Source organism: Rhododendron vialii, chromosome 9a, assembly GCF_030253575.1.
Source record: "Rhododendron vialii isolate Sample 1 chromosome 9a, ASM3025357v1".
Classification (NCBI taxonomy): domain Eukaryota; kingdom Viridiplantae; phylum Streptophyta; class Magnoliopsida; order Ericales; family Ericaceae; genus Rhododendron; species Rhododendron vialii.
In genome coordinates, this window is record NC_080565.1 from 21,528,180 (window position 1) to 21,600,268 (window position 72,089).

Consider the following 72,089-nt stretch of genomic DNA (forward strand, 5'->3'; position numbering starts at 1 on the left):
AAACCACACCAAAACGGTGCAATACCGTACGGGTACATCCATACGGTACCAAACCACACCAAAATGGTGCAATACCGTACGCGTACATCCATACGGTACCAAACCACACCAAAACGGTACAATACCTTACGAGTACTTCGTTACGGTACCAAACCTCACCAAAACGGTGCAATACCGTACGAGTACATCCATACGGTACCAAACCTCACCAAAACGGTGCAATAACATACGAGTACATCCATACGGTACAAAACCACACCAAAACGGTGCAATACCGTACGAGTACATCCATACGGTACCAAACCACACAAAAACGAGGCAATACCGTACGAGTACATCTATACGGTACCAAACCACACCAAAACGGTATAATACCGTACGAGAGCTTCGTTACGGTACCTAACCACACCAAAATAGTACAATACCGTACGAGTACATCCATAAGGTACCAAACCACACCAAAATGGTGCAATACCGTACGAGTACATCCATACGGTACCAAACCACACCAAAACGGTACAATACCTTACGAGTACTTCGTTATGGTACCAAACCACACCAAAACGGTGCAATACCGTACCCGTACATCCATACGGTACCAAACCACACCAAAACGGTACAATACCTTACGAGTACTTCGTTACGGTACCAAACCTCATCAAAACGGTGCAATACCGTACGAGTACATCCATACGGTACCAAACCTCACCAAAACGGTGCAATAACATACGAGTACATCCATACGGTACAAAACCACACCAAAACGGTGCAATACCGTACGAGTACATCCATACGGTAACAAACCTCACCAAAACGGTGCAATACCGTACGAGTACATCCATACGGTACAAAACCACACCAAAACGGTGCAATACCCTACGAGTGCATCCATACGGTACCAAACCACACCAAAACGGTGCAATTCCGTACGAGTACATCCATACGGTACCAAACCACACCAAAACGGTGCAATACCGTACGAGTACATCCATACGGTACAACCCACACCATAACGGTGCAATACCGTGCGAGTACATCCATACGGTACCAAACCACACCAAAACGGTGTAATACCGTACGAGTACATCCATACGGTACCAAACCACACCAAAACGGTACAATACCGTACGAGAGCTTCGTTACGGTACCAAACCACACCAAAATAGTACAATACCGTACGAGTACATCCATACAGTTCCAAACCTCACCAAACCGGTGCAATACCGTACGGGTACATCCATACGGTACCAAACCACACCAAAACGGTACAATACCGTACGACTACTTCGTTACGGTACCAAACCACACCAAAACGGTGCAATACCGTGCGAGTACATCCATACGGTACCAAACCACACCAAAACGGTGCAATACCATACGAGTACATCCATATGGTACGAAACCACACCAAAACGGTACAATACCTTACGAGTACTTCGTTACGGTACCAAACCACACCAAAACGGTGCAATACCGTACGAGTAACTCCATACGGTACCAAACCTCACCGAAACGGTGCAACACCGTACGGGTACATCCATACGCTACCAAACCACACCAAAACGGAACAGTACCGTACGAGTACATCCATACGGTGCCAAACCACACCAAAACGGTGCAATACCGTACGAGTACATCAATACGGTACCAAACCACACCAAAACGGTGCAATACCGTACGAGTACATCCATACGGTACCAAACCACACCAAAACGGTGCAATACCGTACGCGTACATCCATACGGTAACAAACCTCACCAAAACGGTACAATACCGTACGAGAGCTTCGTTACGATACCAAACCACACCAAAATCGTACAATACCGTACGAGTACAACCATACGGTACCAAACCTCACCAAAACGGTGCAATACCGTACGGGTATATCCATACGGTATCAAACCACACCAAAACGGAACAGTACCGTACGAGTACATCCATACGGTGCCAAACCACACCAAAACGGTGCAATACCGTACGAGTACATCCATACGGTCCCAAACCACACCAAAACGGTGTAATACCGTACGATTACATCCATACGGTACCCAACCACACCAAAACGGTGCAATACCGTACGAGTACATCCATACGGTAACAAACCTCACCAAAATGGTACAATACCGTACGAGTACATCCATACGGTACCGCACCACACCAAAACAATGCAATACCGTACGAGTACATCCATACGGTACCAAACCACACCAAAACGGTGCAATACCGTACGAGTACATCCATATGGTAACAAACCTCACCAAAACGGTGCAATACCGTACGAGTACATCCATACGGTAACAAACCTCACCAAAACGGTACAATACCGTACGAGTACATCCATACGGTACCGCACCACACCAAAACGGTGCAATACCGTACGAGTACATCCATACGGTACCAAACCACACCAAAACGGTACAATACCGTACGAGAGCTTCGTTACGATACCAAACCACACCAAAATCATACAATACCGTACGAGTACAACCATACGGTACCAAACCTCACCAAAACGGTGCAATAACGTACGAGTACATCCATACGGTAACAAACCTCACCAAAACGGTACAATACCGTACGAGTACATCCATACGGTACCAAACCACACCAAAACGGTACAATACCGTACGAGAGCTTCGTTACGATACCAAACCACACCAAAATTGTACAATACCGTACGAGTACATCCATACGGTACCAAACCACACCAAAACGGTGCAATACCGTACGAGTACATCCATACGGTAACAAACCTCACCAAAACGGTACAATACCGTACGAGTACATCCATACGGTACCAAACCACACCAAAACGGTGCAATACCGTACGAGTACATCCATACGGTACCAAACTACACCAAAATTGTGCAATACCGTACGAGTACATCCATACGGTACCAAACCACACCAAAACGGTGCAATACCGTACCCGTACATCCATACGGTACCAAACCACACCAAAACGGTACAATACCTTACGAGTACTTCGTTACGGTACCAAACCTCACCAAAACGGTGCAATACCGTACGAGTACATCCATACGGTACCAAACCTCACCAAAACGGTGCAATAACATACGAGTACATCCATACGGTACAAAACCACACCAAAACGGTGCAATACCGTACGAGTACATCCATACGGTAACAAACCTCATAAAAACGGTGCAATACCGTACGAGTACATCCATACGGTACAAAACCACACCAAAACGGTGCAATACCCTACGAGTGCATCCATACGGTACCAAACCACACCAAAACGGTGCAATTCCGTACGAGTACATCCATACGGTACCAAACCACACCAAAACGGTGAAATACCGTACGAGTACATCCATACGGTACAACCCACACCATAACGGTGCAATACCGTGCGAGTACATCCATACGGTACCAAAGCACACCAAAACGGTGTAATACCGTACAAGTACATCCATACGGTACCAAACCACACCAAAACTGTACAATACCGTACGAGAGCTTCGTTACGGTACCAAACCACACCAAAATAGTACAATACCGTACGAGTACATCCATACGGTTCCAAACCTCACCAAACCGGTGCAATACAGTACGGGTACATCCATACGGTACCAAACCACACCAAAACGGTACAATACCGTACGACTACTTCGTTACGGTACCAAACCACACCAAAACGGTGCAATACCGTACGAGTACATCCATACGGTACCAAACCACACCAAAACGGTGCAATACCGTACGGGTACATCCATACGGTACCAAACCACACCAAAACGGTGCAATACCATACGAGTACATCCATACGGTACCAAACCACACCAAAACGGTGCAATACCGTACGAGTACATCCATACGGTAACGAACCTCACCAAAACGGTACAATACCGTACGAGTACATCCATACGGTACCGCACCATACAAAAATGGTGCAATACCGTACGAGTACATCCATACGGTACCAAACCACACCAAAATAGTACAATACCGTACGAGTACATCCATACGGTACAAAACCACACCAAAACGGTGCAATACCCTACGTGTACATCCATACGGTACCAAACCACACCAAAACGGTACAATACCTTACGAGTACTTCGTTACGGTACCAAACCTCACAAAATCGGTGCAATACCGTACGAGTACATCCATACGGTACCAAACCTCACCAAAACGGTGCAATAACGTACGAGTACATCCATACGGTACAAACCACACCAAAACGGTGCAATACCGTACGAGTACATCCATACGGTACCAAACAACAAAAAAACGGTGCAATACCATACGAGTACATCTATACGGTACCAAACCACACCACACCAAAACGGTATAATACCGTACGAGAGCTTCGTTACGGTACCTAACCACACCAAAATAGTACAAATACCGTACGAGTACATCCATACGGTACCAAACAACACCAAAACGGTGCAATACCGTATGAGTACATCCATACGGTACCAAACCACACCAAAACGGTACAATACCTTACGAGTACTTCGTTACGGTACCAAACCTCACCAAAACGGTGCAATACCGTACGAGTACATCCATACGGTACAAAACCACACCAAAACGGTGCAATACCGTACGAGTACATCCATACGGTACCAAACCACACCAAAACGGTGCAATACCGTACGAGTACATCCATACGGTACCAAACCACACCAAAACGGTACAATACCGTACGAGAGCTTCGTTACGGTACCAAACCACACCAAAATAGTACAATACCGTACGAGTACATCCATACGGTACCAAACCTAACCAAAACGGTGCAATACCGTACGGGTACATCCATACGGTACCAAACCACACCAAAACGGTACAATACCGTATGAGTACTTCGTTACGGTACCAAACCACACCAAAACGGTGCAATACCGTACGAGTACATCCATACGGTACCAAACCACACCAAAACGGTGCAATACCGTACGAGTACATCCATACGGTACCAAGCTACACCAAAATGGTACAATACCTTACGAGTACTTCGTTACGGTACCAAGCCACACCAAAACGGGGCAATACCGTACGAGTACATCCATACGGTACCAAACCTCACCAAAACGGTACAATACCGTACAAGTTCATTCATACGGTACAAAATCACACCAAAACGGTGCAATACCGTACGAGTACATCCATACGGTACAAAACCACACCAAAACGGTACAATACCGTACGAGTACTTCGTTACGGTACCAAAACACACAAAAATGGTTCAATACCACAGGAGTACATCCATACGGTACCAAACCACAGCAAAACGGAACCATACCGTACGAGTACATCCATACGGTGCCAAACCACACCAAAACGGTGCAATACCGTAGGAGTACATCCATACGGTACAAAACCTCACCTAAACGGTAGAATAGCGTACAAGTACATCCATACGGTACAAAACCACACAAAAACGGTGCAATACCGTACGAGTACATCAATACGGTACCAAACCACACCAAAACGGTGCAATACCGTACGAGTACAACCATACGGTACCAAACCACACCAAAACGGTGCAATACCGTACGAGTACATCCATACGGTAACAAACCTCACCAAAACGGTACAATACCGTACGAGTACATCCATACGGTAACAAACCTCACCAAAACGGTACAATACCGTACGAGTACATCCATACGGTTCCAAACCACACCAAAATAGTACAATACCGTACGAGTACATCCATACGGTACCAAACCACACCAAAACGGTGCAATACCGTACGCGTACATCCATACGGTACCAAACCACACCAAAATGGTACAATACCTTATGAGTACTTCGTTACGGTACCAAACCTCACCAAATCGGTGCAATACCGTACGACTACATCCATACGGTACCAAACCTCACCAAAACGATGCAATAACGTACGAGTACATCCATACGGTACAAAACCACTCCAAAACGGTGCAATACCGTACGAGTACATCCATACGGTACCAAACAACACAAAAACGGTGCAATACCGTACGAGTACATCTATACGGTACCAAACCACACCAAAACGGTATAATACCGTACGAGAGCTTCGTTACGGTACCTAACCACACAAAAATAGTACAATACCGTACGAGTACATCCATACGGTACAAAACCACACCAAAACGGAAAAATACCATACGAGTACATCCATACGGTGCCAAACCACACCAAAACGGTGCAATACCGTACGAGTACATCCATACGGTACCAAACCATACCAAAACGGTACAATACCGAACGAGTACTTCGTTACGGTAACCAAACACACCAAAACGGTACAATACCGTACGAATACATCCATACGGTATAAAACCGCACCATAATGTTGCAATACCGTACGAGTACATCAATACGGTACCAAACAACACCAAAACGGTGCAATACCGTACGAGTACATCTATACGGTACCAAACCACACCAAAACGGTGCAATACCGTACGAGTACATCCATACGGTACCAAACCACACCAAAACGGTGCAATACCGTACGAGTATATCCATACGGTACCAAACCACACCAAAACGGTGCAATACCATACGAGTACATCCATATGGTACGAAATCACACCAAAACGGTACAATACCGTACGAGTACTTCGTTACGGTACCAAACCACACCAAAACGGTGCAATACCGTACGAGTACATCCATACGGTACCAAACCACACCAAAACGGTACAATACCGTACGAGTACTTCTTTACGGTAACAAAACACACAAAAATGGTACAATACCGCACGAGTACATCCATACGGTACCAAACCACACCAAAACGGAACAATACCGCACAAGTACATCCATACGGTGCCAAACCACACAAAAATGGTGCAATACCGTACGAGTACATCCATACGGTACCAAACCACACCAAAACGGTACAATACCGTCCGAGAGCTTCGGTACGGTACCAAACCACACCAAAATAGTACAATACCGTACGAGTACAACCATACGGTACCAAACCTCACCAAAACGGTGCAATACCGTATGGGTACATCCAGACGGTACCAAACCACACCAAAACGGAACAGTACCGTACGAGTACATCCATACGGTGCCAAACCACACCAAAACGGTGCAATACCGTACGAGTACATCCATACGGTACCAAACCACACCAAAAATGGTGCAATACCGTACGAGTACATCCATACGGTACCAAACCTAACCAAAACGGTGCAATACCGTACGGGTACATCCATACGGTACCAAACCACACCAAAACGGTGCAATACCGCACGCGTACATCGATACGGTACCAAACCACACCAAAACGGTACAATACCTTACGAGTACTACGTTACGGTACCAAACCTCACCAAAACGGTGCAATACCGTACGAGTACATCCATACGGTACAAAACCACACCAAAACGGTGCAATACCGTACGAGTACATCCATACGGTACCAAACCTCACCAAAACGGTACAATATCGTACAAGTACATCGATACGGTGCCAAACCACACCAAAACGGTACAATACCGTACGAGTACTTCGTTACGGTACCAAACCACACCCAAACGGTACAATACCGTACGAGTACATCCATACGGTACAAAACCCCACCAAAACGGTGCAATACCGTACGAGTACATCCACACGGTACCAAAACACACCAAAACGGTGCAATACCGTACGAGTATATCCATACGGTACCAAACCACACCCAAACGGTACAATACCGTACGAGAGCTTCGTTACGGTACCAAACCACACCAAAATAGTACAATACCGTACGAGTACATCCATACGGTACCAAACCTCACCAAAGCAGTGCAATACCGTACGGGTACATCCATACGGTACCAAACCACACCAAAACGGTACAATACCGTACGAGTACTTCGTTACGGTACCAAACCACACCAAAACGATGCAATACCGTACGAGTACATCCATACGGTACCAAACCACACCAAAACAGTACAATACCGTACGAGTACTTCGTTACGGTACCAAAACACACAAAAACGGTACAATACCGCACGAGTACATCCATACGGTACCAAACCACACCAAAATGGAACAATACCGTACGAGTACATCCATACGGTGCCAAACCACACCAAAACGGTGCAATAGCGTACGAGTACATCCATACGGTACCAAACCTCACCAAAACGGTACAATATCGTGCAAGTACATCCATACGGTACAAAACCACACCAAAACGGTGCAATACCGTACGAGTACATCCATACGGTACCAAACCTCACCAAAACGGTACAATATCGTACAAGTACATCCATACGGTGATAAACCACACCAAAACGGAGCAATACCGTACGAGTACATCGATACGGTACCAAACCTCACCAAAACGGTACAATATCGTACAAGTACATCCATACGGTACAAAACCACACCAAAACGGTGCAATACCGTACGAGTACATCCATACGGTACCAAACCTCACCAAAACGGTATAATATCGTACAAGTACATCCATACGGTGCCAAACCACACCAAAACGGTGCAATACCGTACGAATACATCCATACGGTACCAAACCTCACCAAAACGGTACAATATCGTACAAGTACATCCATACGGTACAAAACCACACCAAAACGGTGCAATACCGTACGAGTACATCCATACGGTACCAAACCACACCAAAACGGTGCAATTCCGTACGAGTACATCCATACGGTACCAAACCACACCAAAACGGTGCAATACCGTACGAGTACATCCATATGGTACCAAACCACACCAAAACGGTAGAATACCTTACGAGTACTTCGTTACGGTACCAAACCACACCAAAACGGGGCAATACCGTACGAGTACAACCATACGGTACCAAACCTAACCAAAACGGTGCAATACTGTACGAGTACATCCATACGGTACCAAACCACACCAAAACGGTGCAATACCGTACGGGTACATCCATACGGTACCAAACCACATCAAAATGGAACAGTACCGTACGAGTACATCCATACGGTGCCAAACCACACCAAAACGGTGCAATACCGTACGAGTACATCCATACGGTTCCAAACCACACCAAAACTGTACAATACCGTACGAGTACTTCGTTACGGTTCCAAAACACACCAAAACGGTACAATACCGTACGAGTACATCCATACGGTACAAACCACACCATAACGGTGCAATACCGTACGAGTACATCCATACGGTACCAAACCACACAAAAACGGTGCAATACCGTACGAGTACATCCATACGATACCAAACCACACCAAAACGGTACAATACCGTACGAGAGCTTCGTTACGGTACCAAACCACACCAAAATAGTACAATACCGTTCGAGTACATCCATACGGTACCAAACCTCACCAAAACGGTTCAATACCGTACAGGTACATCCATACGGTACCAAACCACACCAAAACGGTACAATACCGTACGAGTACTTCGTTACGGTACCAAACAACACCAAAACGGTGCAATACCGTACGAGTACATCCATATACCATACGAGTACATCCATATGGTACGAAACCACACCAAAACGGTACAATACCTTACGAGTACTTCGTTACGGTACCAAACCACACCAAAACGGTGCAATACCGTACGAGTAACTCCATACGGTACCAAAACTCACCGAAACGGTGCAATACCATACGAGTACATCCATACGGTAACAAACCTCACCCAAACGGTACAATACCGTACGAGTACATCCATACGGTACCAAACCACACCAAAACGGTGCAATACCGTACGAGTACATCCATACGGTACCAAACCACACCAAAACGGTGCAATACCGTACGAGTACATCCATACGGAACCAAACCACACGAAAACGGTACAATACCGTACGAGTACTTCGTTACGGTACCAAAACACACAAAAACGGTACAATACCGTACGAGTACATCCATACGGTGCCAAACCACACCAAAACGGTGCAATACCGTACGAGTACATCCATACGGTACCAAACCACACAAAAACGGTACAATACCCTTCGAGAGCTTCGTTACGGTACCAAACCACACCAAAATAGTACAATACCGTACGAGTACAACCATACGGTACCAAACCTCACCAAAACGGTGCAATACCGTACGGGTACATCCATACGGTACCAAACCACAACAAAACGGAACAGTACCGTACGAGTACATCCATACGGTGCCAAACCACACCAAAACGGTGCAATACCGTACGAGTACATCCATACGGTACCAAACCACACCAAAACGGTACAATACCGTACGAGAGCTTCGTTACGGTACTAAACCACACCAAAATAGTACAATACCGTACGAGTACATCCATACGGTACCAAACCTCACCAAAACGGTGCAACACCGTATGGGTACATCCATACGGTACCAAACCACACCAAAACGGTACAATACCTTACGAGTACTTCGTTACGGTACCAAACCACACCAAAACGGTGCAATACCGTACGAGTAAATCCATACGGTACCAAACCTCACCAAAACGGTGCAATACCGTACGAGTACATCCATACGGTAACAAACCTCACCAAAACGGTACAATACCGTACGAGTATATCCATACGGTACCAAACCACACCAAAACGGGGCAATACCGTACGAGTACATCCATACGGTACCAAACCACACCAAAACGGTGCAATACCGTACGAGTACATCCATATGGTACCAAACCACACCAAAACGGTAGAATACCTTACGAGTACTTCGTTACGGAACCAAACCACACCAAAACGGGGCAATACCGTACGAGTACAACCATACGGTACCAAACCTAACCAAAACGGTGCAATACTGTACGAGTACATCCATAGGGTACCAAACCACACAAAAACGGTGCAATACCGTACGAGTACATCCATACGGTACCAAACCACACCAAAACTGTACAATACCTTACGAGTACTTCGTTACGGTACCAAGCCACACCAAAACGGAGCAATACCGTACGAGTACATCCATACGGTACCAAACCTCACCAAAACGGTCCAATACCGTACAAGTACATCCATACGGTACTAAACCACACCAAAATGGTACAATACCGTACGAGTACTTCGTTACGGTACCAAACCACACCAAAACGGTACAATACCGTAGAAGTACATCAATACGTTACCAAACCACACCAAAACGGTACAATACCTTACGAGTACTTCATTACGGTACAAAACCTAACCAAAACGGTACAATACCGTACGAGTACATCCATACGGTACAAAACCACACCAAAACGGTGCAATACCGTACGAGTACATCCATACGGTACCAAACCACACCAAAACGGTGCAATACCGTACGAGTACATCTATACGGTACCAAACCACACCAAAACGGTACAATACCGTACGAGAGCTTCGTTACGGTACCTAACCACACCAAAATAGTACAATACCGTACGAGTACGTCCATACGGTACCAAACCACACCAAAACGGTGCAACACCGTACGAGTACATCCATACGGTACCAAACCACACCAAAACGGTACAATACCTTACGAGTACTTCGTTACGGTACCAAACCTCACCAAAACGGTGCAATACCGTACGAGTACATCCATACGGTACAAAACCACACCAAAACGGTGCAATACCGTACGAGTACATCCATACGGTACCAAACCACACCAAAACGGTGCAATACTGTACGAGAGCTTCGTTACGGTACCAAACCACACCAAAATAGTTCAATACCGTACGAGTACATCTATACGGTACCAAACCTCACCAAAACGGTGCAATACCGTACGGGTACATCCATACGGTACCAAACCACACCAAAACGGTACAATACCGTACGAGTACTTCGTTACGGTACCAAACCACACCAAAACGGTGCAATACCGAACGAGTACATCCATACGGTACCACACCACACCAAAACGGTACACTACCGTAGAAGTACATCAGTACGGTACCAAACCACATCAAAACGGTACAATACCTTACGTATACTTCATTACGGTACCAAACCTAACCAAAACGGTGCGATACCATACGAGTACATCCATACGGTACCAAACCACACCAAAACGGTGCAATACCATACGAGTACATCCATACGATACCAAACCACACCAAAACGGTACAATACCGTACGAGAGCTTCGTTACGGTACCAAACCACACCAAAATAGTTCAATACCGTACGAGTACATCTATACGGTACCAAACCTCACCAAAACGGTGCAATACCGTACGAGTAACTCCATACGGTACCAAACCTCACCGAAACGGTGCAATACCGTACGAGTACATCCATATGGTAACAAACCTCACCAAAATGGTACAATACCGTACGAGTACATCCATACGGTACCAAACCACACCAAAACGGTGCAATACCGTACGAGTACATCCATACGGTACCAAACCACACTAAAACGGTGCAATACCGTACGAGTACATCCATACGGTACCAAGCAACACCAAATTGGTACAATACCTTACGAGTACTTCGTTACGGTACCAAGCCACACCAAAACGGAGCAATACCGTACGAGTACATCCATACGGTACCAAACCTCACCAAAACGGTCCAATACCGTACCAGTACATCCATACGGTACCAAACCTCACCAAAACGGTACAATACCGTACAAGTTCATCCATACGGTACAAAACCACACCAAAACGGTGCAATACCGTACGTGTACATCCATACGGTACCAAACCACACCAAAATGGTACAATACCGTACGAGTACTTCCTTACGGTACCAAAACACACAAAAACGGTACAATACCGCACGAGTACATCCATACGGTACCAAACCACACCAAAACGGAACAATACCGTACGAGTACATCCATACGGTGCCAAACCACGCCAAAACGATGCAATACCGTACAAGTACATCCATACGGTACCAAACCTCACCAAAATGGTACAACATCGTACAAGTACATCCATACGGTACAAAACCACACCAAAACGGTGCAATACCGTACGAGTACATCCATACGGTACCAAACCACACCAAAACGGTGCAATACCGTACGAGTACATCTATACGGTACCAAACCACACCAAAACAGTACAATACCGTACGAGAGCTTCATTACGGTACCTAACCACACCAAAATAGTACAATACCGTACGAGTACATCCATACGGTACCAAACCACACCAAAACGGAAAAATACCGTACGAGTACATCCATACGGTGCCAAACCACACCAAAACGGTGCAATACCGTAGGACTACATCCATATGGTACCAAACCACACCAAAACGGTACAATACCGAACGAGTACTTCGTTACGGTAACCAAACACACCAAAACGGTACAATACCGTACGAGTACATCCATACGGTACAAAACCACACCATAATGTTGCAATACCGTACGAGTACATCAATACGATACCAAACCACACCAAAACGGTGCAATACCGTACGAGTACTTCGTTACGGTACCAAAACACACAAAAACGGTACAATACCGCACGAGTACATCCATACGGTACCAAACCACACCAAAACGGAACAATACTGTACGAGTACATCCATACGGTGCCAAACCACACCAAAACGGTGCAATACCGTACGAGTACATCCATACGGTACCAAACCACACCAAAACGGTACAGTACCGTACGAGAGCTTCGTTACGGTACCAAACCACACAAAAATAGTACAATACCGTACGAGTACAACCATACGGAATAAAACCTCACCAAAACGGTGCAATACCGTACGGGTACATCCATACGGTACCAACCCACACCAAAATAGAACAGTACCGTACGAGTACATCCATACGGTGCCAAACCACACCAAAACGGTGCAATACCGTACGAGTACATCCATACGGTACCAAACCACACCAAAACGGTACAATACCGTACGAGTACTTCGTTACGGTACCAAAACACACCAAAACGGTACAATACCGTACGAGTACATCCATACGGTACAAACCACACCATAACGGTGCAATACCGTACGAGTACATCCAAAACAGTACAATACCGTACGAGTACTTCGTTACGGTGCCAAACCACACCATAACGGTGCAATACCGTACGAGTACATCCATACGGTACCAAACCACACCAAAACGGTACAATACCGTACGAGAGCTTCGTTACGGTACCAAACCACACCAAAATAGTACAATACCGTACGAGTACATCCATACGGTACCAAACCTCTCCAAAACGGTGCAATACCGTACGGGTACATCCATACGGTACCAAACCACACCAAAACGATACAATACCATACGAGTACTTCGTTCCGGTACCAAACCACACCAAAACGGTGCAATACCATACGAGTATATCCATAAGGTACCAAACCACACCAAAACGGTGCAATACCATACGAGTACATCCATATGGTACGAAACCACACCAAAACGGTACAATACCTTACGAGTACTTCGTTACGGTACCAAACCACACCAAAACGGTGCAATACCGTACGAGTAACTCCATACGGTACCAAACCTCACCAAAACGGTGCAATACCGTATGAGTACATCCATACGGGAAGAAACCTCACCCAAACGGTATAATACCATATGAGTACATCCATATGGTACCAAACCACACCAAAACGGTGCAATACCGTACGAGTACATCCATACGGTACCAAACCACACCAAAACGGTGCAATACCGTACGAGTACATCCATACGGTACCAAACCACCCCAAAACGGTACAATACCGTACGAGTACTTCGTTACGGTACCAAAACACACAAAAACGGTACAATACCGCACCAGTACATCCATACGGTACCAAACCTCACTAAAACGGTCCAATACCGTACAAGTACATCCATACGGTACCAAACTTAACCAAAACGGTACAATACCGTACAAGTTCATCCATACGGTACAAAACCACACCAAAACGGTGCAATACCGTACGAGTACATCCATACGGTACCAAACCACACCTAAACGGTACAATACCGTACGAGTACTTCGTTACGGTACCAAAACACACAAAAACGGTACAATACCGCACGAGTACATCCATACGGTACCAAACCACACCAAAACGGAACAATACCGTACGAGTACATCCATACGGTGCCAAACCACACCAAAACGGTGCAATACCGTACGAGTACATCCATACGGTACCAAACCTCACCAAAATGGTACAATATCGTACCAGTACATCCATACGGTACAAAATCACACCAAAACGGTGCAATACCGTACGAGTACATCCATACGGTACCAAACCACACCAAAACGGTGCAATACCGTACGAGTACATCTATACGGTACCAAACCACACCAAAACAGTACAATACCGTACGAGAGCTTCATTACGGTACCTAACCACACCAAAATAGTACAATACCGTACGAGGACATCCATACGGTACCAAACCATACCAAAATGGAAAAATACCGTACGAGTACATCCATACGGTGCGAAACCACACCAAAACGGTGCAATACCGTACAACTACATCCATACGGTACCAAACCACACCAAAACGGTACAATACCGAACGAGTACTTCGTTACGGTAACCAAACACACCAAAACGGTAAAATACCGTACGAGTACATCCATACGGTACAAAACCACACCATAATGTTGCAATACCGTACGAGTACATCAATACGATACCAAACCACACCAAAACGGTGCAATACCGTACGAGTACATCCATACGGTACCAAACCACACCAAAACGGTACAATACCGTACGAGAGCTTCGTTACGATACCAAACCACACAAAAATAGTACAATACCGTACGAGTACAACCACACGGTACCAAACCTCACCAAAACGGTGCAATACCGTACGGGTACATCCATACGGTACCAACCCACACCAAAATGGAATAGTACCGAACGAGTACATCCATACGGTGCCAAACCACACCAAAACTGAGCAATACCGTACGAGTACATCCATACGGTACCAAACCACACCAAAACGATACAATACCGTACGAGTACTTCGTTACGGTACCAAAACACACCAAAATGGTACAATACCGTACGAGTACATCCATACGGTACAAACCACACCATAACGGTGCAATACCGTACGAGTACATCCATATGGTACCAAACCTCACCAAAACGGTACAATACCGTACAAGTTCATCCATACGGTACAAAACCACACCAAAACGGTGCAATACCGTACGAGTACATCCATACGGTACCAAACCACACCAAAACGGTACAATACCGTACGAGTACTTCGTTACGGTACCAAAACAAACAAAAACGGTACAATACCGCACGAGTACATCCATACGGTACCAAACCACACCAAAACGGAACAATACCGTACGAGTACATCCATACGGTGCCAAACCACACCAAAACGGTGCAATACCGTACGAGTACATCCATACGGTACCAAGCCTCACCAAAACGGTACAATATCGTACCAGTACATCCATACGGTACAAAACCACACCAAAACGGTGCAATACCGTACGAGTACAACCATACGGTACCAAACCACACCAAAACGGTGCAATACCATACGAGTATATCCATACGGTACCAAACCACACCAAAACGGTGCAATACCATACGAGTACATCGATATGGTACGAAACCACACCAAAATGGTACAATACCTTACGAGTACTTCGTTACGGTGCCAAACCCCACCAAAACGGTGCAATACCGTACGAGTAACTCCATACGGTACCAAACCTCACCGAAACGGTGCAATACCGTACGAGTACATCCATACGGTAAGAAACCTCACCCAAACGGTACAATACCATACGAGTACATCCATACGGTACCAAACCACACCAAAACGGTGCAATACCGTACGAGTACATCTATACGGTACCAAACCACACCAAAACAGTACAATACCGTACGAGAGCTTCATTACGGTACCTAACCACACCAAAATAGTACAATACTGTACGAGTACATCCATACGCTACCAAACCACACCAAAACGGAAAAATACCATACGAGTACATCCATACGGTGCGAAACCACACCAAAAACGGTGCAATACCGTACAACTATATCCATACGGTACCAAACCACACCAAAACGGTACAATACCGAACGAGTACTTCGTTACGGTAACCAAACACACCAAAACGGTACAATACCGTACGAGTACATTCATACGGTACAAAACCACACCATAATGTTGCAATACCGTACGAGTACATCAAAACGATACCAAACCACACCAAAACGGTGCAATACCGTACGAGTACATCCATACGGTACCAAACCACACCAAAACGGTACAATACCGTACGAGAGCTTCGTTACGGTACCAAACCAAACTAAAATAGTACAATACCATACGAGTACAACCACACGGTACCAAACCTCACCAAAACGGTGCAATACCGTACGGGTACATCCATACGGTACCAACCCACACCAAAATGGAACAGTACCGTACGAGTACATCCATACGGTGCCAAACCACACCAAAACGATGCAATACCGTACGAGTACATCCATACGGTACAAAACCACGCCAAAACGGTACAATAATGTACGAGTACTTCGTTACGGTACCAAAACACACCAAAACGGTACAATACCGTACGAGTACATCCATACGGTACAAACCACACCATAACGGTGCAATACCGTACGAGTACATCCATACGGTTAGAAACCTCACCCAAACGGTACAATACCATACGAGTACATCCATACGGTACCAAACCACACCAAAACGGTGCAATACCGTACGAGTACATCCATACGGTACCAAACCACACCAAAACGGTGCAATACGGTACGAGTACTTCGTTACGGTACCAAAACACACAAAAACGGTACAGTACCGCACGAGTACATCCATACGGTACCAAACCACACCAAAACGGAACAATACCGTACGAGTACATCCATACGGTGCCAAACCACACCAAAACGGTGCAATACCGTACGAGTACATACATACGGTACCAAACCACACCAAAACGGTACAATACCGTACGAGTACTTCGTTACGGTACCAAAACACACCAAAACGGTACAATACCGTACGAGTACATCCATACGGTACAAACCACACCATAACGGTGCAATACCGTACGAGTACATCCAAAACGGTACAATACCGTACGAGTACTTCGTTACGGTACCAAAACACACCATAACGGTGCAATACCGTACGAGTACATCCATACAGTACCAAACCACACCAAAACGGTGCAATACCGTACGAGTACATCCATACGGTACCAAACCACACCAAAACGGTACAATACCGTACGAGTGCTTCGTTACGGTACCAAACCACACGAAAATAGTACAATACCGTACGAGTACATCCATACGGTACCAAACCTCACCAAAAAGGTGCAATACCTTACGGGTACATCCATACGGTACCAAAACACACCAAAACGGTACAATACCATACGAGTACTTCGTTACGGTACCAAACCACACCAAAACGGTGCAATACCATACGAGTACATCCATACGGTACCAAACCACACCAAAACGGTTAAATACCATACGAGTACATCCATATGGTACGAAACCACACCAAAACGGTACGATACCTTACGAGTACTTCGTTACGGTACCAAACCCCACCAAAACGGTGCAATACCGTACGAGTAACTCCATACGGTACCAAACCTCTCCGAAACGGTGCAATACCGTACGAGTACATCCATACGGTAACAAACCTCACCCAAACGGTACAATACCATACGAGTACATCCATACGGTACCAAACCACACCAAAACGGTGCAATACCGTACGAGTACTTCGTTACGGTACCAAAACACACAAAAACGGTACAGTACCGCACGAGTACATCCATACGGTACCAAACCACACCAAAACGGAACAATACCGTACGAGTACATCCATACGGTGCCAAACCACACCAAAACGGTGCAATACCGTACGAGTACATACATACGGTACCGAACCACACCAAAACGGTACAATACCGTACGAGTACTTCGTTACGGTACCAAAACACACCAAAACGGTACAATACCGTACGAGTACATCCATACGGTACAAACCACACCATAACGGTGCAATACCGTACGAGTACATCCAAAACGGTACAATACCGTACGAGTACTTCGTTACGGTACCAAAACACACCATAACGGTGCAATACCGTACGAGTACATCCATACAGTACCAAACCACACCGAAACGGTGCAATACCGTACGAGTACATCCATACGGTACCAAACCACACCAAAATGGTACAATACCGTACGAGAGCTTCGTTGTGGTACCAAACCACACGAAAATAGTACAATACCATATGAGTACATCCATACGGTACCAAACCTCACCAAAACGGTGCAATACCGTACGGGTACATCCATACGGTACCAAAACACACCAAAACGGTACAATACCATACGAGTACTTCGTTACGGTACCAAACCACACCAAAACGGTGCAATACCATACGAGTACATCCATACGGTACCAAACCACACCAAAACGGTGCAATACCATACGAGTACATCCATATGGTACGAAACCACACCAAAACGGTACAATACCTTACGAGTACTTCGTTACGGTACCAAACCCCACCAAAACGGTGCAATACCGTACGAGTAACTCCATACGGTACCAAACCTCACCGAAACGGTGCAATACCGTACGAGTACATCCATACGGTAAGAAACCTCACCCAAACGGTACAATACCATACGAGTACATCCATACGGTACCAAACCACACCAAAACGGTGCAATACCGTACGAGTACTTCGTTACGGTACCAAAACACACAAAAACGGTACAGTACCGCACGAGTACATCCATACGGTACCAAACCACACCAAAACGGAACAATACCGTACGAGTACATCCATACGGTGCCAAACCATACCAAAACGGTGCAATACCGTACGAGTACATACATACGGTACCAAACGACACGAAAACGGTACAATTCCGTACGAGTACTTCGTTACGGTACCAAAACACACCAAAACGGTACAATACCGTACGAGTACATCCATACGGTACAAACCACACCATAACGGTGCAATACCGTACGAGTACATCCAAAACGGTACAATACCGTACGAGTACTTCGTTACGGTACCAAAACACACCATAACGGTGCAATACTGTACGAGTACATCCATACAGTACCAAACCACACCAAAACGGTGCAATACCGTACGAGTACATCCATACGGTACCAAACCACACCAAAACGGTACAATACCGTACGAGAGCTTCGTTACGGTACCAAACCACACGAAAATAGTACAATACCGTACGAGTACATCCATACGGTACCAAACCACACCAAAACGGTACCTTAGTAGTTTATGGTATTTATGCACAAGTTTTAATTGATCCAGGTTCTACGCATTCTTTTGTGTCGAACGTGTTCAGCATGCGTTTAAATAAACCTTGTGTGCTATTAGACACTGCTTTGGCGATATCTACCCCCATTGGAGAGGTAGTGATAGTTGGGGTGTCATACCCGAATTGTGTGGTGTGTGTTAATGATAGGAAACTAGAGGCGAATTTAATTCCTTTGGTTATGTCTGATTTTGACATTATTCTTGGCATGGATTTCCTATCAACGCATCATGCATCTCTAGATTGTTTTAATAAAGAAGTTGTATTTAGAATACCAGGTGAGGCGGAAATTAAATTCTATGTTGATAAACAGGGTCCTTTGAATAGTATGATTTCTGCATTTAAGGTAGCAAACTTGTTGAGAAAGGGATGTTGGGGTTATCTTGCTTTTGTGGTTAACACTGAAAAGAAACCACCAGAGTTGGCTGATATTCCTATTGTGAATGAATTTCCGGATGTGTTTCCAGACGAGTTACCGGGAATTGTGCCTGATAGGGAGGTGGAGTTTACTATCGAATTGCTACCAGGGACAAATCCTATTTCCATTCCACCTTACAGAATGGCGCCAGCTGAATTGCTAGAGTTGAAGATTCAGTTGAAAGATTTGGTGGATAAAGGGTTTGTACAATCGAGTATTTCACCTTGGGGAGCATCGGTTCTTTATGTGAAAAAGAAGGATGGTACCATGCGTATGTGCATTGATTATAGGCAGCTGAATAAGGTTACAATTCGGAACAAGTATCCTTTGCCCAGAATTGATGATTTGTTCGATCAGTTGCAAGGGGCAGCCGTCTTTTCCAAGATAGATTTGAGATCGGGGTATTATCAGATAAAAGTGAAGGACAGTGATGTGTCCAAAACAGCTTTCCGAACGAGGTATGGCCATTTTGAGTTTTTAGTTATGCCTTTTGGGTTAACTAATGCTCCTGCAGTATTTATGGATCTAATGAATAGGGTGTTTGAGCCATATCTGGATTCGTTTGTTATTGTGTTCATTGATGATATTCTGATTTACTCTCGGAATAAAGAGGATCATGAACGGCATTTGAGAACCATATTGCAGACTTTGCGGGAGAAGCAGTTGTACGGTAACTTGAGTAAATGTGAATTTTGGCGTGACAGCATCGTATTTCTGGGTCATGTAATTTCTAGGAACGGTATTTGTGTTAATCTGAAGAAGATAGAGGCAGTGGTGAATTGGGAAAGGCCAACTAATGTTTCTGAGATCCGTAGTTTCCTTGGCTTGGCAGGGTACTACCAAAGGTTCATTCAAGGCTTTTCTGCTATTGCATTACCCATGACAAAATTGACAAGGAAGGACGTAAGATTTATTTGGTCTGAAGAATGTGAAAACAGTTTTCAGGAGTTGAAGACTCGATTGGTAACAGCACCAGTGTTGACTACACCGAAGGGTAATGAGGATTTGGTGATATACAGTGATGCTTCTCATCAGGGTCTTGGCTGTGTTCTGATGCAACGGGGTAAAGTTATTGCGTTTGCGTCGAGACAACTGAAAAATCACGAGTGTAACTATCCTACTCACGACTTAGAGTTGGCGGCGGTGGTTTTTGCTTTAAAATTGTGGAGGCATTACTTGTATGGGGTGACTTGTGAAATTTACACAGACCACCAGAGTTTGAAATATTTATTTACGCAGAAGGATTTGAATTTGAGACAAAGGCGGTGGATGGAGTTAATCAAAGATTATGACTGTTCTATACACTATCATCCGGGGAAAGCCAATGTGGTTGCTGATGCTTTGAGTCGGAAGACAGCTGGGAGATTGGCTTGTGTTCAATGTACACGCATTGATATCTTTACTAAGTTGGCTATGATGGGAGTAAAGCTGGCTTTAGCAAGAACTGATGCTTTGATAGCTCAAATTAGAGTGAGGCCTGTGTTGATTGATCACGTTCGAGAAACGCAGTATGAGGATCGAAGGTTGATGGGATTCAGAGTTCAGGTGAGAAAGGGGAAACGGAAAGACTTCACGATTCGGGATGATGGAGTGTTAATGTACGGGAATCGGTTGTGTGTTCCTAGGAATTTAAACTTAAAGATGGAAATTCTGGAGGAGGCTCATAATTCACCGTATGCAATGCACCCGGGAAGTACAAAAATGTATCGGGATCTTAGAGAACATTATTGGTGTTATGGGATGAAGAAGGAGATAGCTCGGTATGTGGCTCGTTGTTTGGTGTGTCAGCAAGTTAAGGCAGAACATCAACGACCGGCAGGTTTGTTGCAAAATCTTCCTATACCGGAGTGGAAATGGGAGCATGTGACAATGGATTTTGTGACAGGTTTGCCGCTTTCTCAGAAGGGGTACGATTCCATTTGGGTGATTATGGATAGATTGACAAAATCAGCTCATTTTCTGCCAGTTAAGACTACGTACACTACAGATAAATATGCTCAGATTTATGTTGATGAGATTATCAAATTGCATGGGGTGCCTGTGTCTATTATTAGTGATAGAGATCCTAAGTTTACTTCTAGATTCTAGGCTAGTTTGCAGCATGCCTTGGGTACTTCTTTGAAATTCAGTACCGCTTTTCACCCTCAAACGGACGGGCAATCTGAACGAACTATTCAGACTTTGGAGGACATGTTGAGGGCATGTGTTCTTGATTTTAAAGGCAGTTGGGATAAATACTTGCCAACAATGGAGTTTGCTTACAATAATAGCTACCATAGCAGCATTGGCATGCCACCGTTTGAAGCGTTATATGGCAGAAAGTGTCGAACTCCTATTTATTGGGACGATGTGAGAGAAAGGCGTATATTGGGACCAGAATTGGTACAACAAACTGCTGATGGTGTTAAACTCATAAGAGAACGGTTGAAAATTGCGCAAGATCGACAAAAGAGCTATGCTGATAAAAGGAGGCGAGATTTGGAGTTTCAAGTTGGTGACCGAGTATTTATTCGTGTGTCTCCTTGGAAAGGTGTTGTACGTTTCAAGGGTAAGAAGAAATTGGCTCCAAGGTATATTGGGCCATATGAGGTCATCGGACGAGTTGGAGCAACGGCGTATTGTTTAGCTTTACCGGCAGAGTTGGCACGATTACACGACGTCTTCCATGTTTCAATGTTAAGGAAGTACATACCAGATCCATCTCATGTCTCGGGTACGGTACCGATAGAGTGGAAAGAAAACTTGACGTATGTTGTGGAACCAATAGAGATTCTAGAACGAGGAGAACGTGTTCTTCGCTCCAAGGTAATACTGTTGGTGAAAGTGCTTTGGCGTAACCATACAAAGGAGGAAGCCACATGGGAAATGGAAGAGCTGATGCGAAAGAATTATCCTAAATTGTTTGTTTTAGGTAACTAATTTCGCGAACGAAATTCCTAAGTGGGGAAGAGTGTAACATCCTATTAATTGTAGGTGCTTAAGTGTTCTTTTTAGAACTCGAGGGAGGTGGAGAGTAATTACTTTAACTGCATGTGTATGATATGCTCTCCTTATAACACCGGTTACCTTTTAAGTTAAAAAAAAAAAAAAGAAAACCCAAAGCCAGAGGATTCCTATTCTACATTAGTTAGAGAGAGAGAGAGAGAGAGAGAGAGAGAGAGAGAGAGAGAGAGAGAGAGAGAGAATTGACGAGAGAGACAAGAAGAGAGGAAGAGAGAAAGAGAGAGCTGCCGAGAAGTAGAGAAAGATGGTGGGAGATTGAATTCTTAATCTTGGTAAGTAACTTATCTCTACATATGGTAATCAATTTGTATGTACTTAATTTGGGTTTGATGGTTTTGTATCAGAGGGTTTTTGGTGCCCTAGAAAATCAAGCTTGACCAATCCTTATCTTCTTTTCCTTTGAAAATTATTATTAGTGATTAGAAGCAAAAGAATTGAATCCTAAGAGTTGATTTGGGTAACTAGGTGGCCAAAAATGTTGAAACCTAAGCTCTTGTTTGCTGGGACTGCACCTTAGGGCTAGAAAACATGATTTATAAACTGAAAATTATGGTTTGAAGTGCAGGAAATTGACCTACGCTGGAAACTGAAGTTTAGTTGCTGAAAATGGTTATTTAGGTGCTGAAACTTTTAATTGGTTGCTGAAAACTGCTGTTTGGATGCTGAAATTGCTTAAATAACTGCTGGAAATCACTAGAAAGCGCAGGAAATATGTTTTACGTGCAGGGAATTGATAGTGAATGCTGAAAATAACAATTATAGGTGTTGTAACTCTGCAATAGTTGCTGGAAATTATTGTATTCCCTGAGAACATGCCTCAAAGCGTTGTGATATGTGCTTAAATGCATAAAAAGAGTAGAGCATGCTAAAAATTGACTGTATGTACTACAACTTGGTGAATAGATGATTTAAACTAATCATACTCGCTAGTAATATGATCTAAACTGTTGACACGCTTGCTGGAACTGTTGAGAGTTAGTTGAAAATGAGTGTTGAAGCTTGTAGTAGTATTTGGTACGTTTTTTTTTCTACTTCTTTGCTTTTTTTGGAATTAAACTTTGAACTCATATGTGCGGAATATTTGTTAGGTTCGGAGACGACAACGAGTACCGAAACTCCACATAGGGAGTGGCTGCGTTGGTTTTCTTTTTGTTGGAGACCGAGGTGAGTGTTCGATTCATAGATGTTCTTCAATTGGATTGAATTTGTGATATTGGACTGTGACTTCGTGTCGGTGGGCAACAACGGCCAACGGCCGGACTTTGTGTCGTGCCTTGACTTTGTGTCGATTCAATGGCTTTATGCCAAAATTATGACTTTGTGTCGAGCTAGTGACTTTGTGTCGGATTAAAGACTTTGTGTCGATTATTTGCTTAATGCTTAATTGATGATGAACTTGGATTTATTGTCTATATTGAACAACATCAATGTCTCATTTACACTCCTGGAACTCATTTGGGGTTCCAGTTTTGCAGGTATAGGTCGGTGTCCACTACAGGTCACATTTTGCGTTTTTGTGACTCGCTTGAGAAGTGCGTGGTTGAGGCCTGAGAGAGTCTTTGTCTCCCAGCCCATATATGATATTTGCCTAGTTTAGTTTTTTTTTTTTTATTGGATAATAGTTGGTTATGTTTATTTCTTGACAGACTTCCGCTGTAGTTTGTAAATGACAATCATTTTTGAGATGTAAATAAAATGTGGCTGTTAAATTTCAATATTTGGCTATTCTTGGATTTGCTAGTAGCTGGTTGTTGTTGGGCTGTTGTTGCGTGTCGTATCGGGATAGGCCGATGAGGTGCTATTCCGGAACGGGGCGTGACACTGTAAGTGTTCAAGGGGAGACAGTTGTGGTGCCCATCGAATACCAAGTTCTCCCTCCCATGTGTTCCTATTGCCATGTTTTTGGGCATTCTACATCCAAATGTGTCAAGCACACGGTTATTGTTCCTCCTCCTCCTCCCAAAGAGCAGGAATGGAGGATTGTGAATCATGGAAAATAGAAGGCAGTCGACCAGCCCTCTCCTCACAAGAATGCCCATACCCCTCTGAATATTCCTTCTCCTATCCTGTCATTAGCTCCACTTCCTGATCCTTCTATCCAGGAGGAAGATGCTGAGGATACCTTTATGCAGCCATTTGGCGTAGGCAATTTTCTTGTTATTTTCTTTTGTTTTTCTTTTCTTTTCCTCCTGGGGTATGCCCCTTGTAGGCTGTATATTAGGTTAGCCTTTTTTGCAATTTCAAGCTGATTTACCCACAAAAAAAAAAAAAAAGATGCTGAGGATTCTGAAATAGAACCTTTGGAAGTGCTGGAAGGTGTGGTCAGTTCTGTGCTTCAAGGGCCCTCTAATTCCCATAAGATCAGCACTCCTCCTACCAGCACTGATAGCAAGCGGGCAGAGATCACAGTTCCTGAGCAGTCTAACAAGGCAGGAAATGAGGTTACAAAGGCACCAAGGTCTGATACCAGAACCAGTTCAAACCATCAAAATACAGTTAGTGCTGATAAAAAGGAGGATCCACCTAATTTACTTCCTCATGCCACCTTTGATGTTAAGTTGATGTTGGGAGGTTCCAATAAGGCTGCTCACAATGGCAAAAATAGGAGTCACTCCAAAGGCTCATCACATAAACGAAGGAAGTAACTTTCTCTCCTCTTTTTGTCCACAAGTATTTAAATAATGCTCAATTTTTGCATAGCTCTTACTTTCATTAGTTGTAGCTCATTGTGGTAGAAATTTTTGTGTAAGAATCAAATGGATAGCACACCACTACTTTTTGGCTTTTGGAATATGAGAGGTCTCAATGACCCTCTTAAGCAAAAGGAGATCAAGAACTGGGTTCATAATAATAAATTGTCTCTTGTTGGGCTCATTGAGCATAAACTCAAAGAACTTAAGGCCACTAGGATTGTTAATCTCATCCTACCTCATTGGAGTTTTATTAGCAATTATGTTCATTCCCCTATGGGGAGAATTTTGGTTTGCTGGGATCCCACTATTTTTAATGTCCAGCTTCTCTCTCAATCGAACCAATTCATACACTGTGATGTGCATTCTAGTGATGGCAAGTACTCCTACTTTTGTATATGGAGCTAATTGCCAGCTTGACGGACAAACACTCTGGAATGATTTGCAAACTTTGGCTCTTGCTTCCCCCTGGGTAGTCCTTGGTGACCTTAATGCTATTAGGTCACCATCTGATAAAGTAGGAGGAGATAAGCATTGGCTCCCATGAATGGATGATCTTAATGTCTGTCTTCAATCTGTAGAATTAGTTGACCTTAGATACTCTGGTTGCCAATTTACTTGGTCCAATAAGCAAGTTGGGGTTTCCCACATTAGCTCCAAATTGGACAAAGTCCTGGTCAATGAGAGTTGGATCAAGACTCTCTGCTGGTCCAATGCACATTCCTTAACCCTGGACCCTCTGATCACTCCCCAGCATTTATATCACTGGCCCTCACAACCCCTCCTAAATGTAGGCCTTTCAGATTCTTTAACTTTCTGGCTGATCATCCAAATTTTATTAACATTGTGCAACATGTTTGGAGAAGAGTAATAATTGGTTACCCCATGTTTTGTGTCTATGAGAAACTGAAGATTCTACAAAAGGATCTTAAACAGTTGAACACCAATGAATTCAGCAACCTATCATTTAGGGTTGCTTCTACAAAGCAACAGTTAGATGACATCCAAAGTGCCCTGGGTTCAAACCCTAGTGATACAGCTAATCAAGCTTCTGAGAAGGTAAAAATCTAGAATACCTTACTCTTGCAAGAGCTGAGGAGAGCTTTGCAAGGCAAAAATCTAGAATTCAATGGCTAAAACTGGGGGACCAATGTACCTCATTTTTCTTCAAATCAATCAGTAATTCTAGGAATAGAAATAGGATTACTAGCTTGGTTTTGGAAGATGGAACTGTCACCCAGAATATTAAACAGGTCAAATCCTCTTTTATCAATTATTATTCCAAGCTACTAGGTTCCCCTCATCAAAGCAGTTATGATGGCACATCTAGAGTCCAGCATCATCACTAGGAAATTGTCTGAGTCTCAGAAACTTGATATGGTTTTGGAAGTATCTAACAAAGAAGTTAAGGACATTGTTTGGTCTCTTAACCCTCAAAAAGCCCGTGGTCCTGATGGATATAATGCTACCTTCTTCCATAAAGCATGGCCTGTGATAGGCCATGAGGTCACCTCTGATGTCCAATCATTTTTCAGATCTGGCCAACTGTTAAATAAAGCCAATGCAACATTGATTGCTCTTGTACCTAAAGTCCCTAATCCCTCAAAGGTTAAGGACTATAGACCAATATCATGTTGTAACCTCATTTATAAGTGTATTGCCAAGATCCTGGCTAATAGAATTAAGTCTTCTCTTCCTCACTTGATTGATCAAGCACAGTCTGGCTTTGTGCAGGGTAGGAGGATTGCAGATAACATATTCCTCACACAAGAATTGATGAGGGGGTACCACATGCAATCCCTCACCCCTAGGTGTGCTATGAAAGTGGACATAATGAAGGCCTATGATAATGTTAGGTGGGAATTCCTTTGGGATATCCTTGCCTCTATGAACTTCCATCCCCAGATGATTAGGTGGATAAAGGCTTGTGTAACCATGGCCAACTACTCCCTCAGCTTCAATGGGGAGGCCATTGGGTACATTCCTAGTCAAAGGGGTTTGAGGTAGGGAGACCCCCATTCCTCATACTTATTTGTTATTGTCATGGAGGTACTTACTTGTATTCTCAAGGAGAAATCCCTACTGCCTGACTTCAACTTCCATTGGAAATGCAGATCCACCAAACTAGTTAATCTGTGTTTTGCAGATGACCTTATGTTTTTTTGTAAAGGTGATGTGAGCTCTGTATCACATATTCAGTCCTCTTTGGAAGAATTTGAGTCACTATCTGGGCTCTCCCCAAGTCCAAACAAGAGTAATATCTTTTTCTCAGGTGTCAATCCATCCACCAAATCTTCAATCATGAATATACTTGGCTTTCAGGAGGGATCGTTACCTGTTAGGTATTTGGGTGTCCCTCTCTTGTCCACTAAACTTAAGCATTCTGATTGTAAGATTATGGTGGATAGAATCATTGCAAAAACAAAATCTTGGACTCATAGGTACCTCTCTTATGCTGGGAGAATTCAATTAATTAAATCCATTTTGTTCTCCATGCAAACCAACTGGTCCTCTCTATTCATCCTTCCTAAGAAAGTCATTAAAGAGGTGGAGGTTACTTTAAGAGCCTTCTTTGTGACTGGACCTGATTTAAAAACCTTTGGAGCCAAGGTCTCTTGGGAGCATCTGTGCTCCCCAGTTAAAGAAGGTGGTCTGGGTTTTAAGTCCTTGGAAGTATGGAACAAATCTGCTATTGCTAAGCACATTTGGTTCCTTGTGTCTGGAGGTGAACAATCCATGTGGTGCCAATGGGTTAAGTCTTATTTACTCAAAGGTAGGAGTTTTTGGTGTGTCAAGGTCCCTTGTGATCCCTCCTGGATATGGAGGAAAATTCTATCTCTGAGGCCCCTTGTTCAGCCTTTTATTAGGTACAAGCTGGAAGATGGAATGTCTACCTTTTTGTGGTGTGACAATTGGCATCCCCTAGGACCCTTGCTCCGAAGGTTTGGCCAGAGAATTGTTTATGATGCTGGGACTAATAAGGAAGCCACTGTCCATGATATAATTCTCAATAACCAATGGGCCTTCCTATCACTTAGACTCTTGAACTCAATGAGGTCAGAGCTGAATTGCATAAGGTGGCTTTCAACCCTACAGCTAAGGATTCATGCAAGTGGACACTCAACACTTCTGGGGAATTCACTATCTCATCCCTATGGGACAACATTAGAACCCACTTTCCCATAGTTGCATGGCGTAAAGTTGTGTGGTTTCCTGGACATATCCCAAGGTGTAGCCTAATCACCTGGATGGCCCTCTTGCATAGGTTAAACATTGAGGATAGGCTTGTTATGTTTGGCCTTAAATCCTTATCCCAATGCACATTTTGCCATGCTATAGAGAACCATGCCCATCTCTTTTTTGATTTCTCAATGGCCACCCAAATTAGGACCTTATTGTCCCTTCAGACCCCCCACATGAATGGTCATCAAGCTTGGCAGCCTTGGGTGGACTGCCTTTCTAACTTAAGGGGTAAATCTTTGGCCAACATCATTGCAAAACTGGTGTTCACAGTGTATGTATAGCATATTTGGTTGGAAAGGAACCATAGAAAGTTTTAGAATTCCTGTTGCCCTCCTTCTGTAATTGCTCATAAAATCTCCAATGATGTAAGGGCTAGACTTTTGTCCATTGCTAATTTGCCTAGTGGTCTACATTGTGGACAATTAAAAGTACAATGGAACATTGCTTATTGATTTTCTCCCAACATTTACATAACTTTGTTTTACTTCAATCACCACTTCCAAAATTCGTGTTGTTTTGCAGAGTTGTGGTACCAAAGCATGACATTCGGTTGAGTGTCAGTTCACTATGGTTCTCATCTAGCAAGGATGGAGGGCTGGAGTCACATATGTTGCTCCTCACACATTGGCCTCCTAAGTACTCAGCAGGACATTACAAAGCTGGTGCAACAGGAAAACAATAGAGGTACTTAACTACTATTACTTTTATTTATAAGGTATTTACCCTAATCGTATCTCATAGTTAATTGCGGCAGCTTTTGTTGTTGTTCCAACCTTGGAATCCTATTTCTTTGCCTTTATCCTCTGGTTTGAGTGTATCAGCATATGTGTGATCCTGTGAGCTGTGTGCTTGAGCCCCAAATTTCTTGAGAGTGGAGGTAAAAGTTAGTGGGAGTCATTTTGTGAGGGAGAGTCGAGGGTGTTGAGGTTCTCTCTATTGCTTTTAGTTTATTGGTGAATTAGGTGTCGAGGGAGCTCGAAGGGGAGCAGATAAAGCAATAGTTTCCTTTTCCTTTTCCTTTTCCTTTTCTTTTCTGCTGCTGCCATGAGCTTCAGTACACTCTCTTACTGCTAGCTTTCTTTTACTATTTATGTATTATGGAGTTGGCTGGCTATTTTGTGGCCTATTACTACTGCTGTGAATGTTGGTTGTTCGGGCAGCTGTTATTGTATCTGGTATCATATGCATTTTCATGTTGTGAAACATGACAGTTCTGATTTTGCTTGGCTGTTTTAAATGGCTCTTTTAGCTGTCCATAGTAGCTTTCTTCTTAGTTTTGACCTATCCTTGGGGGGATGTCCCTTAGAATGTTTAATGCTTTTCTAGGGGGCTTGTCCCTAGCTTTCGTTTACTCCTTTCAATTCTGTTGTAGCTGCCTGTAAGGATTGCTATAGCTGTTTGCTGTTTGCTGCTGTCATCGTAGCAGTAAGTTGTTGCTGCTGTTGGTTCATTTAGCTCTGTTTTCTAGCCAAGTTAAACTGCTTGTAATGGCTGCTGTAGTTCTCCTGTTTGCTGCTGTAATGGCAGCGGTTAGTTGCTTGTGCTATTGGCTCATATGGCTCTGTTTTCAAGTCAGGATAATTTTCTACGGGTGCAATCTATTGTTTCCTCCGGTTGCTGCTACTATTTTTTGTTTCCCAAGAACATGGGCTTTAATTGTGCACTCAGTGGATCAATTTGAGGCTTTCGTGATGTCCCAATTTTATTTTGTTGTATTGTAGTAATATCTAATTGTACATAGTTATGGTCCCTTAAGGTGGCTATCAAGTTGCTCGAACTGCTTCCATTTCTGCTCCACATTCCAGATTTCAGAATCAGTCATAGCATGGTGCTGAGCTCCTTTTGTAGTGGTTTGTCCACATGGTTCTAGTTTTGTACTAGTCTCAACTCTTATCTCTACTCTGTTGTTTCTATTCCCTCTTTTCTAGATGGAATGGAAATAATTGGTTCCTCTAAGATAGTTTCTTGTAGCCATTTGCCTTAAGTCACACTTTTCTTTATTCTTCTTTTCTTTCTTTTGTTTCCTCCTGGGGTATGCCCCTTGTAGGCTGAATATTCGATTATCCTTTTTTCTATTTCAAGCTGATTTACCCAAAAAAAAAGAAAAAAAGATTGTCAATTTGTGATTGAATATACAAAGGCTACCTAGGTTGGACTTTTAGAGGACCAATCACAAAATAAAGCATGTTTATTCAGCTATCCCCTTAACACTATCCGGAGTCTGGACAGGTTTAAACAACAAAACATAATTCACAATTTCACTCCAATTATAGTAACCGAATCTACAACCTCTGTGTGTGTGTGTGTGTGTCTAATCAAAATGTATTCTTCCATTGGATATTAATGAGAACAAAGCCATTGTTAATTTCAATTCTCCAGCAAAACATCTTTTAGAAAAAGGCTCATCACAGATCATGGCCTTTTTTTCTGATAGATTCATATGAGATCAACGCTTCCACGATCCCTTGCAAATAGTATAAGATAGAACAAGTTCTGGTTTATGGGCTGCCGAGTGAATGCAGATAGCATCATTAAGTAGAAAACCATGCAATTTGACATGAAAATGGAAACTAAGCTACAAAAACCAAGGTATACAAAAATAAGATAACAATGTTAATTTAGTAAATTGCATTTGATTCAACCACCAAAAGCTTCAATTTTAAATGCAAATCAACAAGCAAATTTGACTACAATGAGCATGAACTGAAGATGGAAAAGTCGAATGTCATCGCATCTACATAAGTGCAAATCTAGAAATCTACAGTTCTTAGGAGATACAATGTCAATACCTAGCCAAACACAACAAATGTGATCACATATCTCCTGCAGGCAGCATAAACACACAAAAATTTACACACAAACACTAAGGCGCCCTCCTCTCACACCACTAGAAGTTGATTCATCGAACTTATATGGTTACTCGTATTTCAATATACTTCATATACTTATGGCTATTGTCCACTACAAATCTACCGTGCTTTGCACTATTATACAAAAAACAACGAGAAATAAGTTAACAATTCTAGGCAAATAGAGAGAATCATGCCTACAGAAAAGTACCTTATGTTTGTGCCCTACATTGTGCTGCTTTATGACAAATGGCTGAAATCACAAAAAAAATAAGGAAAATAAGTGATCAATATGGAACTCCAATATTGCTACCCAACCAAGGTTGCATAGCAAAGAAAAGAAAGTATGAAGAGTGCCAAACATGACAATAGGACATATGGTTTAAACTTCACAAACAACCATGGGCCAGCTTAGCACCCTTGAAAACCACTAGGTTAGTTCTTCCTTATTCAAAAAATTATGCTCTAACAATACAACTGTTATAAAAAAAAAAAAAAAAAAGGACAACCTTTTTGGTCCTGCTGGATTGGTGTGTGTGGGGGAGAGAGAACTTGCATAAAAATGTCACTGCATAGCACAGGAAAACATAGACACGTATTAAAAGAAAGCACAAGTGAACTTACAGAAACATGTGTCAAATAAGTGTCACAATAGTCACAATAATACCTGAAATCCAAAATTATGAACAAAGGATCAGCTCAAACTTTCAGGAGGTACACAATTGCTTTAATAAAACACTTCATAATGACGGATGCTTGAATCAATAGCATAATCCAAAGCACCAGAGAAAAATAAAAGTGCGACAGCACAAACATGAGCTGCCATGAAAAAAAAGGTCAACAATATATCAAAGCCAAATCGATGTATTAATATCTGAACATGAGATATCGGAGATAAAATAAATGGAATTCTCATATCTTCATACCGAGGCATACTTGAATCAATAGTATAATCCAAAGCACCTGAGAAAATAGTGTGACAGCACAAACATGAACTGACATGAAAAAAAGGGTCAATGGTATATCAAAGCCAAATTTATGAATTAATGTGTGAACATGAGATATCGGTGATAAAATATATGGAATTATCATCTCTCAAAAAATGAAGCCATCTCAGTTGTACAAGAAAAATTGTGGATATCTAGAAATAAAGACCCAAACTACAAGATGATATAACTATATGAAAAGCATGAGAAAATTACTCAATCTAGATATGACATTGAACCATAAGTAGTAAGGGAAACTACCACTGAAGGAGCTAATTGCAAGCTCCGTAGGAAGAAATTAAGAGGACGAGGAGATAGAGCTCAAAACAGGAAAACTACGAGTCCATGAATTGATGCTCTAACCCTACTCCCATGGGGGGAAAAAGAGAGAGAGAGTCCATAATGTTCTGAATCGTTTGATCTTTGGATTAATTTTGATTTTGTCCACACAAAAAAGCACTACCGATCAATTGAATCTCATATTGTAAGCTCTGAATTTTTTAATTTGACTAACAACCACCCATAAACTACTCCAGATAACGTTGTTGGCAAGTGTACAACACCATACAGTATACGACATGTTGAGAGAGAGAGAGAGAGAGAGAGAGAGAGAGAGAGAGAGAGAGAGCAGAGAGAGACACAGAGAGAGAATACCTTGAGTTCTAGCTGAGTAATTGAATTGTATTTGAACATGAAAGGGCTTTCCAACCAGTTTCAACCCGTTCAAGCTTGGAGAACGCGAAGAGGAAGAAATCGATTTGCTTTAACACTGTCTGACTACATGAAGAGCCGCTAGAACAGTAATACTTCTCTGCGAGCTCATTGGTGTTATTGGCAGTTGGGAAGTTAATATACGACGAAAATGGACTATGGTACATAATAGTTTGTTTAGAGGATGAGGCCGCTTCCGCCAAAATGAGGAGAAGAATATACAGGAAAGAAATGGAAGTATAGATGACAACAATCACAAAGTGATCAAAGAAGAATACCTTTTGAGTTTCAGAAAGCTTATCAAGAGCAACATATTGGATTCTGAAAATAGCCCTATCACTTGTTCCACAATGTTGCAAACAACCAGTCTACAGCTGAGATATAGGAGGATGGTGAAAGAACAACGTAGGATTGAATGATTGATCATGTTCACATTTCAGAGCATGGTTAGCTTCCCACTTGTCATCAAACATACCCATGCCAAGAAATATCTATGTACAAGGGCATCACGCAAAGAAACAAATTCAGATAGCAATCTTAATTTCAAGAAATTACATGAAATTAACACCTAGACCTCGCCCTGAGCCGAGGTAATGTAGCCTACAGGCTAGAAGAGACATATTCGATATGACACAAAATACCAAGATATACAACTACCAAATAGTCAATAAGTAAATAAAGAAGAAAGAGCAATAAGTTCTTACATCTCGGAGCCCTTGACAATTTGAATAATACTAAAATAGAAAATCCTTCACCGAGTTGATGTTTTCCTTAACTGCTTGAAAACTACACATCATAAGGAGTTAGTAAGAGATTGGAAAACCTATATAATAACTTCCAGTTTTTCTTTGCAGATGATCGGAAACATGAATTTCCATCTCTTTCTGATAAGCAATGGCGGCTAACAATCATTAGCCGAAGACATTCTCTTTTAAAGCAGTTGAGTACAGAAAATATCAACTCAGTGCTTTTAGAGGTGTAGAATTAGAAGGCTGATATATTTGCATAACATGCTACAGAGATCTCAATTCATTAATGTAGGCCATAACCTATGAGAAAGTTCCAAATAGAACCAAAAACAGAATTCTATTTGTCACCTGTTGTCCAGTATAATAGCTCTAATAATCTGATTTAACTACCATTCTTTCAAAATATGTAATTGCTATAAAATCTATAGGCTCCTGGGTAACTACCATAATTCTCTCAGAAAGTTGGTTACACATACATTTTCAGCATTAACGAACTGCATAAAACTTGTAGCTGTTTTTTGTTGTTTTGTTTTTGCTTTGATAAATAAACTTATAGTTGTTTAAAAGCATATAAAACCAAGATACTGTTGTGCTACAAACCCAAAGTTACTTCTTTACAAAGTAAAAAACGTAAGATATGAAGGGACATAACTTATTTAGCCTCTCAGAAATAGTCAAAGCTTGGAAAGAAGAAGAGCTAGTTGCTTGTTGGACACCTTAACATCGATGCAAGCTCCTAGTGATGCTGCAAGTCTTGCAGCTAATTGATGCTTACACTGGTAGAGAAAAGCAAATAAAAGAGGTCAAAATAGACGGTGCGGCCATTTGACATAAGTGTCATGAAATCAAAGAAATCAATGAGGGGTTTCACATTTCAACAGAAGTAGTAATGAACAAGCAAAAGAGCTGAACTTATACAAAGCTATTCTCCTCTATTTACACCTTACACAAAGCTGTTCTCCTCTCCTCTATTTACAACTTACACAAAGCTGTTCTCCTCTATTTACAATGTCGTAGAAGGAATAACAAGCACAATAGTGTTCTGTGAAACAGAAATATTCCTCCTTCCTCCGAGATTCACCCATACCCTATGTATAACAGGAACCAGTTTCACAATTCCTCCTTCTGTTCAACTATCGTTTTCCTTCGATTTCAAGGCATGGCCACTTCGAAACCCTAGAAATCGGTGATCCTATAACGATTACTACATACGTCCATATCTACATACTTACAATAAAGAGAAAAAGTACAGAAGAATAATGAATTCTAGGGATGGAGGAAAATACCTTTTCGAACCGATGAGAAAGAGAGAAACCCAGTACTGGCATCGACATCCATATTGTCAGCAATGCGACGGAGTTCGTAAAATCGCCTCCTTCATTTTTGCAAAAAACCTTGATTTGGCAGCGATTGAGAGACATGGTTTTTGAGAGAGAGATGGTTGGGAGATTTAACTTTCTTCTTTGATCAATAGCTTTTCTCGAGCCACACAAAATTCAGAAGGAAATCCAAGAAATCGGCGGGAAATCTAGGGACGGCTGAGGAAGTACAAGGTAATTGAGTGAAATAAGGAAAACATACAATACCTAACTACCCAAAACTAAACACAAGCAAGGGAAAACTGGCAGATGAATATGAGGAGGGCAATTTTGTAATTTCATCACGTGGTTTGGTCGGCAGCATTGGCTCTTTTAGTACAAGTGTATTGATATCAGAACAAGTTGAGATGATTTTTTTTTAGGCATATGCTTTTTTGAAAGCTGATTAGGGATAAATCACATTGCAGCAGGATGACTCTTTACAGTCATGATAGTGAGCTCCTGTACTGTAGAAAGCTTTTTGTCATCGTATATCACTTAAAAACGTATGAAGAATGATGAATAATCACAAAAAATCTCATTCTGTGTGCAACATAAAAATTACAAACCCAACAACATCGACAAGAAAATTCAATTTTTTGCAATCAAGTCAAATGAGAAGTAGAAAGTACATAAATGTTCCTTTACCTGCAAATCCAGAGCGCCAGAAGGTGTCAATTCACCAGATATCTTCACATGTAATATGTAGACATCAAGGGCGATAAGTAGCGAGGAGATAATCTTGATATACATCCATCACCATTGGCTTTACAAGCAGTGATCTCTTACAAAATAATGAGTTCTGGTCTAGGGGCTATCTAGAGTAGAAAAGCGATTCATACCTGAAAAACAATTGATACGAGTATTAAAGGCAATTATCTTCAGACAAGAAACGACACAATATTTAATTCTAAGTGCACCTTCAGTAACAGCTTACATAGGTTCTGGTGTGGTATAGGCAGTCAATAACAACTACCTTTCCAAAGATGAAATAAAATTTTTTTTTTTTGGGTAAAATAGCTTGAAATAAAAAAAAGAATAACCAAATGTACAACCTACAAGGGGCATACCCCAGGAAAAAAAGAAGGGAAAACAAACAAGAGTAAAGAAAAATGTTTACACCAAATGGCTACATGGGCAAAATGATATTCGATGTTTCCAATCCATCTACTAAGAGGGAAGGAAAACACTACCAAGTGATAAACTAACCTAGGATAACAGAACAGCAGCAGCACTACAGCTAGACTTGACAGAACAATAGCAGTAGTGGCTTACTAGAGCAGCAGCAGCAACTGTAAATAGAAGTAACTTCACCATGACAAACTGGTAGTAAGGAACTCTATGTATTAGTTCGGACAGTCCAGTTGCAGATGGAAGGAACATCAGCAACAACAGATCACTAACTAATGTTATTATAGCAGCAAACAGCAGCAGCAGTAAGCAACGGAAAATAGAAGCATCCAGCTATGTATGGCAACAGCAAGAGGAACTAAAAGCAACCAGCTATGATATGTAGGCACAACGCAGCCACACTATTTCTTATAGCAGAAACTAGAAGCAAAAGTAAGCTAGGGACATGCCCCCTAGAAAAGCATAAACATTCCTAGGGACAACCCCCCAATGATAGGTCAAAATTCAAAGCAGCCAACCAAATATAGCTGCGTGAACAGTTAATAGACATAGCAGTTGCAAAAAAACCAGCACATTGAGGTATCATATACTTGGACACACGTACATGCACATCCAATTTCACTTTCTAATAGCACATAAGCCAAAATGCACGACTGCAGAATCAATCAGGTGTAGAACAGGACTGAGAACATCAGATACAACTATTGTTGTTCTGAGATGATCACTAACAGTAGTCTTATGAATCTGTAGCAGTATGTGCATTATCCAAAAGCAAACAAAAGCATACAAGTGCCACCAATTCAGATATGATTAATTGTAGTATGGTTAGTTATGATTCAGCACCCTTGGCATCAAATGTAATCCAGCAAGCAGATTGTAAAAGTGAACAGCAACCTCACTACAATGAACACAACAAGGGGCAACAAAGGAAAGCACTTGGTATTTATACTGCTCTAGAAGTAATAGGAGCCCAAAGGGTGGAAATTTACTGCTGAACCCTTCTGAATCACCTGTGAACCAACTTTCTAAAAATGGAGGCTTATAAGATCAAGGGATATATAGCTTTGAAGCTACACCCCTTGACCAAAGACCTGCAAATGTGCTTATGTGAGTAGAAGCCACTTTTCATTCTGAGAAGTAATAGATTAATCATGAATATTTCACATAGATAGTAAAGGAGAAGGTCCCTTGAATTTGGATAAGGACAACAGCCTACATCTAACTTCATATGAAATTTTGTTAGCAACCACTCCTGGAGGGCAACTAAGATTCTGAAACTTTCTATAATTCCTCTCAAGCCATAACTGGTGCACATAGACAGTGAAAACAAGTATAGCAATTATGATGGCCAAAGATTTACTCTATAAAGTGGAGAACCTACTCACCCATTGCTGCCAGGATGTCAACCCTGCTATATGAGGGGTCTTTAGGGATAGAATTCCCTTAATTTGTGTAGCCATGGGGCACTCAAAAAAGAGGTGATCACGAGATTCAACACCCAAACACAGACTACAAATGGAGGTAGATTTCATGCCAAACGTAACTAATCTATCCTCTGTAGATAATCTATTAAGAATGGCCATCCATGAAATCACACTACAACTAGGAATATGATTAGAGAACCATACCACTTTATACCAAGTGATAGCAGGAAAGGGTGTCCTCAAATGATCCCATAGGGATGAGATGGTGAATTTACCAGATGCAGTGAGTGTCCAAATACATCTATCCCCAATGGAAACATTGATGGGCACAGAATGTAATTAAGATCTCACATCATTAAGATCAGGAGATTGGGTCATAGGGAAGACCCATTGATTATTCCTAATGATATCTTTCACAGTGGCATCTTTGAGTAGCCTAGAATCGTAGACAATTCTAGGCCCAAACTTTGGCAAAAAAGGGCCAAGAGGATGCCAGTTGTCAAACCACAAAGAGGTTAATTGGCCATCTCCAATTTTATACTTAATGTGGGGCTGAATGAGTGATCTAAGGTTAAGGATTTTCTTCCAAACCCAAGAGGGGTCACTTGGAGTTTTAACACTCCAAAAACTGTTACCCTTAAGTAAGTAAGACTTAACCCATTGGCACCACATAGATTGCTCCCCACCAAAGACAGGGAACCAAATGTGCTTGGCTGCAGCAACCTTGTTCCAAATCTCCATAGATTTAAAGCCCAAACCACCTTCTTGAACAGGAGAACAAAGATGTTCCCATGAAACTTTTGCACCTGTCTTTTTAAGGTAAGGACCTGACCAAAAAAAAGCTCTAAGAATGGAATCAACCTCGTTAATTACCCACTTAGGGATAATAAAGAGAGATGACCAGTAAGTTTGCATTGAAAACAAAATTGATTTTATTAATTGAATTCTGCCAGCATAAGACAAATACCTATGTGTCCATGACTTAGTTTTGGCTAAAATCCTGTCAACCATGACTTTACAGTCACTGTGCTTGAGTTTGGTGGACATAAGAAGTACCCCCCAAGTACCTTACAGGTAAAAACCCCTCCTGGAAACCTAGAATATTCAAAATGGATGCTTTTGTGGAAGGATTGACACCAGAGAAGAAAATGTTACTCTTGATAGGACTTGGAGAGAGACCAGACAAATTCACAAATTCAGCCAAAGAATTTTTAATGTGAGTAATGGAACCCACCTCACCTTTGCAGAAGATCATAAGATCATCTGAGATCTTCTGCAAAGCAAAGATTGACAAGTTTGGTGGAGCCACATTTCCGATGGAACTTAAAGTTAGGAAGTAGAGACATTTCCGTAAGAATACAAGTCAAAACTTCCACGACAATCACAAACAAGTAAGAAGACAAAGGATCACCTTATCTTAAACCTTTCTGCCCTGGAATGTATCCTATTGCCTCCCCATTAAAGCACAAGGAATAATTAGCTGTAGAGACACAAGCTTTCAACCATTAGATCATTTTAGGATGGAAATTCATGAGGAAATCCCATCTGACATTGTCATAAGCCTTCATAATATCCACCTTCATTGCACACTTAGAGGATGAGGAATGTTTATGGTAACCCCTCATTAATTCCTGAGTAAGGAAAATGTTATCAGCTATCCTTCTTCCTTGGACAAATCTAGATTAGGCAGGATCAATAAGGGAAGGAAGGACAGGTTTGATTTTGTTAGCTAGGATTTTAGCTATACATTTGTAGACTACATTATAGCATGAGATAAGCCTGTAATCCCCTACCTTAGAAGGATTGGGGACTTTAGGTACCAAGGCCACTAATGTAGCATTGGCCCTCTTCAAAAGCTGACCAGATCTAAAGAAGAGCTTAACAGCTGAGGTCACCTCATGGCTTATTACTGGCCAAGCTTCTTGGAAGAATGCAGCACTGTAACCATTTGGTCCAGGTGCTTTTTGAGGATTCACTACTACAATAAATCATAAAGATCACAGCTATTGGCCGTGATTGTAAGTTTTCTATCACACTCTTGCTACCGTGATGGATCTGGGTGTGATTGTAAGTCACTCTCTTTTATCACAGTTATAAACCGTGATTGAAAGAGGGAAACAATCACGGCCAAAAGGTGTGATCGTTTCTCTTTTATCACGGTTATGAGCCGTGATTGTTTCTTTTAGGCGAGATCATTTCTCTTTCTGGGTGTGATTATATGTCACTTTAGATCACGGTCTATAACTGTGATTGAAAGTTCAAAATGATCACACCACCATAAACTGAGATGGAAAACCATTGCGTGTGATCTATTCTTTGTATCTACTAGACCATCTTTTTTTGTCATTGCCAAGTTTCGAACCCACGCACCCTTAGTTGATTTCCTAAGCCCTTACCACTAAGCTAGCCAAGAACTTCTATTACATTAGGAAAACAAAAATATTTATACTTACTTCCTAAAGTGAGAAAACTTTTTTTCCCCCTTAAAATTTGCAGAATTTTTTGAAATGCAATTAACATGATATTAAAATATATAAAAATACATATATAAACATTATTTAAAAAAAATTTAAAATATGACAACAAATCTTTTGCTAATCAAAATTAGTTATTGGTCACCAAAAGATTTTCTTGGGGCGAAAATTTTAGTTTTAGCTAATAAATTTAGTAGACAATATTGTTTTTTGTTATAGTGTAAGCTTTGTACTTTTATGAAAATTATCACAACCTGCAGATTGTAACATTATAGACAAACTTTAGATTTTTTTATTTATTATAAACTAACCATTTCACATAGATTTTGTGTTTATATTGAATTTCAATTTCAATGGTGGCTTCTCAATTGGATTTTAATCCTTTTCAAATAAGGCTAAGCCATAATAATATAATTGCTTTTTTACTTAATGTGTCAAACGTATACTTGAAAGACATCCGAAATAACTAAATTTCACTACTACAATAAATCATAAAGATCACGGCTTGCCCACGTAAAAATCGGGCACTAGTGGAACAGTTCGCCCGTCATCGAAGAAACAATTGGGCACTGATGGAACCCAATTGTGGAATTTGCCTTCTCTCTATATATCTTTTTGGACATGAAGATAAAGATGAAACGTAAAGATTTTTTGGGATGAGTGCAATTAGGGCTTATCTTCTTACCTTTTGTAAAAAAGAAAAAACGAACTTTTCAAAGTTCTTAAACGACATCGTTTTTCTCACATAACTTTTCAAAGTCTACCTAAATGCGTATCAGCCCGCCTATGAAAATTCAGATTGCGAGCCTAAATAGGTAGGCTTTTTATCTCACCGTAAGAGTGTGATCATTTATCTCACTTTTTTCCGAGCTAAAATTTTTTATCACGCTACAAGGGTGAGGTCATTTCTCTTTTATCTCGCCGCAAGAGTGTGATCATTTATCTCATTCTTTTCCGCCCTAAAATCTTTTATCACGCTACATGGGTGAGGTCTTTTCTCTTTTTTATCACGCCATAAGAGTGAGATCTTTTCTCTTTTATCTCGCCACAAGAGCGAGATCTTTTATCTCAATTTTTTCTGCCCTAAAATCTTTTATCACGCCTCAAGGGTGAGGTTGTATTTCTTTTATCTCGCTACAAGAGCGAGATCTTTTATTTCGCGCTAAAACTCACTTTTTATCTCAGTTTTGGACTTAAACTGAGATAAAAAATTTAAGCACTACTTTTTATCACGCTTTCACTGAAAACCGTGATCTTTGTGAATCTTCTTAGTGTGACGCATATCTATTATTGTAGTAGTGATTAAGAGACCAGAAAGCGTCCTTGATCTCTTTGTCAGTTACTTCCATCACCATTTCCAAACTTTGGGAAGGGGAAAGTTTCCTAGTGATGAGTTGTTGCACTCTAGAGGATCCAGAGTAAGTACTTCGATGTTTGGTACCTAACAAGTTGGTGTAGTAGTTGATGAAAGTGTCCTTAACCAACTCAATGTCTTGGGTGACAGAACCATCTTCTAAAACCAAGCTAGAAATTTTGTTCCTATTTCTTGAATTGCTAATGGTTTTGAAGAAGAATGAGGAACATTGATCCCCTAACTTTAACCACTGAATTCTTGACTTTTGCTTGGCATAACTTTCTTCTGCTCTAGCATAAACTAGGTACTGCTTATACAGATCCCTTTCAGTGGCTTGTTTAGAGGGATCACTGGGGTCAGAGCCAAGCTCTCTTTGGATGGCTTCCAATTGCTGTTTATAGGAGGCCACCCTTGTAGACAGGCCACCCTCACAGACACAGAACATTGGATTACCAATGATTACTTTCCTCCAAACCTGCTGAATAGTGTCAAGGAATTTTGGGTGTCAGCCAAAAAGTTAAAGAACCTAAAAGGCTTTTTCCTTGGGGGTGAGGCAGCTGTCAAATACATAAAGCAGGGGAGTGATCAGACACTCCATGGCTGAGAAAATGAGCATTGGACCAACAAAAGTCTTTGATCTAACTTTCATTGATTAAAACCCTATCAATCTTGGTGCTGATATGGGCATCTTCTAGTTGCTTGTTAGATCAAGTGTATTGGCAACCAGAGTACTTGAGATCAACTAATTCAGTTGATTGGAGGCAAGAATTAAACTCCTCCATCTAGGGTAACCAGGTTCTATCCTCGCCAAGTTTTTCCATGGGAGACTTTATGGCATTGAAATCACCTAATACCACCCAAGGGGTAGCAATACAGAGCTGCTGTAAAGCTACCCAAGTTGTTGCCTATCTAGGTAACAGGAAGCTCCATAGACAAAGGTGGCAACAAAAGAGTAAAGGCCATCACAGGATTGCACTTTACAATGTATAAATTAACTAGATTAATATAGTACTTGTACACTACACACCAAAGGGTTCCAGCAAATCAAAATTCTCCCCATAGGAGAGTTGGAATGGTTGCTAACAAAATTCCTTTAAGGGAGCATAGTGTTGACAATTTTAGAAACCTTGGGCTCTTTTATTTTACGTTCAATGAATCCAACTAGGGATAATTTCCTATTAATGACCCAATTTTTTGCCTCCCTCTACTTGAGAGGGTCATTAAGACCCCTCAAATTCCAAATTCCAAAATGTATAGGTGAGCAATGACTCTAAACTCCGTGCGTTGGAAAATGGTCCCTATTTCTTTTCACGTAGATATCTTGTCCTTAAAAAGTGGCATCGCATGTTGGTTCCTGAATTAGAACATCCAACTTCTATCCCAGCATGGATTAAAGTTCATAAACTACCACTTGAATTTTGAACCAAAGAGGGATTCAGTTGTATAGGAAGTGCAATTGGAAACCTCTTCATGTGGATGTGGATACAGAGAAGAAGAGACGTTTGGATTATGCTAGAATGTGTGTTGAAGTTGACGCTGAGTCTGAGCTCCCTGACGACATTCAAGTCACTGTTAATGGAACCTCTTAGTTGTGGCTATTGAATACCAGTGGCTGCCAGCAATTTGTCCTGAATGCAAGAGGTTTGGGAGTTCTTATAGTTGTTGTAGTAAGTCCTCCTCCTCCAAACCACCAATCACTACAGATGTTTGGCAAGTGGTAGGAAAAGGGAAGTCCAAAGTCAATGTGGAGTCTCCTGCACTTTACAAGTAGATAACAATGCAGCTTCCTCGTTTGTCTCTGTCAATGCTGAGAGTACATCTTGTGAAGTAAGAGGGTTTTTAGCATTAAATAATGCCTCTAATCCTGTTGATGTTGTCACACAAATGTCCTCAAATTGCATCGCCCTGCCCACAAATGATACTAAGAGTGAAGATCTTGATGAGGACATTGTGGTAGACACAGAGTTTGAGGCCAAATCAGTCGTTCCTATATGTCCCAAAGCTCCATTCTCCAAAGTTTCCACTCCTAACTCTAGAGTAGCAGTTAGATCTTTGACTCTGAGCTCTGGACTGTCAAAAAGAGCTGCAAAGAGGGCTGCTCAAGTAGCAAGGACTACATTGGTAACCACATCCCCTAAAGTGGTTCCTCCATTATCTAGTGTAGCTGTCTCCATAACTCCAGATGCTAAACCATAATTAGGTGCTTGAATAAAGACAACCATTCTGGTGGAAATGGAGGATCTAGGAGCAACAAAAGCTCCAATTGCATTGGGAAGTAAGTTCTGTCTTTCCTTTGTGCAGAATAATTGCTCATTTTTGTTAAGTGCGGATTTACATATCCTGAGCATTTTGCATCATTTACCTACATTACTGTTTTTTATGTCTAGTCCTCCTTTGCATTTTGGTGCCTATAACATAAGAGGTCTTAATGACCCCATTAAACAAAAAGCGGTAAAAGTTTTTGTGAAATAACAACATAGGTTGTCATTGGTTGGCCTTCTTGAGCACAAAATTAAGGAAAACAGATTTGACACTATATCTAAATCCATGTTCCCGAATTGGACGGTTGTTAACAATTATCCAAGTGCCCCCTCCAGGCGTATTTTGGTTGGTTGGGATCCCCTTGTCCTTTCCCTTATGGTTCTGGCCATGTCAAATCAATATATTCATTGTGAAGCAATTGCGTTGGATGGGAGTTGTACGTTCCATGCATCCTTTATCCATGGTAGCAACTCCTACATAGATAGGAGCACCTTAGGCTCAACATTCGGCATTTTAAATACTCTTCCCCATGGGTTGTGTTAGGTGACTTCAATGCAATCAGGTCCCCTATTGAGAAAATGGGTGGTACTAAATCTTGGCCATCTTATTATATAGACGACCTTGATACATGTATTAATATTGCGGAGCTTGATGATCTCAGATTTTTAGGTTGCTAATTTACTTGGGCAAATAAACAAGATTCTGACCAATTTGTGTCCACCAAAATTGATAGAGTGCTTGTGAATGACAAATGGATCAAATCTTTTAGTTGCTCCAGTGCTCACTTCCCTACTCCAGGGATTTCTGACCATTCTCCTGCAATGGTCTACCTTTCCCCTAACCCTAAACCAGCTATTAAGCCTTTCAAATTCTTCAACTTCTTCGCGGATTATCCTTCTTTCCTTTCCATTGTCCAAAAAGTTTGGAGACAGATTATTAGGGGAACCCTATGTTTTGTGTCTGTGAGAAGCTTAAACTTTGAAGGAGTTTAAAAATTTAAACACTAAGGAATTTAGTGAGATTTCTGGGAGAGTGGAGAGCACTAAGTCTCAGTTGGAATCCCTAATCTATCAAATCCTAAGTCTGTTGAGAGAGAGAGGGTGGTCTATAAGCAATATCTCACCCTGGCTAGCTGAGGAGAGTTTTGCTAGGCAGAAATCAAGGATTCAATGGTTGCAATTGGGTGACCAGTGTACATCATTTTTCTTTAAATCAGTCAATAATCTTAGAAATAGAAGCAAAATCACTAGCTTAGTGCTAGAGGATGGTACTGTTACTCAAGACATTCGCTTGATCAAATCCACATTTGTCAATTCATACGTTAAGCTGCTTGGAACTCCCCAATATTCACCCCACCCGGGGTCTTCTAAAATCCAGTAGCTAATTAACAAAAAGCTCTCCCATGAACAGAGTCTAGCAATGATCTCTACAGTCATTGACCTTGAGATTAAGGAGACTTTCCAGTCTCTTAACTCCAACAAAGCCCCTGGCCCTAACGGTTATAATTTTGGTTTTTTCCAAAAAGCTTGGCCTATTGTAGGCCATGAGGTTACTGGTGCCATTAAGACCTTTTTTAGATCTGGTCAGCTTCTGAGGAAAGCCAACTCCACACTGATTGCACTTGTTCCTAAAGTCCCTAATCTGTCCAAGGTTGGTGATTATAGACCCATTTTCTGTTGTAACACCATTTACTAGTGCATTGCAAAAATCTTAGCCAAGAGACTACAAATTGCTCTACCTCATCTCATTGACCCAGTGCAATCTGGTTTTATTAAGGGGAGACAAATTGCGGACAATATTTTTCTTACTCAGGAAATTATGAGAGGTTATCATTAGAACTCCCCTCCCCCAAGTGTGCTATGAAAGTAGACATTATGAAAGCCTATAATAATGTTAGAACTTATGAGAGGTTCCTCTTGGCTCTAGTCAAAGGAACCCCTTCAAACCAAAACCGGCCTCTTCATGTACAAAGCACTAGAACTTTCTCAACTAGGACAGGTACCTACAGGGTAAGATTTATTTGCATCTAACCCCCATATACTGTCTACGTGTTACCACTTTCCCTATTGCATGCACTGTACATACATGCCGTTTTGCGTAAGAGCATGATATGGCGGCTTTTAGGTTGTCTCTTGTCGAGTCTGTCTTATGCCTATTAGGACGCTGCCTTGGCTCGATAACAAGTCATGCATCTTGATGCTGCATGTTATCAATTTTCAAAAGTCCTTTGATCAACAAGACTTTGGCAAATCAATACTTTCTAAGCCCTTGTCTAAAACCCAACCGAGGTTTCAAACAAAAAACTATGAACAACGAAGAGAATGCCGTGACATTTACACCACCCAGGTTAAAAGTGCTAATCACTTACACCGCTCAGGCTCCAGCATAGTGCTTGTAACGCCCCCAATTTCGGGTACGTTAAATAGACAATTTTATTGCAACTTCAAAATAGAGTCTGGCTCTTTATTACATCACAACCTCCGTAAGAGTACTTTCATTACACAAGGGAAGGGAAACTAAGGTTTCTAACTACAGCACCGCCTGTTCTTCCATCTTAGCCAGCTCTTCAGCTTCGAAAAGCCTCCAAGGTGTACAGCTCACCCTGTTCATCTACAAAGTCTGACACATTATACCAGCGTCGCCACCGATATAATATGTTAGGGTCACCAAAGGTAACACCATGAGCTATAAAAGCTCAATAGAATAACCCATACCCACTAACCCTTAACTTACAAGCAATACAACAAAATACTAACGATTTCCACATAATACATGCATATTTAAACAAACAGTTCACAATGACACATCCACATTCGCTATTCAACTATCGTTTGTGTCCATGGTTTTCCGAGTTTCTCCTATGCGACTCGTCGTGGACCATGTCAACATTTTATCAACATTTCCATAAGCATATCACATTTTCAAAATCATTTTTACAAACTCAATCTCGGTTCTGCCGCTCTGGGTTCCTGAGTATCCGCACAATGGTTCCGCCGCTCCGGGTTCCCATTGGCACACAAATTTTTTGCATTGGCTCCTCTTCACGGATAACCAAGCCATACCCAATCTCGGTTCTGCCGCTCCGGGTTCCTGAGTATCCGCACAATGGTTCCGCCGCTCCGGGTTCCCATTGGCACACAAAATTTTTGCATTGGCTCCTCTCCACGGATAACCAAGCCATACCTCGTTTCCGCCGCTCCGGGTTCCCGTGGGAACGCACACAACCTCACAATGGTTCCGCTGCTCCGGGTTCCCATTGGCACACAAAATCATTGAATTTGGCATTGGCTCCTCTCCACGGATAACCAATCCACAGTTCAAAACCCTCGGTTCCGCCGCTCCGGGTTCCCGAGTATCCCACAATGGTTCCGTCGCTCCGAGTTCCCATTAGATTTTTGAAAAACACACCCACACAATGGCTACGACGTCCGGCCATTATGTAGTTTCAAAAATATTTTATCCAAGTCAAAACACACCTTTTCGTGTGTCACGTTTCATGCATTGACTCCGCGGTAGAACTTTTCACAAAAGTAATCATAAATCATTCATTGTAATCTTGAAACTAAACTAGCAAGATCATCCAATTCTATATTAGTAATCATGCGCATAACCATCCTAAAGATCAAAATACGAATATTTCTATCAACGATAAGTCTTTATCTTTCGAAAGTCGTTCTTTCTTCCTTTCTGACAAGGTCTAAACAACATATGTTTATTCGAAGTTAAAAGTTGATTATGCCAACATGCTCAAACTTCCATTTAGCGAAAATAAGTTTGTTAACTATCATGCATTTCAAACGTCATAACCTTATCTACTTTAACGAAAACGATTAAGAAAATTATACTTTGAACTTACGGACATTTTTACTTTTCAACATACGATTCTATACTATATGTAGAGTAAGTGGACTAGGGTTTCTACCTTTCTTCTTGGCGGTAGTGGCGACTACGGAAAGTAAGTTGACGATCGGGCAGAGTAACTTCCTACGGTATGCTTCCGGAAGTTTCGAAAGAGAAAGGTTTCGCTCGAAACTTGATCTTGACTAAACTACTTTAACTTTTTGGATTGAAAAGGGGTTTTAGGATGAGTTTCTTGAAGAACTTAGGAAGAACTTCAAGAATGCTAAAGAACAAGATGAACAAAGTAAGAACACAATTCTTTTTCTAGAGAGAGAAGTTGCAAGGTGAAGGTATGAGTTGAATGGTTGGACAAGGGTGCTATTTATAGCCAAAGTCTTTGCTATTACTCAAGGGATAAAATTTTCCCTAGCATTTATTATCCAATGGATAAAGATTTTCCTATTAAACTATTCTAATAAACACATGGTACTTGTAATAAAATTTTCTCTAACTTTTATCGTCCAATGGGTAAAGATCCAAGATGACAAGTATGACTTGATTGACTAGTCATATATATATGTGTATGTATATGCATATAATAACCTAGGTCCAAAAGGTTTCATTACGGTTTGAAAGGTTCGAAAGGTTCAAGGAGGTTCAAAAGGCTCATCTAGGGTTAGGAGAAAGTAACTAGATGAATTAATTGGTAGTTAGGTTTCCTCAACTAATTGGTTAGAATCTAACTATACTTGTCAAGTAGAATCTCTAGCCAAGAAGTATAATTTTATAAGACTAAAATTCTAATTATGACAGATTTTTCGAGATACAAAAGGAGATTTTTGGAAGCGAATCCAAGTATTAAAAATAAAATTCAAATTTTTAACGAAATTTTTACTTACCAAAAATCAGGGTTGTTACAATCTATCCCCCTTAAAACAATTTCGTCCCCGAAATTGGCGCGTGACTACGCTTTAGACATATTCGCAACGCTCTCAAATGCTTTGCCATTACACGGCCACTGTCTAAGGCTCCTGTAGGTCCTAGGAGTATCTCGGAGTATTTGTAGTACGATCCAGAGGTATGCTTCGTGCTCCTCTTAATTGAACAAATAGGTCATCGATCCTTGGCAATGGATACCGGTTCTTGATTTAGCTCCCTGTAGTTGATGCATAGTCGAAGCGTCCCTTCCTTCTTTTTCGCGAACAGTGCAGGTGCTCACCTTGGCGACGTACGTGGCCTGATAAACCCTTTGTCCAAAAGTTCCTTCAATTAGGTCTTGAGCTCCATTAGTTCGGCAGGGGCCATTCGGTATGGTGCCATAGAGATTGGTGCCATTTCCCGGTTGAAATTCTATAGAGAAGTCTATCTCTCTTTTTGGGTGGTAAGCTAGGAAGTTCTTCAGGGAAAACATTGGCGTATTCGCTCACGATGTGTGGTAATCCCACTTCCATTCTGTCGGCTTCTTCCAATTGGGGACTAGCTAGCCATCCAAACAGTTGATTCTGCCACCCGGATCTTCTCGTCGTCGGGCTTGACGTTTGTCTATCCCCCTTAATTTGGAACAAGTCCCTTCGGGGGTATACGCGGTCACCATCTTCTGATGGCAGTCTATGACCACTCGATGTGCTGATATCCAGTCCATCCCTAGGATTACGTTGAAATCCGCCATATTGATTACTCTAAGATTGCAGGTCAAACGTAGATTGGCAATTACTAGTTTGCACCCTTTACGCACTAGACTAACAGCTATACTCCCCCCAAACGGTGATGTTACATTCGTACACGTACTTAGGGGTTCTATTTTCAGTGCTAGAGTAGTTACGCAGGCAGTAGATGTAAATGAATGCGATGCACCAGAGTCTAACAAGGCTTGTACGCATGTACTATATAATAGTAGCGTACCTTGGATCACAGAGGGATCCTGCTCTTGTTCCTCAGTTTGCAGTGCAAAGATACGCCCTCCAGCGCCTTGCTGTGTTCCCATGGGCTGCTTTCCCTTGTTTTGCTGCTGCAATGGGCCTCTAGGGTTTTGCTTCTCAAAACCAGCCTGTCCAGGTTGTTGAGCTTTTTGATTTCCAAAGCTTCCATTCCTCTCTCTTTGAAGCTGGGGGCAATCACACTTATAGTGACCCATAGACTGACAGTTGAAGCACTGGACTGTCGCTATGCCTCGACCACCTCTCTTCTGCTCGCCACTTCCGGGGATTGCAGTCTTCTAGGGTTGGTTGCTTTGAGGCGGGATAGAGGGTTTGGTGGGGTAGGGTCCACGGTTGTTGCTGGGTGAATGGGTTCGGATCAGTGCACCAGTGCTGCCAGTAGCTTTCCTCCATCGGGTTTTGAAGTCCATTTCCTCGCTCTGTAGCCGAAGTGCACACTTCACCACTTCTGCATAGGTGATAAAAGCTTGCGCCACCACAGCCTTTCGAGCAGTTGTTAGCCCCCACTCAAATCTCCTTGCCTTCTTATCTTCAGTCGGTATGGAGTTTAGGGCGTAACGAGACAGTTCTTCGAATGTGGTTGCGTACTGGGTGACAGTCAACGTTCCTTGTTTCAAATTCAGGAACTCCTGTTCCTTGACTAGGCGAAAAGGCGTGGGAAAGTACTTATCGAGAAACAGGGTCTCGAACTCGGCAAAGTTCATGGTGGCTACGGGATGGGTTGCCTCCATTAGATCCCACCAATAGTGGGTGTAGACACCCCAATTTGGACTTGTCGAATTTCCTTAATTTGTGGCCCTGAGGCCCCCCGGTGATGAATATAGGTCAGAACAAGCCTTGTGCCAATTGAGACATTGCTCTTTGGAAGAAATGACCAAAATCAACCCCAAGCGCTCTGGATCACTCCCAAGCGCTCAAAACTGTTTTCCAAAAACCATTGGCATGGCTCACTCTCGAGCGCTCGAGAATAAAGTTCCAAGCGCTCGAGACTGCTCCCAAGCGCTCGAGACCTCTCCCAGTGCCCAATGGATGAAGGAGATTCCCACTATCCATGCAAGTCATCATTGCTCCGACTGAGGTGAGTCAACACTCAACCTCAGTTAGAGAGGAAATCATCTGAAAGATTTCTTTCAAAAACCACTTGATTTTTCAAAACCATAGGATATATCCCCTATATATATCCCATGTTTTGCAGCTGAAAAGGGGGCTCCCTCCCTCTCTCTAGAAACTCTATCTCTGGTCTCTCTTCTTCTCAAAGAGAAAATATCTTTCAAAAATTTTCTTCCCAACCTCAAAGGTGTTCTCCAAAATCATCAAAGAAAAGGGCAAGAAACCCAGTGTGTTTGCAGTTTTTGTTCTTTCACCACCATCCAAGGAGCAGGGTGTCCAGTAAAGGTAGAACCACTTCTATCTTTGGTCCACGTCAAGAGGCTGTCCTTCATTCTGAGGGAGGGTCCCTCAGCCGGTCCCAATCCTTAATACTGGTGTATGGTTGGGAGACCCTAGTGAAGAAAGCAAAAATAAAGGGTCCACAAAGAACGTTTTCCCAAAACCCCTTACTGGAAACACTCCAGAGCGCTCAAGAGCACTCTAAAGCGCTCGGCACTGTTTCCAGTCCCATGCATGGCATTTTGTTAAGCAGGCTGGGATGAGGTACATTCTTAAACAAAATGGTTTTGTTGTGGCATGCAGACACAGAATATCATTTTTTTTCTAAAGCATAAATGTTCCTTAAAAATTTAAAGTCATAATAAAAGTTTTCCTAGGTTAAAAATAAGACCTCTTGTCAAAAAGTTAGATAAGAGTGTTCGCATGGTGAAATAGTACCATTTCTGTCTAAGAGTAAGCTGGTATGTAGTTCACTCCCAAGCGCTCGAATCCATTCCAAAGCGCTTGGGAGTGCATGCAGGCCATTGCATTTCATTTTCCCATTCTTCTTTGCTTTATGAACTTCTGCATGCATAGGCGTGTACTCTTTCTCTTTTAAAAATCGTGGATCTGTTTGTTCAATGGCTAGGATACACGACTTGAAAATTTGAGGTCCTATCTCGGTCTTTCAAGTCCTCTGCTGAGCCAGTGATATGTGTAAATAGCATTTTGCTTTGTAGTCTTCACATTACATTCTGTCAGTACTAACAGAAGGTGCAGGTGTGGGTCCAGACACTCCCAAGCGCTTAAGAGTGCTCTTGAGCGTTTGAGAGTGAAGCCAGCGAGCATTGTTTCATTCCTTGCTATGTTACTGTCTTTCATCGTGTGACCACCTTCACCCTTCCATGCACATGCATCAGTATACACCGTTATTTGGCATCCTATTTGTGACTAATGAACTCTGCAGGATTCGGTCAGTAACATTCCCAAGCGCTCGAGAGTTGATTCAGTGGCAGTTTATACTACTTTGCCATCATGCATGTGTCCATCGTCATTTTATCATTCCTTGTACACAAACACCAGCATACACCTTCTACGTGCTATACCTGCGGATACCTGCTACGTGTTTAGTGAAACAAAATCCATTTGAAAATTCCCACAAACGTTTAGTAGAGACCGACATCGCGTCGGGCGAGGGGGGTGCCATAAAACCCTTCCCCCCTCGTAACGTGGCTTCCGAACCCTCGAATGATCTCTGGTTTTCAATCAATCAATTTTCAAATCAAAACGGTTTCTCGGGTGGCGAACCACAAATCCGGGTGGCGACTCTTCAAAATTTTTCGAACCGATTCGACGAAGCGGTGTTTGTTTTTCGGGCTGCCCCGATCTCACCCAGGGCTGTGGTAGCCCACAGTGGCGACTCCGCTGGGGAGCCAAAGTCTTAATTAAACTGTGAGCCAAGCTTGAAAAACGTTTGTGGGATTCTCGAATTGATTTTGCTTCATTGTCTATTTCTTGTGCATATATATCTTGTGCAGCCCTGCTATTGTGTTTCGGCAATCCTACCCGGCTTGCCGGTGATGGGGAATCCCGGAACGCTCAGCAACCCTCGACCGTGATAAGTCATCTCTGCCGTTTGTATCATTATTGGGTGTACGCTCAATAGTGGGAGGTATACTTTGACTCTAGTCCGGGGAGCCCGTTTCAAGCCAAAACCAGCCTTTGTACATATTTAGCAAGCCTTAGAACATTCCAAATTAGGACAGGGGCCTGCAGGGTAGGATTACGTGCTATATACTGTCTACGTGCTGCATTTCATCTCACGTCATCATGCTGTCAGCCACGGTTCTCGAGACTCGCTCGCGCGGTCTTTGGGAAGTTGCCGAGACCCAATGAAGAGTCACGCACCCTTGTGCGTGTTGCTAAGCGAAAACCTAAGGGAAACTGGGATTTTGTTGGGTCCTTGACTAGCGTTCGGTCAGGGAATTAACCGAAGGGAGGAATAACATGGAAACAGAACATTGTGATACCAACACCGCCCAGGCTAAAAGCAAATGTGCTGCTTACGCCGCTTCGGTTATCGTATCACGTTGTTCACCCCAGGTCATTCCAAACCGATGATCAATTCCTTGATGAGATAACCAGCCGAATACTTAACTTATCTTAGCATCTTTCGGGAAACGACGCCCCCTAAATGAGGACGCACCCTAAAAATCCGAGGATCAAGGCAACCTCTCAAATGTTCAAATCATTTTTCAAAAAGAAAAAAAAACCAAAGTCGATGATGGCGAGGGTGACGCGCGCATTTTCCGACAAATTATGCATAAATTTCAAAAGCAGGGACCACATCTGAGCGCGGTTTTAGCTTTGCTATCAGTTCTGAGCAATTGGGCCAAGGAAGAAGAACATCATACCCTCCTGGACCAGACCCTTGGGATAGAGATTGGAACGGCTCCAACTTCAGGCAGACCCCGCCAGTGCATCGGATTCAGGGGTGGAAATGGACCTGCTGATCGGAAACCTCAATCCGAATGGAGACAATCCAAACCCAAATCCAATCCCAAACCTCAACCTTAACGGAGGCAATCCAAATCCTAATGGAGACAATCCAAACCCAAATCCAAATCCGGAACCGAACCAAGAAATCCCGAATGGAGAAATGAGGCAGATCACGCAAGCCATTCAGCGTCTAGGCGAACGTACCGACAATCAGATCGCCCAACTCATGATGATGATAACCGGGGTTGCCCGACGACTTCCAAACCCAAATCCAAGCCCTAACCCTAATCCAAATCCGAACCTTAATCCAAACTCAAGCCTTAATCCAAATCCGAATCTAATCCCCATGCCAAACCCAAACCCTAACTTAAACCTGAATCCAAATCCGAACGCCAATCTGAATCCCAACCCGGAACAGCCGATCCTCGAAGTAGAGGCTCCGCAAAATACCGAGATGGCAGCAGTCTTGGCAAAGATCACCCAGTTGGAACAATCTGTTGCGAGAAGCGAAAAGATTGCCTCGACAGGTTTTGACATCAACAAGCTTTGCCTTTTTCCCAATGCAAAGCTCCCGGAGAAATTCAGACCGATCGACTTTGCTAAGTTCGACGGGACCGGGGATCCGAAAGCACATTTAACGGGGTACATCGGAGCACTGTCTATGTGGGGAGTAGAGAGAGATGCCATGGCCCAGATGTTGTCCCAGACTTTGGTGGGACATGCTCTTTACTGGTTCATTTCGTTGGATGAAAGGAAGAAACGCTCGTGGGAAGACATATGCGCGGCTTTCTTGGCGCAATATGATTACAACATCCAACTGGAGGTTACCACTCGGGAACTCGAATCTACAAAGATGGAAGCCAAGGAAACCTTTGCAGACTTTGTGAAAAGGTGGAGATCTAAAGCAGCACAAATGAAGGATAGGCCTACCGATAGAGATCAAATCCGGATGATTGTTCGGAATCTTCAGCCCAACCTTGCAAGGCACATGGTAATGGCTCAGGCCTGTTCTGATTTCAAGACATTCTTCGACACATGCTTGGCCGTCGAAGAAGCAGTTCAACTCGGAATTCTTGACAAACCTGAACCCCCTCCCAAAGCCAAAAAAGGTCTACTCCGGTAACAGCAACACCCTGTTCGGGAACTCTAATTACACCCAACTCCCAAACACCTCTTCAAACACGACCCAAGCTGAACCAGTCAATCAGATTGTAGCCCAAACCAGTCAACCTCGGTCTCAAGCCCGTGTGTTCGCTCAATTTTCAGCACCTTTCTCTGCGGTGTTCGAAAAGTTGGTCGAAAGTGATCTCCTTAAACCGCTTGCTCCTACCCCACTGCCACAAAAACTCCCTGCCTCTCACAATCCCAACGCCTTCTGCGCCTATCACCAAAAACCTGGCCACCTAACCGATAACTGCTTCCGCCTTCGCCATGCCATTCAAGACCTCATAGACAACAAGACCATTCCTATGCCTCACCAGAAGCCCAATACCGTCTCCAACCCACTCCCGAAACATGCAAACGCTTGCACAAACCACATTTCCCTAAGCCACCCCTTCGACCCAAGCCTTCACATCATCCCTGTCACTAAACCCAAGCCAATTGTCGAGATTCCGGCCGAGGATACCATTTGTGCACTTGAAACGGTAGAGTGGGATTTCCAAAGAAGGTGGGAGGACCTAGCGAATGATTTCCTGGCTGTGGAACAACGAGCCGTTCTCAGCGGAGTGTGGTCTGTGTCAGTTAATGCTCAGCAAACCGAAGAATTAGAACATGGCGAGTGGAGACGAGCTTGGGATGAGATGATGGCAGATCCATTCGATGGATATTCCCTGTTTGCTCTATTCTTGGAGCCTGAACCAGTCGAGGAGTTTGACGAATGGGACCCAGAACCCGGTGGGTGGCTCTGGCAAGACGATTCGGACCCTCTTGATGAAACATCTTTGGTGTGCTTGTTCTGGGAGCAGGAAGAGGAACAAGGCCCTGATCTGATGAACCCTCGCTTATTCTCCGGGCTTTCCGCTTCAACTATAATCAATATCGATAGGGATTCTGACGCCCTCACCCGTACCTTGGATCGTGTCTTCTGCCCGCAAGAGTACATCATTGATGAATTTGTCCCATAACCAGTCGTTGAGGTCCCTGACGAACCCCATGTCTGTGTACTAGATCCTGAAGACCTTTGGGGTAAGGCTGAAATGGTGAACGTATGGTCGATGGTGAAGAACTAACCGTCAACAAGGCTATGTTGGACGAAGGCTCTCTACAGGTCAACAACAGCGACAACGTCGACTTCTGGAACTCTTTTGAAGAAGAGAACATATGGAATACCCTGGAGATGGAACTCTTAAATGACACCCTGGAGAAGACAAAGCTCGATAAAGGAAAACGCAAAGCCAATACCGATCTCTCCGATTTCTGGGAGGGCCTTCGATGGGAATCTACTCCCATGGCAGTCAGTAACCTCACCAGGAGCGGTAGGGTATACCAGCCCGCCAACCTCCAGCAAGGAAGCTCGTCCCGAGCAACCCCCCCCCCCCCCCCCCCAACAGAGTAACCCTCGCATCCCCGAAAATCCCGCCAACCTCACCCCTGTCTCACCAGCTCCACAAAATAACCCCTCAAACTCCAATGACCTTCCACATCAACCTGACCCGCCCACCCACCTTAATCCATTTGTCAGCTCAAACCAGAACGCCTCTCACCACCAAAACCCAAATACCGATGATGACCCCATCATCCAGCAACTTCATGAAAACCCCTGCCCGCATGTCCATGTGGGGAGTATTGGCAGCATCCCGCGTGCATCGCCGAAGGCTTGTCAACTCTCTCTCCAAGTTTGAGGTCCCTTCCGACATAGCCCCAGAAGCCCTCATCGCCCTTATAACCCCAAACCTCACCCAACACACATTGTCCTTCACCGAAAAAGACCTTCCGCCTGAAGGAACCGATCATAATAAACCTCTCCATGTGACCAAGAAATGCCTGGGAAAGTGGGTCCCCACGATACTCATAGATAATGGTTCGGCCATCAATGTGTGCCCTCTCCGCACTGCTTACTGCCTGGGCCTCAAAAACAAGGACTTTGCGCCATCGACTCTGGGTGTCCGTGCTTATGATAACACCCGACGTGATGTCCTGGGAACAATCAACCTGGAACTGGCAACTGGGAAGTTTAAGACGGCCGTGGAATTCTGTGTACTAGATATACCTGCTTCGTTCAACCTCTTACTGGGGAGGCCATGGCTGCACCGTTCTGACGTTATGGGAGTACCTTCTACGCTACATCAGAAGCTCATCCTAGGATTAAATTCTGGGACCCTTATCATCCATGGGGATTCTGGTATTCGTCCACACTCCGAAGATAATTCCCCGCTACTTGAAATCATGCACGGAGAAGAAGACGTGGCCATGGGAGGATTTGCTGTCGTAACCTCGAAGGTTTGCACCATTCGGGCCGAAGATGGTTTCTTGGTGAGTTCCGCGGCATTGGAAATCATGAAGCGAATGAATTACCTGCCAGGTATGGGCTTAGGGCTCCATGAGCAAGGAGTCTCCGAGTTTCCTCATTTCCCCGGGAGCAATGAACGCTTTGGCCTGGGCTACGAATTCAAGAAGAGTGATCCAGAGAAAAGATGGCGCAGCCGTGCCCGAGCTCATACAGTCGGAAAGGATCAGAAGGAAGAAGAAGCACCGTATCGAGGAGAACCCAAGCCCTTCATCGATCTCGAGACAAAAGTGAAATGCCCAGGGTTTGAAATCTTCGCCAACGACACTTGGGAGGACGAAGAAGAGGTAACTAAGATGGAAGAATTGTCCGAAGCACTGGATTGGCTTGAAGCCTTTGGTTTGGGTAGTCTCCAGTCTCTGTTCGAAGGTGAGGAGCCAGAGGGTATGATGGAAGATGCGGCTGTGCTCATGCTTGGAGGAGAAGATGAATCGGAAGACCCTTCTAAGCTCATTGTGGACGTCGTGGGCGCCTATGAAAACTGCACTTTCGTTCCATTTGTAACGCACACTCACGACACTAGCACCTATTTCGAGTTTGAGCCTGACGCTAGCTCTTCGTCTAGCAATGAGTCGGAGTTTGTGCCTATCGGCCCTCCTCGTCGTAGCTTTTATTTCGAGTTTGAGTCAACTGCTGTATTCCCTCCATCCGAGGAGCCTATCAATGAAATAAACAACACCTTTGCTTACTCGCCAGATTTTGAAATAAATTGTTTGGATCCTGACGATGAAGGAATAGATTTCGATAGGGAAATTCCCAAGGAAATCCATTCCCTCATCGAGCGTGAAAATGAAAGGCATGCTCAGCCTCTAAAAGAAGAAATAATCTCGATAAACTTGGGTGATGAGGAGAACCCTCGATCGATTTAGGTCGGTTCCGAACTATCTCCAGATGAGCTCCAAGAGCTCACCGATTCACTAAAAGAATTTAAAGAAGTATTTGCTTGGTCTCATGCAGACATGCCCGGAATCGACCCAGAAATCGTCGAGCACAGGATCCCTCTCTATCCCGGTGTAAAACCTGTTAAACAAAAGCTGAGGAGAATGCGACCCGATTGGGTATTAAAAATAAAAGAGGAGTTAATGAAACAAATCGACGCTGGTTTTCTAATCGTAACAGAATACCCCACTTGGGTTGCAAATATTGTGCCTGTCCCCAAAAAGGATGGGAGAATCAGAGTGTGCGTCGATTTTAGAGATCTGAACAAAGCAAGCCCTAAAGATGACTTCCCATTGCCGCACATAGACATACTCGTTGATAACACTACGGGGCACGCTTTACTGTCCTTCATGGACGGTTTCTCGGGATACAATCAGATTCTCTTGGCTCCGGAAGACAGGGAAAAGACCACGTTCATCACTGAGTGGGGGACCTACTGTTATCGAGTTATGCCATTTGGGTTGAAAAATGCCGGTCCTACGTATCAGAGGGGTGCTACGACACTGTTGCATGACATGATCCATAAGGAAGTTGAAGTGTACGTTGATGATATGATAGTGAAGGGGAAAGAGCAGAAAGATCACCTCCCAGCACTGAGAAAGTTCCTCGAGAGAATTCGAAAACACAAGATGCGTCTTAATCCACAGAAGTGCACATTTGGAGTCACTGCTGGGAAAATGCTTGGGTTCATGATCACAACCCTAGGGATTGAGGTAGATCCATCTAAAATCAAAGCCATTCTCGAGATGGAGCCACCCCAATCAGAGAAGGAGGTACGATGTTTCTTGGGAAAAATTCAATTCATCAGTCGATTCATCGCCAAGCTGACCTCGACTTGTGAACCATTATTTCGACTACTCAAGAAAGACGTAAAGTTCGAGTGGAATGAGAAGTGTCAGAAAGCTTTCGAAGAGGTGCGAACTTATCTCCAGAATCCTCCGATCCTGATGCCGCCTACGCCAGGAAAACCTTTGATCCTATACTTGTCCGTCACGCCCTCATCGATGGGGTGCATGCTCGCACAAGAAGGAGGAGATGGGGTTGAAAGGGCGATTTACTACTTGAGCAAGAAGATGGTAGGGAGCGAGGAGCGATATACTTCACTCGAAAAGACGTGTTGGGCGCTTGTATGGGCCACAAGAAAGTTGAGACACTACATGCTCGCTTACTCAGTGATGCTGATCTCTCGGATGGACCCTCTCAAATATCTATTCGAGAAGCCAGCACTCACTGGTAAGCTAGCACGTTGGTTGCTCTTATTGGAGGAATTCGAAATCAAGTATGTCACTCGCAAGTCAGTGAAAGGGAGAGCAGTGGCGGAGTTCTTGGCAGATCGCCCGATCGAAGGGCCAGAGCACACAGAATTTCAATTTCCGGATGAAGATGTAATGTCGATGGTTAATGAGACGTGGATGTTGTACTTCGATGGGGCCGCAAATCAGAAAGGGTACGGGATTGGCATACTGTTGGTCTCGCCTGAGGGGTCGCATATTCCCCTCGCATTCAAGTTGAACTTCGAAGTTACGAACAACGAAGATGATTATGAAGCATGTATTGTAGGAATGGAAGCCGCATTGGAGATTGGTGTCAAGGTGCTAGAAGTCGTCGGAGATTCCAACCTGGTCGTATCGCAAGCAAACGGAGAATGGAAGGTCAAAGACGAGAAAATGAAACCGTATCATCAACAGCTCGATGAACTCCTCCCGAATTTTCAAAAAGTGACCTTCACGCATGTACCGAGGATGAAGAACCGCTTTGCGGACGCCCTGGCCACTTTGGCATCCATGCTGGAACTTCCAATCGGGGTAAAGCTGAGGCCTGTCATGATTGAGCAGAGGGGAAAATGTGTGTACGACTATATCATGAACATCGACGAACCGGACAATGGGCTCCCTTGGTTCTACGACATTCGGAATCTCGTTGAAAAGGGGGAGTTCCCTGTGGATTCAACTAGGAAAGATCGGATCGCACTGCAGCGACTCGCGTCTCAATACATCGCCTGTGGAGGACAATTGTACCGGCGATCTCCTTGCGGAGTTCACAAGTTGTGTATTCACGGAGACGACATCAGAGCGGTAATGGAAGAAGTTCATGAAGGGGTTTGTGGACCTCATATGAACGGGATGATGCTAGCTAAGAAGGTGTTAAGGCTAGGCTACTATTGGTCAACCATGGAGACAGATTGCATTGAGTACGTACGCCGGTGCCACAAGTGCCAGACTCATGCCAACCTCATCCATGTCCCGCCCTCGGAGTTACACTCGATGGCAACACCATGGCCGTTCTCTGCCTGGGGCATCGATGTCATCGGGAAGATCACGCCCGCAGCTTCTAATGGTCACAGGTTCATTTTGGTGGCGGTCGATTACTTCACTAAATGGGTCGAAGTAACTTCGTACAAAACTTTGACGACGGTTCAAGTGGCTCACTTCATCAGGCAAAATATCGTTTATCGGTATGGGGTCCCTCAAGCATTCGTATCTGATAATGGTGTTCATTTTAAAGGAAAAGTTCTGGAACTCTTTGAGGAATTCAAAATCCAAATACATCATTCGACCACCTATCGGTCACAAACAAACGGAGCAGTCGAAGCGACAAACAAGACTATTAAGGCGATTCTGGAAAAGACTACACAGTCAGCAAGAAATTGGCACGAGCAGCTACCACTAGCTTTGTGGGGATACCGGACGTCTATCTGTACACCGACAGGGGCAACACCCTACTCTTTGGTGTACGGTATGGAAGCCGTTCTCCCTATCGAGCTAGAAGTACCATCTTTGAGGGTCATGGCGGAATGCGGAGTGGACGAAGCTGAATGGATCAGCGGAAGATTCGAAGAACTCATGTTGTTTGATGAAAGAAGGCTGCGCGCGCTGTACCACATTCAGGGCTATCAGCGAAGAATCGCCCTAGCATTCAACAAAAAGGTGAAGTCGAGGGACCTATGGGAAGGGGACATGGTAGTCAAGGAAATCCATGCCCCAATTTTTGATTTACGAGGGAAGTTCCGACCTAAATGGGCAGGCCCCTACATCATCAAGACCATCCTCTCTGGAGGAGCAGCTTCAATCGTCGATCTTGATGGCAACGAATTTGCAAATTTTGTCAATTTGGATCAACTCAAGCGTTATTATCCCTGAGAGAGCTCGCTGGGCCGAAAACCGCAAGGGCGGGCGGTTCCAGGCAAAAGTTAGAGCAAGCCTGCTAGGTCGAAAACCCGAAAGGGGCGGCCTAGGCAAAAGTTAAGGCAAATATTCAACGAGAAGCTTGCTAGGCCGAAAACCCGAAGGGGCGGTACTAGGCAAAATTTAGAGCGTAAAAGGAGAGTGTCAATACCCGAGTGAACCCGTAGCCTGAACTACGTACGGGCCTGATTCTCTTTTACGAGGGATACGTAGGCAATCTCATCTTGAGATTCGGTCCTAATTCCTAAATATCAAAATCCGATCCCAAATCAAGTCCAAATTGACAAATCCAAAACACTTTTCAGAGCTGCACGTGATCAAATGAACCGAAAGGGGGAAACCCTTAATCAATCGATTTTATTCAGATTACTTCTTTATTACAAGCCAAGCATGAAAATGAAAAAGCACGAAATCAAAACACACTTCTTATTTCAAAATTTGGCAAAGTAAGCAGTCAACCCATCCTTGCTTTCACATCTCTCCTTAGCCATTTCCGGTACCTTCCGGTCGAAGCAATAGAAAACAGCGGGTCACTTGGCTCGGTCCTACGAGTCCCCCACGACCGGGTGTAACTCCGAAGGCCCGGAATGCTGAAAGGAGGGAGACGAAGCACTTCAGAGCCTAGCTGCGGCACCTCCTGGCTAAGTCCAAGCTGACGGAAAACACGGAAGGGTGAATAGAAAGAGAAGCCTATCAAGCCAGCCACAAACACATGCGTTGAGCCCATATTGCCAACAGTCATAGCAGGAAGCCTCAGCCAATGGCACCGCCAAGCAATGTCATCTTCCTCCGCAGAAGCAAGGAAATCAGCCCATTCGTCTTCGCTACCATACATCACTTGAAAGGGACGATTCCATCCACTTGCACGATACCACCAATCGTTGGCCGGGGGTGTCAACAGGCTTAATTTGTCACAAAGCCACATCTGTCAAAAAGAGAGAAAACAAGTAGGGAGCCAGATAAAGCCTGAACCGAGTGTCGAGGTAAGATGAATGAGGGAAATAGAAAAAGGAGAGCTGAGTGAGGTCCTTCACCTGCAGCAACAGCGGGCTACCACCAAAAACCCTTGTGCGACCAGCATGAACAGCGTCTAACCCCATTAAGGTTTCAGCAAGAACCAATGGCGCAACGTCCTTACGAGCCTCAATCTGAGCAGCAACCCCCACCAGTAAGGAATTGGGTTGACTTACGGACGAAACCAACAAGAAAGCTGCCAGGAGGCAAATGCAACAAGCCATCATCCTACGACCTTGGTGCTCGAAATCTGTCAAGTCCCCAGGTGGGCTGAACCTCTCGTACAACTGCACGACGTTAATGGCATTGCCCCGAGTAAGAAACTCAGCGGCATTACCACTAACACCCAGCTTTGCCTTCAGGATGTTCTTTATGCTCTCCCTGATCATAGGAACAATCGGCTCAGCAGAATCATGGCTTCCGAGGTAAGCATGAAACTCCTCGACGGTGGGGCATAGTTCTTGAGAGCCAAAGCGAAAGACATGCACCTCTGGATCCTAGAAGCGCGCCGCCGCATGCAGCAAGACAGGATGAATTGCAACCTCTCGGAGATATCTCAGGGCATGAAGCCGATGCCCTCGGAAGTTCAGCCAATCAATGCCCTCAAGACTGTCCAACCAAGGGCGAAGTAAGGCTTGGTTTAGCATGGTGATGGAAAGAATGGATTGTTGGAGGGAAATGGTGAAATGAAGTGTGAATGGCTTACCAAGGGAGAGCCTGGTATTTATAGAAGCTTAAAGTGAACAACACCACTTCCTCACCAACTTTGAAACTCATCAAATTCATCATTTTCAAAACCTTTTCAAAATTCAAACTTTGGAAACTTGGAAAATGTTGGAAAAACCGCAAGTCAGGCCTTGGGAAGCCATTCTGTTTTGGGGAAGCAGCTAATACAAAGCCATTTAAGTACATTGAAAACGTGCAAACAGAGGAAAGCAATAAGGGACAACCAACAAGTGGCATTGGGAAACAGCAAGGGACAGGCCATGACAGCAGTCCCGAGCGCTCGGGAGTAAAGTCCCAAGCGCTCGAGAGTTCTGCTGTTTTGCAGCAGACTCTAACTTCCCCATTTTGGTTTCCACGCAAACGTTGAAAGTTTGATGATTCCCAGTAGTTATATAAGGAGTACAGCAGTTCTACCCATGTGTTTCGTCGTGTATTCAAGCGTGTTATGTGAAAAATCACAAGTTCGCCAAAATCTCCGCTCCTTAGACACGTCGAGATCTGTATTTAGGGCATTCGGTCGAATCAAGCGACGCACTCAAGCCATGACGGGTCCCAATGACTGTTTGATGCACCCCAAAAACGGGCCGACACTCTTAATTCAAAGCTTTCGTCATTCGGTCGTACCAAAAATCATCATTTTAAATGCAAGCGTCGAATGTCAAAAATTTTGGGTCCCCTCGAGTCGCGACACCCATTGTCGACCACGCAGCGCGCTTGGTTATGATCAAATGTCCTTAAGCCTAAGTTTCATGATCAATCGTTCGAGAGTTGGTCATTTGGTGTCAATGTCAAGTTTTATCCCTCACTTTGAGAGTATCGGTCGAAATTCGCGTACTCTTTACGTTCTTTCAAAGCTAGACGAACATATTTCATAAAATACAATTCTGTGACGGCAGTGCGAAAGAATAAAAGAATAAAGTGCGAATTTTCATAAATGAACATGGTGTTTGCAGTGAGTGAAGAAGGAAGTACAAAAACTCAAGGCAAACACATGCCCAAATCCTGACTACCGGGGCACACAGGCCCGAACAAAAACTGGGGCACGCAGGCCCGAAATCTACAACTACGATGGCACGCAGGCCTATGTACAAGGTAAAGCTAGCAAAGCAAAAACACGAGGCTCAAACCCGTCGAATCCTCTTCTGTCGTGGTCCTGCGGACTCAGAACTCTCGGGCTCGTCATCACTGTCGTCGTCAGGAGAACCAGAAGCAGTACTCGAGTCCGATGTCCCTAAGACACGTGACTCAGAGGACTCCTCTGTCCCCTCCTCTGTCTCCTCCTCCGACTCCTCCGGCTCCACGCGAGCTGGCCTCCGCTGGGATGCCTCCCGAGGCAAAACCTCGAACCGTCCTGCACCTGCAGCAGCCCATGGTGCACGTCCTGCACCCCGACCTCGCGTGCTGGCAGGAACAGGAGGGCTCGTGGTACCACGCGGACACGTCCTAGCCGAACGCCGTGGCTGCACCTGCATATCACAAACATTTTCTCATCTTATGCATGTTCGAAAGTAATGTTGCTCAAACCAAAATATGGAATATGTATGCATGTTATACCTGGGTAGCAGCAGGAGGAGAAGCCGCAGGGGCGGGTCTCGTCTGGAGGACCCTCCCCTTAGCGCAATCCTTCAGCAGGTGGCGCATCCCCACCATCAGCATCACAGCCTGCTCAGCCCACTCTCGTGGTACCTGTGGAATAATCCAAGACTCAGAACGTGCAAACAAGAAATGATCAATACGCAAAGCAAGCGGAAATATTGTTTGTACCTGAGTAGGAAACCGCATCAGCAGCTGTGGGAGACGGGGCACGTCAATCACCTCCCGTGCGCCCGACGGACTCGTCACGCTTATGGTCCACTTCAGCGTCGGCAACCCCGGTGGTGCTGAAGTGTCCGCAGTCTCGGGGACCCTCGTGCTCCCCTCTCCCCTACCTCCAGCACCTGTACCTCTCCCACCAGCAGGGACCTTAGCACCTCGTCCACGGCCCCGTGCAGAGCGGCCACCGCGGCTCGGCGCTCCACTCTCGTCTCTCTAAGCCCCCACACCGGCCACCCGTCTCTCAAACTCCTCCTCCACCCCTAGGCTCCTCGCCAAGTACCGGTCCGCATAAACAGCGTAGTCTAGGGAGCGTCGCAGGTGCCTCTCCAGATCCGTGTCCGGCACGGTGAACAGCTCGAGCTCGGCGCGAGTGTAGGACTCGGTCCTCTGCGCGCGTGGGGGGAGCAGCCCGGGAACCGCGAACGCTGGGAGGCCAAGTGACTGTCGAGTCACTCGGTCCCCCAGGTACCACTGCCAGCCCAGAGGGCACTCCAGCAGGACCCTGCTCCGTGTCACCTCCTGACTCCTCGGGAGGAAGTCAGCCTCCATCCCTGCCCACCGGTCCCAGTGAACCTGCAATTGAAATTTTGGGATCCATTCATAAGTCGACTCGGTAAAAATTCTTTTGATAAAAGAAAAGCAAGAAATGTCGATCGTACCACAACCCCTGTCAGATTATCCAGCCAGCGCCGGAAAGTCATCACCTCCCCTCGTCGCTCCTTCGCCCGCCGGTACGCCTTGTCCCAGGCTAAGCCGCGTGGAAGCAGGTTCGGGTCCGTACAAGTATTCTCGGGCGGGAACATCCCGAGAACCTCGTAAGCCCAAAGCTGCAAACGTCATAATTCAGGGTGAATCAATCTCAAATACATGATTCTAGTCGAAAAGCAGTCGAAAGCAATTCATAAGCAAATAATTCAAAATTGTACCTCAAACACCCGCCAGTATCCTCCAACTGTATCTCCGACCTCGCGAGAAGCAGCCCCAAGGAGACAGTAGAGCGTGCACAGAGCAGCACCTCCCCAGTCGAAGCGCCCCGCCTGTCCCAGGTCCACTAAACCCGCTAGATAGCACAGGTGCACCCGACTACGCCTGTTCGGGAACAGAGAAGCCCCGAACATGTATAGCAAGTACGCCCGGGCCATCTGGGTTGCCTCCTCATCAGTCGCGGGCTCGTGGTCCCAGTACTCCACGAACTGCCCGTAGGCCGCCATCCCTCCGCTGTGGCGTGGCACTCGCCCCAGGAACCACCTCAGAGCCGCGTCATCCAGCACCAGGCTCGAGTCGTAAGGAATCGGGTCTCCGCCAACCCCGAGCCCCGTAATCGCGAAAAAGTCGAGGGGTGTCACCGTCATCTCCCCGAACTGGAAGTGGAAGGTGTTGGTGGTGTCCCACCACCTCTCCGCCAGCGCCGTAAGCACGGCCCGATCTACCCTCACCATCGTCAGCAGCTGTACGAAGGGTCCGAACCCTGCCGCCTCCACCAACACTCGCACCCTCTCAGGCAAGGCCTTGAAGTGCGCCAGTGAGCTGGCCGAGCCCCCGTGGCCGTACACGTCTGTCGTACGCTGTTTCAACAAAGCAAGAAATGGCGTTAGATCTTAAACATGAAATAAAATTTGGAAATGAATTGCGTAATTCGAGAAAAGATAATGATCAGAAGCTCACCGTAGTCCACCCAGACGAAATATGTGAAGCTCGATCCCGCAGGAGCATCTCCTCGGGATAGTCAGTGCGGCCGGGGACATAAGCTGTCATCCCCACAGGCTCGAAGAAGTGCAGTCGAGGAGCATATGTAGCCGGAATGAATTCGGGCCGCTCCCTCGCCAGGTAGGCCCGCCGCTCCTCCAGATAGCCTTTCGCCTCGTCTACCGCGGTAACACGCGCCTCAGCAGCCGCCTCGGCATCCCCTCCCAACTCCTTCACCTCCGGTACAACCGCCTCCCGGGCGTCCGAGCCCGCTCCGCTCAGCAGAACCCCCAAAAGCGACGCCGAAGCCCGATCCTCAGGCGTGCTAGCGTCCCTCAGCACCACAGCAACCACGGAGTCGAGGCCGAGTGCGTCCAGGACGCCCCGAGGCTCCGCGCCCTCCAAGAAGTCCCCGTCCACAAAGGGAATAGGGCGTGAAGACCAAATCCCGCTGTCCCCACTCCTCGGCTCCAACGCCATCGCCGTCCTCAGCACCGGTGTCGCGCTGAACTGCCCGACAACTACCTCCTCACCGCCGAGATCGGCTGGTCCCTCGTCGCTCACCCGCTCGGCAACCACTAGCAACTCCTCCACGGTAGGGGTAGGAGGCCTACCCGAACCTCCGTCCCCGCTACCGGATCCCCCTGCTACTGTCGCCTCTGTACTACTGCCGACAGCAACTACCACTCTCTGGTCACCGGCAGCTGTCACCATTGTGGCATCGACCAAGGCACCCCCACTGCCCGGCTCCGCCCTTGTACCGCCATCTCCTCCCTCGACTGCCACCGCCGTGGCGCCAACCTCGACCTCCTGACCAGCGGGATCCGTCCCAGCTCCGCTCTCGACCACCATGTCTTCGTTCTCCCGCGCCATTGCAAGATCGAGAGAGAGAGAGGGTCGTGGGTGAGGACTGTGAGAGACAATGAGAGAGTGAGAGAGCTAAGAGAGCCAAGACAATGAGACAATGAGAGAATGAAAGCAGTCGAGAGGGTAAGAGCGGCCGTCGGTCTGGTTCTCAAGCGCTCGAGAACCAGAGTTTTAACCCCCAAATCAAAGAAGAAGATGAAGGGTCGGTGGTCCCCAGCGACGGTCCCGAGCGCTCGAGACCATTCCCAAGCGCTCGGGAGTGGGTCCCCCAATGCCTGCCTCTTTTTGTTACTCTTCGCGAGCGCATGCATTTCACCTTGATTAATGATCATTGTCATTCAAGAATTTTTACAAAATCAATCTCAGTCCTGTTTAAGTCCGAGTCGAGACAAAGCAATCGATGGCGGATTTTGTTTTGTGATCCATTCTGGATCATCCTCGTTTGCCCCAAAATATTCTTCTTAGAGGTCGATAAAAAAATTTTAAATTCTACAATTGTCGATGTACTCGCAAGAAGTTTTACCCAGCACGTGATACTTCTTTCATCATTTTGTCCACCGAACAGAGTAACGGATGGGCCCCGGTTCTTGTCTCTATCATTGTCGAAGCATTTGTCGATCTTTTTCCAATGCATGCATCACGCGTGTTTGCATTTGCCCCAAAGAACTACGCTGATCTGATCCCTACAAACGGGGTACGTAGGTAGTCTGGAAAGACACGACCTCATGCATTGAGTGCTTATATGATTTTCACTTGCATTTGATTCGTAAATTGAGGATTCGGTTCGGCTCGAACTGGGTTGTCTCGATCTTTGGGCGACACTCGCTTCCAAACATGATGCCGAGCGCCGTCCAAAGAGGGGCAACTGTAGACACCCCAATTTGGACTTGTCGAATTTCCTCAATTTGTGGCCCTGAGGCCCCCCGGTGATGAATATAGGTCAGAACAAGCCTTGTGCCAATTGAGACGTTGCTCCTTGGAAGAAATGACCAAAATCAATTCCAAGCGCTCTGAATCACTCCCAAGCGCTCAAAACTGTTTTCCAAAAACCACTGGCATGGCTCACTCTCGAGCGCTCGAGAATAAAGTCCCAAGCGCTCGAGACTGCTCCCAAGCGCTTGAGACCTCTCCCAGTGCCCAATGGATGAAGGAGATTCCCACTATCCATGCAAGTCATCATTGCTCCGACTGAGGTGAGTCAACACTCAACCTCAGTCAGAGAGGAAATCATCTGAAAGATTTCTTTCAAAAACCACTTGATTTTTCAAAACCATAGGATATATCCCCTATATATATCCCATGTTTTGCAGCTGAAAAGGGGGCTCCCTCCCTCTCTCTAGAAACTCTATCTCTGGTCTCTCTTCTGCTCAAAGAGAAAATATCTTTCAAAAATTTTCTTCCCAACCTCAAAGGTGTTCTCCAAAATCATCAAAGAAAAGGGCAAGAAACCCAGTGTGTTTGCAGTTTTTGTTCTTTCACCACCATCCAAGGAACAGGGTGTCCAGTAAAGGTAGAACCACTTCTATCTTTGGTCCACGTCAAGAGGCTGTCCTTCATTCTGAGGGAGGGTCCCTCAGCCGGTCCCAGTCCTTAATACTGGTGTATGGTTGGGAGACCATAGTGAAGAAAGCAAAAATAAAGGGTCCACAAAGAACGTTTTCCCAAAACCCCTTACTGGAAACACTCCAGAGCGCTCAAGAGCACTCTAAAGCGCTCGGGACTGTTTCCAGTCCCATGCATGGCATTTTGTTAAGCAGGCTGGGATGAGGTACATTCTTAAACAAAATGGTTTTGTTGTGGCATGCAGACACAGAATATCATTTTTTTTCTAAAGCATAAATGTTCCTTAAAAATTTAAAGTCATAATAAAAGTTTTCCTAGGTTAAAAATAAAACCTTCTCTTGTCAAAAAGTTAGATAAGAGTGTTTGCATGGTGAAACAGTACCATTTCTGTCTAAGAGTAAGCTGGTATGTAGTTCACTCCCAAGCGCTCGAATCCATTCCAAAGCGCTTGAGAGTGCATGCAGGCCATTGCATTTCATTTTCCCATTCTTCTTTGCTTTATGAACTTCTGCATGCATAGGCGTGTACTCTTTCTCTTTTAAAAATCGTGGATCTGTTTGTTCAATGGCTAGGATACACGACTTGAAAATTTGAGGTCCTATCTCAGTCTTTCAAGTCCTCTGCTGAGCCAGTGATTTGTGTAAATAGCATTTCGCTTTGTAGTCTTCACATTACATTCTGTCAGTACTAACAGAAGGTGCAGGTGTGGGTCCAGACACTCCCAAGCGCTTAAGAGTGCTCTTGAGCGCTTGAGAGTGAAGCCAGCGAGCATTGTTTCATTCCTTGCTATCTTACTGTCTTTCATCGTGTGACCACCTTCACCCTTCCATGCACATGCATCAGTATACACCGTTATTTGGCATCCTATTTGTGACTAATGAACTCTGCAGGATTCGGTCAGTAACATTCCCAAGCGCTCGAGAGCATTCTCAAGCGCTCGAGAGTTGATTCAGTGGCAGTTTATACTACTTTGCCATCATGCATGTGTCCATCATCATTTTATCATTCCTTGTACACAAACACCAGCATACACCTTCTACGTGCTATACTTGCGGATACCTGCTACGTGTTTAATGAAACAAAATCCATTTGAAAAATCTCATAAATGTTTAGTAGAGACCGACATCGCGTCGGGCGAGGGGGGTGCCATAAAACCCTTCCCCCCTTGTAACGTGGCTTTCGAACCCTCGAATGATCTCTGGTTTTCAATCAATCAATTTTCAAATCAAAACGGTTTCTCGGGTGGCGAACCACAAATCAGGGTGGCGACTCTTCAAAAATTTTCGAACCGATTCGACAGAGCGGTGTTTGTCTTTTGGGCCGCCCCGATCTCACCCGGGGCTGTGGTAGCCCACAGTGGGCTTCTCCCTTCAGTTGGTAGGTGGCTAGGGCGTACGATCTCCACCTTGGATAATCCATAGAGTTTTGAGGATCATCTTGACCTCATTCAGCCAAGTCTCAGCTACGATGGGGTTAATGTCTCCGTGAAAAGTTGGGGGTCGGTGTTTGTAGAACTCGTTCATCGCTCGGGTTCGAGTCATGGGTCCATCGTTATGGTTTTGGTTTTGGCGGTTAGCATTCAAGGCTGTTATGAACGCTTGCATGATTTGGGCTAAGTCGGGGTTCGCGTTAGACAGTTCTCCGTTATTGTATCCTAATCCATGGCACGTATTCACCATCTACGAGGGGAAATTGAAAGGGGGTTTTAGTCTACTAAAATAAATTTTCTTTTTGCAAATGGTGTTTCTTTCAAAAGTCGAAAATCGTTTATCCAGTAGTATGCAACAGTACTCTCTTAATAAAAGCAAGCTTTTCACAGATAAGCAGAAAGATACAATCATAAGCATAGAGTTCCACTATAATGGCAAGTAGGGACCTAAGATAAGATTTTTCCTAATACAAGTTGAAATGATCCTTCATACTCCTATTCCGTGGTTCCATAGGTTATCAGGTTTTAACCTACACCGCTGCTACTCCGCTCTAGGGTAGAACAATTCCTATAATCTTTCCCAACCACCTCATGTAGTTCGAGCTAAAAGGTTGGCTTGGTGGTTATCTATAAAGACAAAGTTTTATTAACACTACGGAAGGCTTTCTAGGTTCCATATTTGATTCTTGATTTTAAGTCATCATCCAATTGTTCGGGAATTCCTAGCTTGGTGGTACTGCCAATTTCCTACACCTTGCTTCAATCCGAAGATTGTTTTGTCAGAATTCCACCCAATTTGGGATG

General features: G+C 44.0%; 1 long non-coding RNA gene across 7 annotated transcripts; it reads right to left on the reverse strand.

Annotated features, from left to right (window-relative positions):
- Positions 1-25,950: 25,950 nt before the first annotated feature.
- On the reverse strand, positions 25,951-36,471 carry LOC131301700 (uncharacterized). 7 transcript variants are annotated; one of them, XR_009191400.1, is made up of 9 exons: positions 36,193-36,471; positions 35,890-36,082; positions 34,101-34,943; positions 33,387-33,423; positions 33,128-33,279; positions 32,970-33,028; positions 32,672-32,713; positions 26,202-26,261; positions 25,951-26,090 (listed from the first exon to the last, which is right to left on the reverse strand). It is a non-coding gene; the product is annotated as an uncharacterized LOC131301700 (long non-coding RNA). The 7 variants fall into 7 exon arrangements; XR_009191403.1 differs by lacking the exons at positions 35,890-36,082; positions 36,193-36,471 and having other exon boundaries at positions 34,101-34,174; positions 34,862-35,557; XR_009191402.1 differs by lacking the exons at positions 35,890-36,082; positions 36,193-36,471 and having other exon boundaries at positions 33,387-33,455; positions 34,101-34,174; positions 34,862-35,557.
- Between the last annotated feature and the right edge of the window lie 35,618 nt (positions 36,472-72,089).